Raw genomic sequence first — 72,089 nt, 5'->3', positions numbered from 1 at the left:
TAGTGCCAGCTTGATTGCAAGGAGTTCTCGGTTTCCCACGTCATAATTTTTCTCCGCTGGTGAGAGCTTCTTGGAGAAGAAAGCACATGGGTGTAACCGGTTGTCAGCGGTAGAGACTTGCGACAGCATGGCTCCCACCCCAGTGTCAGATGCATCAGTCTCCACAATAAACTGGCGAGTGGGATCGGGGTGCACCAGGATAGGGGCAGCAGAGAACAGTCTCTTAATCTTGACAAATGCCCCCTCTGCTTCGGGACCCCAACGGAATGGCAAGGCATTGGATGTGAGCTTGGTGATGGGGGAGACAATTTAGCTGTATGATCTGATGAATCTGCGGTAAGTTGGAGTTGTTTCCGAGTAGAAGGCGTAGGCCAGTCAGTGACCGCCTGAATCTTCTTGGGATCCGCCCTGATCTGTCCCTTCTCCAGAATGAAGCCAAGGAACTCGACAGTGTCTGTGTGGAAGACACACTTCTCCGCCTTGACAAACAGTTTGTTCTCCAACAGTCTCTGGAGAACTTGCCTGACGTGACTCTAATGTTCCTTGGCATTGGTGGAGTAAATAAGAATGTCATCCAGGTAAACGAATACGTGTCGGCCCAGTAAGTCCCGAAGAACATTGTTCACTAATGCCTGGAACACGGCAGGTGCATTAGTGAGGCCAAATGGCATGACCAGGTACTCAAAGTGTCCGAGGCAGGTGTTAAAGGCGGTCTTGCACTCGTCACCCTCTAGGATACGAGCCAGGTGGTAGGCATTGCGTAGGTCTAACTTGGTGAAGATCGTGGCATCGTGTAGAGGGTGAAAGGCGGAGTCCATCAATGGCAGAGGGTATTTGTTCTTTACTGTAATGTTGTTTACCTCTCTGTAGTCGATGCAGGGACACAATGAGCCATCCTTCTTCTGCACAAAGAAGAATCTGGCAATTTTGGCAATTTTGGCAATTTATTTGAGGGCCATTGCTGTCCTATGCACATAAGTAAAAAATAACTTAAGAAAGTACGGCCCTCTGAATGAGTGTAATGTGTTGCAGCATCCATTCACTATGTTTCTCATTGAAGCAATTCTGTATGTCACTGTGCCATGGTCACAAAATCTTTTACCATGTTTTCATCACCGAAAGGGCTTGCCATTTCAGCAGTGCAGCGCTTTATGTTCTCACTGTCAGACTTTGACTGAACTGCCTTTTACTGTATACTGCTAAATAAAAATAAAACACTAAATTCACTCGTACTGTATATCTGAAGAATATGCTTCTCCATAGCATACATTAGCTTGCATTTGCAAATTGCAATGGAAATATTGTGCAGCTACAATAATAAAGATTTTGTTGGTAGAACAGCTTCAACTTCAGCACACACAGTAACTGGAGAAAATACTATATAGTGAAATGATGACATCTTGTGGAAAAATGACTCCACTACAGTTTGATGAACATTTTATTATTTTCTTTTTAGTTTATTTTATCATTAAGAAATTCAGGTTGTTAATGATGTGAAGCCTTCAGAGCTAGTTTGGGCAGACAACTCGAGATCGCCGCCCTTTACACGATGGTTACGTCTAATAGGAGGAGCTATATAAAGCACCAACCTTACCTGTTCGGGCCCTTTCTCATTTAGCTTGCTGCACTGCCACACTGCTTGCTGTTGCTGCATTGTTCAAATTGCACTGCTCTGGAAATCGTGCAAAAGCTGGCTGGCTCATTCTGCATGCTAAAGCCATAGCGCTGCCTGGCTCTTTCTGCTGCGCTGTTCATTTTGATAGGCTGTTGCCTCCTTGCTGCCGTTGCCCATATTGCATGCTATTACTGCATTTGCTAGCTGCATTTTTACATTACATTACATTATTGGCAGACGCTCTTATCTGGAGCAACATACAGTTGATTAGACTAAACAATCCTTCCCTGGAGCAATGCAGGTTTAAGGGCCTTGCTCAAGGGCCCAACGGCGGTGCGGATCTTATTGTGGCTTGACGGGGGATCGAACCACCGAACTTGCGGAATATACATTTGCTTACTGGTGTATTGCTCTGGTAGGCGGCACGGATGGTGCAGTGGGTAGCACTGCCGCCTCACAGCAAGGAGGTCCTGGGTTCGAATCCCCGTCGGCCGGGGCCTCTCTGTGTGGAGTTTGCATGTTCTCCCCGTGTCTGCGTGGGTTTCCTCCGGGTACTCCGGTTTCCTCCCACAGTCCAAAGACATGCATGTTAGGCTGATTGGAGAGTCTAAATTGCCCATAGGTATGAGTGTGTGAGTGAATGGTGTGTGTGCCCTGCGATGGACTGGCGACCTGTCCAGGGTGTATTCCTGCCTTTCGCCCAATGTATGCTGGGATAGGCTCCAGCCCCCCTGCGACCCTGATCAGGATAAGCGGGTTCAGATAATGGATGGATGGATGGATGTATTGCTCTGTTTATACCTTTTGCTTTTCTGTCTTGTCTCAGGAGTTGTCAGGTTTTTGTACAGAGTTTATGGGTTTCCTGTCACTGTGGACTCCAGGGCACAGTAGTACAGTGCAGAGTCTGTCACTTTAGCAGAGGAGATCTCCAGTTGCACACTGTTTTGACTTTCATCAAGTATCACAGAGAACTGCTCGACTGTCTTTTTTCCGCTTATAATCATGAGGATGAGGAATTCAGGCTTTGATCCAGGGTTATGCCGATACCAGTGTAGACTCTGAGCACGACCAGTGTAGTTACATGAAAGTGTAACATTGCCACCTTCCATGAGATGGAATTCCTTAGCTGCAGATGTAATCATGTCTTCAAAACTGTCACCTGAAAACAGTACCCAGACTGATATTTGCACTCAAGATTTATTGTCAATTCCTTCAATACAATATAATTAAAGCAAAATCAGGCTTTTAAACTTACCCACCATTGTTGAGAACAGAAGTAATAAACAGTGCAGCATCATGATAGCTGATAGAAAGAAACACTGACTTTAAGCACAGCTAGAACAGAGTAAGTCCTCCACTCTGACTCCCTCTGCAGTTTTAACAGGAAACTCCCCCACTCATCAATTTAGCTTCTCAGGGCAAAGTACACTACTGAACATGAGACTCTACTTAAGCACACTTTATATAGTACTTATATAGTACTTTTCCAACAGATAAATGGTGTTGGCATATGTTTCACATTACACCGAACTATTCTTCATTGTGATTTTTATTCATTTTTAAGAAAAAAGGTTTCTTCAATAAATGAAATACATTTTGTCTTCTAAAATAATAGATTTTTTACTTTTTTCCCCCTCTATGGGCCTACGTCATAAATGGCGCACGGGAAAACATTCGGTTTTATGACATAGAAGTATCGCACCAATTACATTTTAGTTTCAATTGGTGCAATGAAGCCTCTTTTATCCATTTCTGATATTTTCTTTTGCCATGCGAATACCAAGGCAAGTAGCATAAGGACTAGATGCTCACACTGCACATGTCTGATGACAACATGGATAGCTTATTTAAGAGTATTGAAATGCGATAGACTTTGTTGGAAAAAAAATGTTCTGCTAAATAAGATGATTGAATTCTTTTTTTAACACATTTATCATGCTAAAAAAATTACATTTGGGCTATCAAATTGTTATGAAATGACAGTTATTTTAATGCATTTTTAGGTTGATTCATCATCAATTCATTATATGGAAGGAGGAATGTTGTAGCTGCTCATGTACCTGAAAATAGAGATAATAGTGTAGCGGACAGCAGTGAAGATGAGGAAAATCGTTAAAGTGCACCCTGGTACATCTGTGAATGGATTGAGATATTGTGTCCTGTTATTATGGTATTTATTAAGCATCAGAAAAATGATAGAAATAAAATGCATTGCGGCGGCACGGATGGTGCAGTGGGTAGCACTGCCACCTCACAGCAAGGAGGTCCTGGGTTCGAATCCCCGTCGGCCAGGGCCTCTCTGTGTGGAGTTTGCATGTTCTCCCCGTGTCTGCGTGGGTTTCCTCCGAGTACTCCGGTTTCCTCCCACAGTCCAAAGACATGCACGTTAGGCTGATTGGAGAGTCTAAATTGCCTGTAGGTATGAGTGTGTGAGTGAATGGTGTGTGTGCCCTGAGATAGACTGGCGACCTGTCCAGGGTGTATTCCTGCCTTTCGCCCAATGTATGCTGGGAAAGGCTCCAGCCCCCCTGCGACCCTGATCAGGATAAGCGGGTTCAGATAATGGATGGATGGATGGATAAAATGCATTGCAATATCACCTTCAATGTATTACCACACAAAAAACTATTGAACCCAGATCGTTTATGACATCAAGACCTGACCTGTCCCAATGACCAATAAATGTTTTAGTCTCATTGAATATCTTCACCCAAAGTTTTATGTGATTTGTATATAGGCCATTTTTGAACAGGGAATTGTAGAAGCTGGGTTGACTTGAGCTGGGTGATGCCACAGTGGTATATGGATAACACCATCACTTCAGAACAAAAACGTCCTTGGTTCAAATCCTCACTGGGGCCTTTCTGTGTGAAGTTTGCATTTTGCATTATTAAGAACTAACAGGACATCATCAGCATACAGGGACATTTTATTTTGGGTGTTAACATTTATCGGTAGAGCCAGTGTGTTATGATCCTGGACTCTCTCTGTTAGCATATTCTGTATTTTTGTATTTATTTCTTATTCTTGTCTGGTTTTATGTTTACATTCATTAGTAATTGCGCTCATCTTCCCCTGTGATGTCTGTGTCTTTATGTAGTTCTGAGCCCGAGTCACTTCCCTGTCTGTGTGATTCACAATTCAGGTTTTTTTTTTGGAATTTTCTGGTTTCCCACGATTCCTTCTTAGTCTCGTTTTTATTACTTCCTGCTTTCTTTCCATTCATATTTGTTGATAGCACTAATCTTCTAATACCAACTAACATAGATTTTCTTCAATACTAATTATATTATCACACTAATTTGTCTACCTGACTAACTAACTAACAGTCACTAGTTTTGGGTAATTATAGTTTAATCACGTATACTAACAGATTAATGTTGAGGAAATATTTCTGTCGCTGTTCCTCCTTGTCCCTTTTAGGTGGGTGAAGTTGTTTGCAGCAGTGATGACGAAAAAGCACTAGTTGTTCAAACTACAAATCTTTAGTTTAAAATTAATCTGGGGAACCTGTGTGCTCCGTGCAAGAAGCTTCAAGAGACCAGAGAATTCCAAAGTAACAGTAGGAAGTGTCCTTACCTTTATGAAATATAGCTCACCAATCATCTGTCATACAAACATCACATTGTCTCTCTTAACCTGCCTTAATATTTTGTGTCACTCTATGACAGCTGAGCTGTCTTAAGCCCTCATCACTGCAATATCAGGCTGCCTGGCCTGCAATCACCAAACAAAAACATTTCCCTTGTGAAGACACACGCTACTAGGCCCGTAATCAGAAAACAGCGTCATGGCCTTTTAAACACCTGATTAAATGAGCTTCTGGTACTTTGTGTACTCTTTATCTCCATTGTCTACACTACTCTGTAGCTCCGCCTCCCTGTTCTATCTCTAAATTGCCTGCCTTAATTCAGCGAAATGTTTGCACCTGCTCTCCACTATCACTACGTTCCTCAATTCTGTACAATTGTCAACTCCCTAATCTGGAGCCGTTTGCATTACATGCGTGTCTAGGTGAATCCAGTCCACATCTTTGTGCATCCCTTGTTAGTGGATTATTGCCCTTCCATGTATTTCCACCCTCACTCCCATGCCCCACCTAGGTTGTCTGTAGCGGCGGCCTGGTGCGGCCTGTAGCGTAGTGGTTAAGGTAAATGACTGGGACACGCAAGGTCGGGGGTTCTAATCCCAGTGTAGCCACAATAAGATCCGCACAGCCGTTGGGCCCCTGAGCAAGGCCCCTAACCCTGCATTGCTCCAGGGGAGGATTGTCTCCTGCTTAGTCTAATCAACTGTACATCGCTCTGGATAAGAGCGTCTGCCAAATGCCAATAATGTAATGTAATGTTGTCTCATTCCCCTGTATATTTATTCTTGTCCTTTTCAGTTTCTCTTTGCTAGTTTGTCTCTCTCTGTTCCCGAGTTCTGCCCTTGTGTTCTCTACCCCGGTTCTAGCCTCCTCTTCCCTTTGCCATCGTCCCTGGATATTCTGTTTTGTTCTGTTAAGTTCTGTTTTTAATTTCTGGATTTCTGTTTCATGACCCCGCCTGGCTCTTTGGACTCTCTGGTTTACTTTTCTGTACCTCTGCCCCGTTTGGTCGGACTACCCGGTTTTTTAACTTTGCACGATCATTGGATTACACTCTGTCTGCACCAACTGCCTATTTCATTAAACCTGCCATTTTTTCTCATCACCCCTGAGTCTGCGCTTGGTTCCTCTGTCCCCCAAACCTGACACAGTGTCTCCACTGACAAAAGTTTGGTATACAAAACTTTGATCATATGCATTAAATCAGTTCCAAAGTGCATGTGTTCCAAAACCTTCAAAATACCCCCACTCCAGCTGATAAAAAGCCTTCTCTGCATCAAGTGAAAGTGGTGTGGGCATCAGCATCATCTTTCCATCTAGCTTCGATTCATAGATGGTGCAAAACTGTTTGTTTTGTAACAAAATGATGTTAAAGCACCATCTTTTGGGTCTACGTGGTATGGTGGAAATAGTAAAATGAAATGATAAAAAATAATATTGGTCATGGTACTTTTTATCAGTTTATCCTGCATGAACCTTCCCCACAAAATACACAATACATAAAGCAGATTCCTGTATGCGGTCCTTTGTACTTGTGTTTTTGTAAGGGAGGTGAATGCTTCATCATCACTGTGGGCCTCAATGCACAGAAATACACAGCAGAGTCAGACAGCTGCACCTTCTGTATTGTTAAAGGTACGCTGCTTGAGGTTTTGTTGAGATGAGCATCAAATCTCTCAAACCCTGGTTCAGTTTCCCCGTCTGAAATTGTATCACGTCTCAGCATGTACTTGGGAAATCCATTTGGATACTGTATGTACCAGAACAGGTACTTTTGTGTACTGATAGTGCTATAATTACAGCCAAGAGTCACTGATTCTCCTTCAAAAGCAACCACATCTCCTGTGGACTGAGTCACTGTGTCTTCAGCTCTGCATTCTGAAAAAATAAAGTTATATCTTTAGCACACTTTAAGCAGGAGTCAAACAGAAACAATGCATAAATGAGGAAAGGAACCAAAACATACCAAAGCAACTGGCACAAATAATCAGTAAAATCTTCACTCCAATGTCCATAACTGCACTGTAAAATGAGTTTAAAATGCAGCAGACCAGTGTGTACAGTATGGGAGCTGCAGCAGTGAACTCTCTCTAACAGCTGTTTCCACTCTCTGTGTCTGTGCTGCAGTGTCAGACTTTAAGGGGAGGTGCTCATACTGTCAAACTAAGAACTGGTGCCTTTGTTGTCATGTCTAATGTAACGATACCAAACATAGACATTTGTCTGAATCACAAATTAAGGGAAGTGTTTGGTCACAGTTATTGCTGCAAAAGGTGCAACCTGTGATATTGTTTTTTTATAGCTTTTTTCATGGAATTAATTAAATAGTCTGTTTTGTGTTAACTCAGTCCCCTTTGTCGATTATTGCATGTTGTCTAATGATCTGAAACCATTCAGTCTCACAGATATGCAATAAGAGAGGAAATAAGTAAGGAAGCAAATACTTTGCATGGCACTGTGTATTGCTAAGGAAACCAGAACACTTTAATAATTGAATTCTAAATCTGAAGAGAATGCTTGTGCATGATTCGCCATTGCATACATTGCTTTTAAAGTATACAAGGGAATTGCAATGTACACTTTGCGCAGATAAAATAATGAAAATGCTCTTGTTTTCCCTAATAGCAGCAGTACTCAAAATTGCCTCCTGTGCTCAAGCAATGAAAATCATTTAAATGCCTATCCCATATTGATGGGTCTGCTCCATCACACCGAGTATTTGAAGAAAACACTATATAGTGAAATGCTGACATCTTGTGGAGAAATTAATACACTACATTCTACAGAGGAAAAGCAATGACTGTGGATATTAGAAACAAGCAGTGAGCAGTGGGTGGCTGGAAAGATATATATACTTGTTGTCTTCAATACCAGTCTGGCCCATCTTCTCTGACCTCTCTCATTAAAAAGGAGTTTTTTTCCCACAGAACTCCTGCTCAGTGGACGTTTTTGGTTTTTTGCACCATTCTCTGCAAGCACTAGAGACTAGCTGCCTCGAATGGCAGCCGATTAGTGTAGGTGTGTCAATGAGTGAATGCGAATCATCAATTGTACAGCTTGGGATAAAGGCGCTATATAATTGTCAGCCATTTACCATTTACATGATTGGCTGATTAAATATTTGCATTAACGAGCTGGTATACAGGTCTACCTAATAAAGTGCTCAGTGAGTTTATAATACCATGATTGCGTAAGGAAATATACTCTATAGCTGAAAAAAACATAATCTGCAAAACTTTTCAAGTGATCTTGATAATAGCCTAGATGACAGCTCCACAATAACCTCAGACCAATGCATTCTAATCTAATTTAGACAAGGCTACCCGTGATTGCATTTTCATCATATACTGAATGTTCAAGGTAGAACATAAGATCCTATTTACAGTTTTGTGCAGCCCTTGTCTTGTTTCATGTATCGAATTTCCTGAGAAATCCAGAAGATATTGCATGCCATGATTGTGGTGGGAACGGACTTTGATTTTATTTGGTGATCTGTTGTTCTGTTTGATGAACTTCAGTTAGCCGGTCGAGAATATGATATGCCGGAATATCACAAAATGCTGTATGAATTCGAGAAAAACGTAACTCTTTACTATCCATGAGAAACTAGATAGGAGTGTGTGGCTTGCAAAAAGCAAATCAAAGTAATACCAGTTTGCTTCTACTGACACAAGAATGTAGAAAAAAAAGAAAAAACATCTAAGATCAAATTAATCTTGAAAAAATGTAGGGTGCCTAAAACTTCAACTGTTTGTTTTGTAACAAAATGATGTTAAAGCACCATCTTTTGGGTCTACGTGGTATGGTGGAAATAGTCAAATGAAATGATAAAAAATAATATTGGTCATGGTACTTTTTATCAGTTTATCCTACATGAACCTTCCCCACAAAATACACAATACATAAAGCAGATTCCTGTATGCGGTCCTTTGTACTTGTGTTTTTGTAAGGGAGGTGAATGCTTCATCATCACTGTGGGCCTCAATGCACAGAAATACACAGCAGAGTCAGACAGCTGCACCTTCTGTATTGTTAAAGGTACGCTGCTTGAGGTTTTGTTGAGATGAGCATCAAATCTCTCAAACCCTGGTTCAGTTTCCCCGTCTGAAACTGTATCACGTCTCAGCATGTACTTGGGAAATCCATTTGGATACTGTATGTACCAGAACAGGTACTTTTGTGTACTGATAGTGCTATAATTACAGCCAAGAGTCACTGATTCTCCTTCAAAAGCAACCACATCTCCTGTGGACTGAGTCACTGTGTCTTCAGCTCTGCATTCTGAAAAAATAAAGTTATATCTTTAGCACACTTTAAGCAGGAGTCAAACAGAAACAATGCATAAATGAGGAAAGGAACCAAAACATACCGAAGCAACTGGCACAAATAATCAGTAAAATCTTCACTCCAATGTCCATAACTGCACTGTAAAATGAGTTTAAAATGCAGCAGACCAGTGTGTACAGTATGGGAGCTGCAGCAGTGAACTCTCTCTAACAGCTGTTTCCACTCTCTGTGTCTGTGCTGCAGTGTCAGACTTTAAGGGGAGGTGCTCATACTGTCAAACTAAGAACTGGTGCCTTTGTTGTCATGTCTAATGTAACGATACCAAACATAGACATTTGTCTGAATCAAAAATTAAGGGAAGTGTTTGGTCACAGTTATTGCTGCAAAAGGTGCAACCTGTGATATTGTTTTTTTATAGCTTTTTTCATGGAATTAATTAAATAGTCTGTTTTGTGTTAACTCAGTCCCCTTTGTCGATTATTGCATGTTGTCTAATGATCTGAAACCATTCAGTCTCACAGATATGCAATAAGAGAGGAGATAAGTAAGGAAGCAAATACTTTGCATGGCACTGTGTATTGCTAAGGAAACCAGAACACTTTAATAATTGAATTCTAAATCTGAAGAGAATGCTTGTGCATGATTCGCCATTGCATACATTGCTTTTAAAGTATATGAGGGAATTGCAATGTACACTTTGCGCAGATAAAATAATGAAAATGTTCTTGTTTTCCCTAATAGCAGCAGTACTCAAAATTGCCTCCTGTGCTCAAGCAATGAAAATCATTTAAATGCCTATCCCATATTGATGGGTCTGCTCCATCACACCGAGTATTTGAAGAAAACACTATATAGTGAAATGCTGACATCTTGTGGAGAAATTAATACACTACATTCTACAGAGGAAAAGCAATGACTGTGGATATTAGAAACAAGCAGTGAGCAGTGGGTGGCTGGAAAGATATATATACTTGTTGTCTTCAATACCAGTCTGGCCCATCTTCTCTGACCTCTCTCATTAAAAAGGAGTTTTTTTCCCACAGAACTCCTGCTCAGTGGACGTTTTTGGTTTTTTGCACCATTCTCTGCAAGCACTAGAGACTAGCTGCCTCGAATGGCAGCCGATTAGTGTAGGTGTGTCAATGAGTGAATGCGAATCATCAATTGTACAGCTTGGGATAAAGGCGCTATATAATTGTCAGCCATTTACCATTTACATGATTGGCTGATTAAATATTTGCATTAACGAGCTGGTATACAGGTCTACCTAATAAAGTGCTCAGTGAGTTTATAATACCATGATTGCGTAAGGAAATATACTCTATAGCTGAAAAAAACATAATCTGCAAAACTTTTCAAGTGATCTTGATAATAGCCTAGATGACAGCTCCACAATAACCTCAGACCAATGCATTCTAATCTAATTTAGACAAGGCTACCCGTGATTGCATTTTCATCATATACTGAATGTTCAAGGTAGAACATAAGATCCTATTTACAGTTTTGTGCAGCCCTTGTCTTGTTTCATGTATCGAATTTCCTGAGAAATCCAGAAGATATTGCATGCCATGATTGTGGTGGGAACGGACTTTGATTTTATTTGGTGATCTGTTGTTCTGTTTGATGAACTTCAGTTAGCCGGTCGAGAATATGATATGCCGGAATATCACAAAATGCTGTATGAATTCGAGAAAAACGTAACTCTTTACTATCCCTGAGAAACTACATAGGAGTGTGTGGCTTGCGAAAAGCAAATCAAAGTAATACCAGTTTGCTTCTACTGACACAAGAATGTAGAAAAAAAAGAAAGACCAAATTTATATTTAAAAAATGTAGGGTGCCTAAGACTTCGGCACTCGACTGTACATTTTGCATTTCTATTTGTCTCAGGTGCTGCAGGGTTTTTGCACAGAGTTTATGCGTTTCCTGTCACTGTGGGCTGCAGGGCACAGTAGTACAGTGCAGAGTCTGTCACTTCAGCAGAGGAGATCTCCAGTTGCACACTGTTTTTACTTTCATCAAGTATCACAGTGAACTGCTTGATTGTCTTTTTTCCGCTTATAACCATGAGGATGAGGAATTCAGGCTTTGATCCAGGATATTGCCGATACCAGTGTAGACTCTGAGCACTACCAGTGTAGTTGCATGAAAGTGTAACGTTGCCACCTTCCATGAGATGGAATTCCTTAGCTGCAGATGTAATCAGGTCTTCAAAACTGTCACCTGAAAACAGTACCCAGATTGGTATTTGCACTCAAGATTTATTGTAAATTGCTTCAATACAATATAATTAAAGCAAAATCAGGCTTTTAAACTTACCCACCATTGTTGAGAACAGAAGGGATAAACAGAGCAGCATCATGATAGCTGATAGAAATAAACACTGACTTCTAGCACAGCTAGAACAGAGTAAGTCCTCCACTCTGACTCCCTCTGCAATTTTAACAGGAAACTCCTCCCACTCATCAATTTAGCTTCTCTGGGCAAAGTACAGTACTGAGCATGAGATAAAGGGAATTTTGTATTGACGTCTGCATTTGTGTAAAAATGTGAGGGAATTATTATTATTGGCTTCAGTGAATCCCAATACATTGAAAGCAGGTAGAATGTGAACCCGTTATTGATTGAATAAAATATTTCCCTTAATGATACAATGACTATTCAATTAAAGGGGATTCATGCCATTTCTGACAGTTGAGCATGTAAGTGCTGACATTTCAAAGAGAGGAAAAAAATATCATGATTCATTTCAGATCGCAAAATACATTATATTATTTTCAGCCCAAACATGCTGCATTTGCATTGGAATGGAGCCAGAGTCGGGTATTTCCTGTTGAGGTTTTTGCAGAACTCTGTAGAAGCTTATTAGGTCTTTTTTGCAGCAAAGTCGGTTTTTGTATGAGTGTTCTCATTAAAATATCACTATGGGGCTCAGTGCACAGTAATAAACCCCAGTGTCTTCTGGAGTTAATTTTGAAATATGTTTCACCATTGGAAACTTTTGAGTCAAAGTTCCCCTTAATAGGTGAACATTCAGGTTATCAACAGAGATGGAACCTGTGGTTGGGTGTCGTATGTCTGTTGTTTATTTCTGTGAGGGTGTGTGGGAGGGGCAAAATGTGCCTTAAGGGGAATTTAAAAGAAGCAAAAATATTGAAACTATACACTTTGGATTGTGCTTTTCCAAAAGATAAGTATTACTGCCATGTATTATTACATACTGTAACTAATCTTGATTGTGATGTGTAATCATTTTCACAAGATTTATCCAATTTATGCAGTGCATTTTTGAAATGTATTTTGTCACTCTCTTGGAACTTATCTTGACCATTGACTTCTAAAATGATTGTTTTTTTTACTTTATCACTGTCCTGAAATTTTGTCTTTTTATTTACAAAGTCCATATTAGTTCAGACGAAAAAAAGCCATTTTGTGATTCATGTCGACAGGAAATTCCGTTTTATGGATGTTTTTGTACCAGAAACTATAATGCCTAACATCACAGATGATTTAAAATCTGGCTGCTGGATGACTCATTCGGTTAAGGCACCACACTGTGGTACATGGATGAGCCTCTGAAATGCCTACATTTTATGAAGTCTGCAAGGCAATCAAAGGTCTTCATCCCTGCTGAAAGACAGTTTACCTCCTCACTTGCCGGCTGCACAAACTTATCTGTGCTATCTGGACAACAGAGACTGTCCCACAAGACTGGAAAGATGGCACTATAATTATAGTCTACAAAAGGAAAGGTGACAAGACATGCCGATGTCTGCATGCTGATCGCCCACTCCCTCCAGCATGCCCTCAATGTGGGAATTGCCAAAAAATAATCAATTAACAAAGCTCTTCCCAGATCATCACACCTGTCTTCCACATTGACAATACCCACCTGGAAATCGTGCCACATTTTAAGTACGTTGACAGTATCCTCTCAGACGGTTGCAACATCGATGAAGACATCAAAACCCGCATCAGCCTTGCCTCTGCTGCGTGTGGTTGCCTACAATCAAGGGTTTTTTATGAATAAAAAGCTAAAAGTGACAACCAAGGCAGCAGTTTACCAAGCAGTATGTGTATCCATCATATATGACACCATACAGATGGCACATCAGATCCCTAGAGACTTTTTACATCCACTGTCTGCGAAGGATGCTGGGCATTACATGGGAGCAACGCATCCCCTTTGCTGGGATGTATGAACGTACAAACTTACCCAGCATAGAGGTGATTTTGGGATGCGGAAAGCTCCGCTGGCTAGGTCATGTGATCCACATGCCTGCATCTCGCCGGCCACGGCTGACCCTCTACAGCCAATTAAAATCTAGCCGGAGGTCTGCCGGTGGCCAGCAAAAAGGACCACATGAAGAGGTGCAATACGCCACCATCAGCCCTGGAAAGGATGGCAGCAGACCGAAACACCTGTCGCTCATCCTGCCTCTCAGGCATCTCTCATCTGGAGCAAAATATATCCCTGAGACGTACAGAGAAGCGCAGACAACGACATGCCATCGCAACTACTGAACAGCCAGATACGGCACACGCCTGACCCACATGTGAGAAAGTGTCTGGATCGTGAATAGGTCTACACAGCCACACAAGGTTGTACCCAGTGCTGAAAACCCCTATAACCCTGGGAGATATGAACTCATCATTGATAACGATGGACTGCTATAAGCAAAGTAAGCTAATCAACTGTAAGTTGCTTTGGATAAAAGCATCAGCCAAATGACATGTAATGTAATGTGATGTATTCTAATTTCATATTCTTTGATCCCAAATTCTTCAGAAGAAGGAGAATAATTGAAGGAAACTCTATAAAGATAAATGGCAACATCTTGTGGGTAACTGTAGACACTACAGTGCACTTCATCTATGTAAAGAAGTGTTATTTCAGTTTGTGCGCTCCAGTAACAGTGATTGACTGAAAGCATACCTGTGGCTTGTGCTTTGGATGCTGACAAAAAACTCTAATTCACTTAATTTATATGCATGAATTCATTTTTTTCCACAGTGAAATTTTCAATACCGTCACAGGATATACCATTTGAAAGCGTTAAAACTCACAAATCTGTCTTTGTATATAAACTATCTTTAGCTATACCATTGCTTTTGTGGTTCCTTATATTGTAACATGCGAGTGCAAACTCACACAGGCTTTTATTAAAGAGTATTTTTTACGTTTTGGTTTCACCATGTATAAATACTTCTTATATTTAGTCCACCATTTGAATGTTTGAGACAAATTAACATCATGTTAAATAAAATAATCATGTTCTATATTTGGTTGCATATCTTTTGCATGCCATGACTACCTGATGAACCTCATCAGAGACTCAGAATATGTTATTTTCAGGTTGTCCTACAAGCAATAGCAGAATTTCTTATACATTGTGTGTTGCCTTCTTATTGTCTCCCAAATGACTAGCCTTTTACCCATATTAAAAAACATCTCATTTTAGAGCCTGAGGTACAGTGAAAAGTGAAAGTTAGGCACCTGTCTCTAGAATTATTCATAAGGAAATCTGAGATAAAAATAAAAATAGATGGGTCAAAATAAGCCCACACGCAAAGTTGGTACAGGCCTGCATATAAATTGTTTAATCCCATCAAATTATAACGTTTAAAAATTCATACAGAATTTATTAGGTTAACTGGTTTTTAAGAGATTTCCATCATGGAATGGGGTCTCCAAACATGATAGGAGTGTTAATATATTTTATTTAATGAAATAAAATAAAATAAAAATGTTGTACTTATTTTATTTATTTATTTATTTATTTATTTATTTATTTAAGACTTCAGCATGACTGCACATTTTGCATGACTATTTGTCTCAGGCGCTGCTGGGTTTTTGCACAGAGTTTATGGGTTTCCTGTCACTGTGGGCTGCAGGGCACAGTAGTACAGTGCAGAGTCTGTCACTTTAGCAGAGGAGATCTCCAGATGCACTTCTTTGGTTGTTTTGTTGAGTTTAGTTGACAGCCGGGGATAAGGAGGATCAGCTCTTACAATATGCTGATTGGATTCCAGTATAAGGATGAGAAATTCAGGTTTAGATCTGGGGTGTTGCTGATACCAGTGCAGACTGTATGCAGAACCAGTGTAGGTGCATGCCAATGTTATATTGCTGCCCTCCAAATCATGCACTGCACTTGCCAATGGCACAATTGCATCTTCAGAACTGACGTCTGTTGAACAAAAGATAAACTTTCATTCATATTTACACATACTACACATTATTTTTGCAGCAGTTATATTGCATATTCAAAAATTTTATATTGAACTTTTCAAAGAGTACTTGATGGAATTCAATGAGAATAAAATTCAGCCTTTCACTTACCCACCACTGTTGAAAACAGAAGTAATAAACAGTGCAGCAACATGACTGCTATTGTAAAGAAACACCAACTAAGCACAGCAATGGGAGAATAACCAATCTACCACTATGACAGCCCCTGTATATTTTTCAAAGGAAACTCCTCCCACTCATTTAGCATTGGATTACACTCTGTCTGCCCCATCTGTCTATTTAATTAAACCTGCCATTTTTTTCTCATCACAACTGAGTCTGCACTTGGTTTCTCTGTCCCCCAAACCTGACACAGTGTCTCCACAGACAGAACAAACAGAAGGGAGGAACCCCGACGAGTGCCTCTGGAAACAAAGGACTGCAGAGAACCATTGCAGAAAGTTTGGTATACAAAATGCTGGCTGAATGCTGCACAGCGCACCTCCAGGCCTACGGACACACCCAGTTACCTTGCGGTAACTTTATGGCCTATAGCGAGTGGAAACTGGTGTACGCGGAACGCTACATCAGTTTACCCCTGCAAAGCTCACCAACGAACAACAGCAACAAACTTTTCCACCCGGAAAAAGGACCAGCAAACATCCTTCCAGCAACCGAGCGGACCAGATGACAAGCGGCTAAGACGGGAACACCCCAGCTTTGCGCACCTCTCCAGGACATCATTCACAGCACCATCGCGGCTCCTATAAGGACAGAACGTCTTTTGGATCCTATACGTATGGACTCAATAAGACAACAAACATTCAGGCATAGCCAGTGTTTAGTTTAGTCTTAACTGTTTTCGTGAATCTGTATTTCCATATTTGCCGTCTTATCATTGGAATGTATTTTGTTAGCTATAAATTTATATGTACGTGAATTGATTCGCTGTCTTTTGTGCATATATAGAGTAAACTATATAGGGGCGGCCTGTAGCGTAGTGGTTAAGGTAAATGACTGGGACACACAAGGTCGGTGGTTCTAATCCCAGTGTAGCCACAATAAGATCTGCACAGCCGTTGGGCCTTTGAGCAAGGCCCTTAACCCTGCATTGCTCCAGGGGAGGATTGTCTCCGGCTTAGTCTAATCAACTGTACGTCGCTCTGGATAAGAGCGTCTGCCAAATGCCAATAATGTAATGTAATGTAAAAACTACGCAAGTAGTCTTCTCACAGCTAACAATAACTAACACACCCACTTTTACTTTCCTTTGTTCAAGGGACACGCACACACACACCCTACTAACTTACCCTACTAACTTCCCGTTAGTTTATCTGTTCTGTGTTTGTACGTTGAATAAATAAATATATTTTATTAATCCCAGTGTCTGTTTTGGCGTCACATAGACATGAGAGCCGAGTTAAAGCAATCTTTCGAAGAACTTCCAACCTTCAGGTTTTCGATATGTTTAATCATTAATATTGCTTATTTTAATTATTAATTAAAATACTAAATTTGTGTTTAGATATTTCTGATAACCGTAATTTTATGAGACTGATTACTTTTTGCAGTTATACTGCTACATAACATTAATTGGCGTCCCGGTTTCGTAGAGAGTAAAATCCCTACATTATTTGGCGGCCCGTGCGACGACCCTACATTGCATTTTCATGATATACTGTATGTTCAAGGTAGAGTTTTGTGCAGCCCTTGTCTTGTTTCATGTATCCAATTTACTGTATGAATTCTGTAAAAACTTTACTATCCATGAGAAACTACATAGGAGTGTGTGGCTTGCAAAAAGCAAATCAAAGTAATACCAGTTTGCTTCTATTGACACAAGAATGTAGAAAAAGATCTAAGACCAAATTTATATTTAAAAAATGTAGGGTGCCTAAAACTTCTGCACTCTACTGTACATTTAGCATTTCTATTTGTCTCAGGTGCTGCAGGGTTTTTGCACAGAGTTTATGTGTTTCCTGTCACTGTGGGCTGCAGGGCACAGTAGTACAGTGCAGAGTCTGTCACTTCAGCAGAGGAGATCTCCAGTTGCACACTGTTTTTACTTTCATCAAGTATCACAGTGAACTGCTTGATTGTCTTTTTTCCGCTTATAGACATGAGGATGAGGAATTCAGGCTTTGATCCAGGGTATTGCCGATACCAGTGTAGACTTCGAGCACTACCAGTGTAGTTGCATGAAAGTGTAACATTGCCACCTTCCATGAGATGGAATTCCTTATCTGCAGATGTAATCACATCTTCAAAACTGTCACCTGAAAACAGTACCCAGATTGGTATTTGCACTCAAGATTTATTGTCAATTGTTTCAATACAATATAATTAAAGCAAAATCAGGCTTTTAAACTTACCCACCATTGAGAACAGAAGGGATAAACAGAGCAGCATCATGATTGCTGATAGAAATAAACACTGACTTTAAGCACAGCTAGAACAGAGTAAGTCCTCCACTCTGACTCCCTCTGCAGTTTTAACAAGAAACTCCTCCCACTCATCAATTTAGCTTCTCTGGGCAAGGTACATTACTGAGCATGAGACTCTCTATTCACACATAAAGGGAATTTTGTATTGACGTCCGCATTTGTGTAAAAATGTGAGGGAATTATTATTATTGGCTTCAGTGAATCCCAATGCATTGAAAGCAGGTAATGGTAAATGGTTGGCATTTTTATAGCGCCTTTATCCAAAGTGCTGTACAATTGATGCGCCACACGCCTGACCCACATGTGAGAAAGTCTCTGGATCGTGAATAGGTCTACACAGCCACACAAGGTTGTACCCAGTGCTGAAAACCCCTATACCCCTGGGAGATATGAACTCATCATTGATAACGATGGACTGCTATAAGCAAAGTAAGCTAATCAACTGTAAGTTGCTTTGGATAAAAGCGTCAGCCAAATGACAGGTAATGTAATGTGATGTATTCTAATTTCATATTCTTTGATCCCGAATTCTTCAGAAGAAGGAGAATAATTGAAGGAAACTCTATAAAGATAAATGGCAACATCTTGTGGGTAACTGTAGACACTACAGTGCACTTCATCTATGTAAAGAAGTGTTATTTCAGCTGGTGCGCTCCAGTAACAGTGATTGACTGAAAGCATACCTGTGGCTTGTGCTTTGGATGCTGACAAAAAACTCTAATTCACTTCATTTATATGCATAAATTCATTTTTTTCCACAGTGAAATTTTCTATACCGTCACAGGATATACCATTTGAAAGCGTTAAAGCTCACAAATCTGTCTTTGTATATAAACTATCTTTAGCTATACCATTGCTTTTGTGGCAAGGTTCCTTTTATTGTAACATGTGAGTGCAAACTCACACAGGCTTTTATTAAAGAGTATTTTTTTATACGTTTTGGTTTCACCATGTATAAATACTTCTTATATTTAGTCCACCATTTGAATGTTTGAGACAAATTAACATCATGTTAAATAAAATAATCATGTTTTATATTTGGTTGCATATCTTTTGCATGCCATGACTACCTGATGAACCTCATCAGAGACTCAGAATATGTTATTTTCAGGTTGTCCTACAAACAATAGCAGAATTTCTTATACATTGTATGTCACCTTCTTATTGTCTCTCAAATGACTAGCCTTTTACCCATATTAAAAAACATCTCATTTTAGAGCCTGGGGTACAGTGAAAAGTGAAAGTTAGGCACCTGTCTCCAGAATCATTCATAAGGAAATCTGAGATAAAAATAAAAATAGATGGGTCAAAATAAGCCCACATTAAAAATCTTACAGAATTGTAAAACCCCACAGCTAACCCAATGACGGAATTTAGCGGGGGCCGAAGGGGGTTTTGCGTGCTTGTCCTTCTGGCGTTGCTGGGAGAACATTAGTTGGGTTAATTATTATCCTCCGTACAAGAACAGAGCACAATTATGTTTAAGAATATACTGGGTCCGTTGCCATGGGTCGGATATGGATTGACCTGCCCCATATCCCGCTTATAGCTGGCCAGAAACGGATCAGTACAATTCTTAATATTCTCCGTTCTCAAACGGGGCCGTATTGTACGCTTAGCGGTTACTATAGTTTTACTCGTTTATCTGACTGCATTTAAAATATAATTTAGCAATTTGGGTTTGCAACTTACGCGGACCTCGGGAGTGATTACATTCGACTTGTACCTGCGCCACCATTACTCAATAGATGCTCCCGGGATTAGCATTACTGCTGAAATCTCAGTTCAGTGGAGAACTCAGAGGCTGAGGGTCCAGTCAACACAATACATGCAAACCTGCCATGATAGTTGCGAGCCCAGGTCGGCGTCGCATTAACTGGGCTCCTTAGAGCTAATTTGGCAGGAACCAGCCGTAACGCCCATGGGTTCCCTTCGCACCAGATTACAAGAGCCGTGCGTCCCCCGACCCTTAAGGGACAGAAATTGCTGGCCGCACAGCTTAGAACTACCACAGGTGTACCGCCCCGCCGATCGGTCGGTCTTTGGCCACCATTTCCCCCTGAGTATTTCAGTTGTAACTTAGGCTGAAAAGGTACAAGATGAATTAGAGTCATGGAGATCACGCAAGTTCCAAACAAAATAGTTTATTCGCAGACAGGTAGGTTATTAGCTTTAGAATATCACAATCAAGTATAAAATATACAAATTAAGAATAGAGATAGAGTAAATAATCATACCTAGCCTGCTTGGACTACACACAAACACAGAGTATAGAATATGCCGTATGGAAAGTCGAATACGATCTTCCTGATACTTACATACACGTACAATATACTGCGTGGGAAGTCGAATACGATCTTCCACTGCTACACATACATACATACATACATACATACATACATACATACCCAAGACATGTTGTGTGGGAAGTCGAATACGATCTTCCCAGATTGGTCTGTCTCCCTTGCTTTTATGCCAAATCATACGTTTGGAACCAGGCGGCAGTGCCATAAATCAACCTGGAGGGGTGGTCAAATCTGGAATTTAGACCCCCACCGTTGGGGGTTGTTGAGTAGGGAAAATGAGATGATTACCAGGAGAGGATGTGTAGGTTTTCCCTTGGGATACTGAAACTATAGTTTACTAAATTCCATTTGGTATGAAATGTATCTCATCCGATTCCTTGATATTATCAGATCACATCCATACCAAACAGATTACCCTTATGTTTTATTATGTTGCAGTTATCATGAAACTTCCCTCCTGATTATCCATTTTACATGCAATTCCTGTTACCATTACATAAGACTTAATGCAATAATACAAGGATCACATGGGCAATGTTTTCAAGGTGTTACCGGGTCTATTTACTATCTTAATAGCAGTTTTGAATATTTAATCTAAGAGAGCAGTCACCGGTGTAATGACAGCAGTGCCCAAATGAGGGCACTGTGGCATTGTCCGGAGTCTTCCCCCTTGGAAGTGACCAGGTATGGGGTCACAGGGAGTTCACCAATGTTCAGGAGGATTCTTTTCCCATGACCCAACTAGCCTTGGACCACTCATACATCTTAACTCCCCAACAGGTAGTCTAAACAACATTGGAACCCCAGCTCTCAGGCCCCTCACACATGGCAGCCCTTCCTGACCTTAACCACCATGCTACAGGCCGCCCCATCATATCTATGAATGCTGTAGTTGGGAGTCTTCATGATAACTGCATTATGCTGTAAATATGTCTTTGTGCCTCTCATGGTAATATACCTTTTGGATAAACCTGATTTGGGTGAATGAAAGGAAAGGAGACATTCCAGACTGTTTGGTTTCTTCTCCTTATCTCCGAAATCCAGGCCTTAGTTCTTGACCGTAAAAGTGAGTCACCCATCTATAATTTACAGCCAGGCCCACCAGGCAGGGGGCTAAAACACATGGCTTCTACAGAGACAACTTTTGCCCAGTTTCCCCTCGGCTCCTGAATGGTTATGCTATCAAAGGTAGACTGTTACAAAAACTAGACCATTACACCAGTCACACTGAACCAATCAGAATAACACCAAACATCACTATATTCTGACCTGGGATTATCATGAAACATCTTTATACCATCTCCAATATTCCTGTTCTGGAATGTGAGAAAGGAAGGTGCCTCTAAGAATCCTTCTCTAGCTCTCCCCCACAGACATGTGTGCCAACAGTGGGGGCTAACAATGTATGCTCCAGGAGGGGGACGTCAGCAAGCTGACCAGCGCATGAGACCAAATGTTACTTATGACTGGCTTACAGAATTTATTAGGTTAATTAGTTTTTAAGAGATTTCCATCATGGATTGGGGTCCCCAAACATGATAGGAGAGTTCATATATTTTATTTAATGAAATAAAATAAAATAAAAATGTTGTATTTATTTAATTTATTTATTTATATATATATATATATTTCTTTTTTTTTTTGGGGGGGGGGGTGTGCCTAAGACTTCAGCACTCTACTGTACATTTTACATTACGATTTGTCTCAGGTGCTGCCAGGTTTTTGCACAGAGTTTATGAGTTTCCTGTCACTGTGGGCTCCAGGGCACAGTAGTACAGTGCAGAGTCTGTCACTTCAGCAGACGAGATCTCCAGATGCACTTCTTTGGTTGTTTTATTGAGTTTAGTTGACAGCCGGGGATAAGGAGGATCAGCTTTTTTAATATACCCACTGGATTCCAATATAAGGATGAGAAATTCAGGTTTAGATCTGGGGTGTTGTTGATACCAGTGCAGACTGTCTGCAGAACCAGTGTAGGTGCATGACAGTGTTACATTGCTGCCCTCCAAAGCACGTACTGCGCTTGCCAATGGCACAATTGCATCTTCAGAACTGACGTCTGGAGAACAAAACAGAAACTTTCATTTATATTTACACATACTATACATTATTTTTGCAGCAGTTATATTGCATATTCAAAACTTTTTTATTTAACCTTTCAAAGCGTACTTTATGGAATTCAATGAGAATAAAATTCAGCCTTTCACTTACCCAGCACTGTTGAAAACAGAAATAATAAACAGTGCAGCAACATGACTGCTATTGTAAAGAAACACCAACTAAACACAATAATGGTAGAATAAGTCTGCTACTATGCCAGCCCCTGTATATTTTTCAAAGGAAACTCCTCCCACTCATTCAGCATTTAGCATGTTACACCTTCACCAGTAGACACAAAAGGAAATTGTTTCATTGGTGTCCTGATTACAGTCCAGACAATTCACAAATAACCTGTTATGTCCCCAGTTCTCTCCCTGCTGCCCCTAGTAGCATTAGTCTGGTGTGCTGTGTATTTTTAACTTTGATTGCAGGATTCGTGGCACCTGTGGGGAACCCTATATGAAGACCTCTGAGGGGGGAACTCAGGAGAACAGCTACCATCGATGTTCCACACTGTCCAGATTGCTTGTTTTGTTTGTTGTTACTAAATTAATCTATTTTTAATAAATATCTTGTTTTCCTGTTCCTGTTCTGTGTTTTGCGACCGGCCAGGGGGGCTGGTCTTAATGAAACCCTGCTCCTTCTTTGCCCCTGCATCCACTTCAGACACACAAGGGCCTGTGCAAGCCTGATCTATTTGAGTTTTTCTTGAAATTAGATAGGCCTATGTATTAGGAATAACTTCATTATTTTGATGAAAAGAAAGTTTTTCTCAACTAGGTTAATTATTGGTGAATTAATATTACACAGCGGGGTTCATATACTCTAGAGAATTTGGACAATCCTCCTCAATCTGTGAGTGAATTCTTATGTGAATATTTCCGAAAGTCACCTGCAACAGACCCTCCATTTGCAACCCTAATCACACCTAAGGGGGAGTATGTGTGGTATAATCTGTATGGCTTCACCCATGTCTGTCAGCACAGAAGTGTTACTGGACCCTCTCAAATTTTATTTATAAATAATAAAGAATATATATTGTATCAGTGATAAAAAAACAGATTGGTAGAAAATGGGTCGCACGGATGGTGCAGTGGTTAGCACTGCCGCCTCACAGCAAGGAGGTCCTGGGTTTGAATCCCCGTCGGCCAGGGCCTCTCTGTGCGGAGTTTACATGTTCTGCCCGTGTTGGCGTGGGTTTCCTCCGGGTACTCTGGTTTCCTCCCACAGTCCAAAGACATGCAGGTTAGGCTGATTGGAGAGTCTAAATTGCCCGTAGGTATGAGTGTGTGAGTGTGTGAGTGAATGGTGTGTGTGCCCTGCGATGGACTGGCAACCTGTCCAGGGTGTATTCCTGCCTTTCGCCCAATGTGTGCTGGGAAAGGCTCCAGTGACCCTTTTCAGGATAAGCAGGTTACGATAATGAATGAATGAATGGTAGAAAATGTGTTCTGTGGATTTAAGAGCATTGCATTTCCGTATGTCTGCACCTTTGTATCTTTGTATGTTTGCATTTTCACAAGGTAAGTCAGTCACTGGATAATTGAAAAAACAAAAACACGATTCTTTCCCGGTCCCAATGGGACCAGCAAACAGTTATTGGGTTCTTACAACAATTTAGATTCCTGTATCTTCCCCTTTATACTTAAAATAAGTACAATAAAATATTGATCACAAATCTATGATACTTCATGCAAGGAAACAAAGATTCCAATATGTTCCCCTTTGTACTTGTTTTTGGAAAGGAGGTGAATACATCCTCACCACTGTGGGTCTCAATGCACAGTAATACACAGCAGAGTCAGACAGCTGCACCTTCTGTATTGTTAAAGGTATGCTGCTTGATGTTTTGTTGAGATCAGCATCAAATCTCTCAAACCCTGGTGCAGTTTCTCCAGGTGTATATACATCCCGGCTCAGCATGTGCTTAGGAAATCTATTTGGATATTGTATGTACCAAAAGAAATATGGAGATGTATAGCTTGTGCTGTATTTACATTACATTACATTACATTATTGGCATTTGGCAGACGCTCTTATCCAGAGCGACGTACAACAAAGTGCATACCCATAACCAGGGCTAAGTGCGCTGAAAGACCCTAGAGGGAAGTACAATTTCAACTGCTACCCGTACAACAAAGATAAGGACCAGGGCCTATTTTTAATTTTTTTAATTTTTTTTTTTTATCAACAAATAAACAAACAACAAAGCAAAAGTGACCAAACTTAACTATCCAAATACTGCTTACCTAGCCAACTAAAAATACCGAAACACTACATAAATCACAAAGACAACAATTAAGGTTCACAGGGAGGTAGGGAAGGATGGGGAGAGGTGCTGCTTGAAGTGCGTCTTCAGTTTGCGCTTGAAGGTGGGGAGAGATTCTACAGTTCTAACCTCAATGGGGAGTTCGTTCCACCACCGTGGAGCCAGAACAGACAGTAGTCGTGAGCGTGAGGTGGAGGTTCGGTGAGGGGGAGGTGCCAAGTGGCCTGTGGAGGCTGAACGAAGAGGTCTGGCAGGGGTGTAGGGTCCCCAAGTGTCACAGCACAGATTCTCCTTCAAAAGCAATCACATCTCCTGTGGACTGAGTCACTGTGTCATCAGCTCTACATTCTGAAACAAAAATAATGAAAATATACATGCAGAAGAAAGCAGGGTACTAAATTAATTAACACACAAAGAAAGGAATCAATTCTCACCAAAGTGGCAGGCACATAAAATCAAAAATATCTTCAGGCCAGTTTCCATAGCTGCACTACAAACTGTAGAGTTTGGAAGCTTTAGCAGTGCACTCTCATTACCAGGTCTTTCCACTTTGGGTCTGCAACTGCTGCAGTATCAGGCTTTAAGGGGAGGTGCAAAACAGAGTGAATTGTTGAACTTGTGACAATTGTCTTGTATCACCATCAGTGAGACATCTATAGTTTGCATATTATTTAGTGATGCAGTCATCTACATCAATATCAGTGAATGTCAAACTTTGTAGCACCTATCATATGTACGATGCAAGGGCTTCTCTGACAGAATGATGCTAGCATAATTATTTGATTTTAGAGCAGTCCGCTCTTGAGTGTGTATTTTTCTGAATTTTAAAGAAATACGATATGTCCATATTATACATCTTGTCACTGTCTTGTGATTATTTTTGACTCCTGAATTCTACATTTTTCACTGTCCTAAAATTGGTATATTTGTGCTTCCAAATGGCAGCCCTATGGCCATAATAATGAATAGCTCCAAGAATAATCGGGACTGAAAGGTGCAAACATGTATGAACCTCCCTGTTGGCATCAGAAATGTTGTATTTATTCACCTCGTGACTCAATCTCCACTGATAAAATATGAATTTAAATAAGCTATACCAATATTATTTATAATGTCTTTTCTAGTTTGTATTATGGAATTGCAAAATGGCTAAATGGCGACATCTAGTGGCCAGCAGGTGTCTGTGATTGCAGCTGATTAGAAACACACCTGTGCACTGTGCAGCTGAACGAACGTGTATAAAATACAAAGTTAACTCAAAATTGTATAATCATTTAAAGAACAGATGATTTTGAAAGCAGTTTTAAATGGTCACTGGTAATCAGTTAACTAAATCAAATCAATATTTGTTGTGAACATCCTGAGCCTTTAAAACTTAATGGAGAAATTGCCACAGCTCTTCTGCACACTTTAGCTTTCTCACTTGCTTCTGGCACTCCAGGTAATCCCAGAAAGCCTTGATGATATTTTTTCTTTTGTCTTTAAGTGTTCTGTTACTTTATACAGTGGGAGCAATAATTATTTGAGCCCTTGCTGATTTTGTAGGTTTGCCCACTTACAAAGACTGGAACTGTGTAGAATTTTAATCATAGGTACATTTTAACATTGAGAGACAGAATATTTATAAATTTAATATCATATTTTCACATTAAATACGTATTTGATCCATAGAACAATAGGACTTAATACTTGGTGGAGAAACCTGTGTTGGCAAGCACAGAGGTCAGACGTTTGTTATAGTTTTTCACCAGGTTTGCACAGATCTTGGGAGGGATTTTGGTCCACTCCTCTTTGCAGATCCTCTCCAAATCCTTAAGGTTCCAAGGCTGTCGCTTGGCAACTTAAAGCTTCAGCTCCCTCCACAGATTTTCGATGGGATTTAGGTCCGGAGACTGGCTAGGCCACTCCAGGACCTTAATATGCTTCTTTTTGAGCCACTCCTTTGTTGCCTTGGCCATGTTTTGAGTCATTGTCATGTTGGAAGACCCATCCACGACCCATTTTCAGTGCTCTCACTGAGGGAAGGAGGTTGTAACCCAAAATTTCCAGGTACATGGCCCCATTCATCCTCCCCTCGATACGATGAAGTCATCCTGTCCCCTTAGCTGAGAAACACCCCCAAAGCATAAGGTTTCCATCTCCATGCTTCACAGTGGGGATGGTGTTCTTGGGGTTGTACTCAGCATTTCTCTTCCTCCAAACACAGGGAGTCGAGTTGATGCCAAATAGTTTTATTTTGGTCTCATCTGACCACATCACCTACTCCCAAGCCTCCTCTGGATCATCCAGGTGTTCTTTGGCAAACTTCAGACGGGCCTGTACATGTGCCTTCTTCAGCAGAGGAACCTTGCACGCGCAGCAGGATTTTAATCCTTCACGGTGCAGTGTGTTACTGATAGTTCTCTTCGTGACTGTGGTCCCAACTGCCTTCAGGTCATTAACAAGCTCCTCCTGTGTAGTACTGGGCTGATCCCTGACCTTTCTCATGATCATTGATATCCCACGAGGCGAGATCTTGCATGGAGCCCCAGACCGAGGGAGATTGGCGGTGACTTTGTGTTTCTTCCATTTTCTAATAATTGCTCCAACAGTTGTTAACTTCTCACCAAGCTGCTTGCTTATTTTCTTATAGCCCATCCCAGCCTTGTGCAGGTCTACAATTTTGTCCCTGATGTCCTTAGACAGCTCCTTTGTCTTGGCCATGGTGGAAATGTTGGAATCTGATTGATTGTGTGGACAGGTGTCTTTTATACAGTTACATAACGATGTAATGAGTTGACACAGGTGTTTTGGGTAATGAGTTGAGATTAGTGCTTCTTAATGGAAAACTAACTGGTCTGTGGGAGCCAGAATTATTGCTGATTGGTCGGGGATCAAATACTTCTCAATGTTACAATGTACCTATGATTAAAATTCTACACAGTTCCATTCTTTGTAAGTGGGCAAACCTACAAAATCAGCAAGGGATCAAATAATTATTGCTCCCACTGTTTGTATGCTTATTTTTTGGGGTGTGTTAGTATAAAAAAAACACATTTGAGATTTCCAAATATTTATTTTCCAAAAGATTTAATTTTACAGAGACATTTTTGTATTTCATTTTAAAAAGTAACATATAACTGTAAGCAATTGATTACTTTATACATAAAAACTTGATCAAGGCTGTCTGAGATCAGAAGCAAGTAGCCTACCAAAGTCTGCAGAAGAACTGTGGCAACTCCTCCAACATGCTTGGAAACACCTCCCTGCTGATTGTCTTTTAGAACTGCAGGACAGCGTTGGCCATCTCAGAGAAGTGATGCAGTTTTAACGCCAAAGGGTGGTCACAGAAAATATTGATTTGATTCAGTTTTTAACTATTCTGCCAAATCACTAAAATGTAATGTGATATGTTTCGTACGTATAGGACCTTTCACTGAATAATTTTTGAAAGAATCTTATCTGTACAGAATGTTATACAGGTGCCAAAGACTTTTAAGCAGCACTGTATATATAACTGAACAGTACTGTTTATATATGTCAGTTTTTTTTCAAGTCACATCATCTTCATGCAGTCACCCAGTGCAGGTGGATTTTAAAGCAGCCAGTGTGTCATCTGTGTGCTTGTATAGACCTTTTTGATACAAAGCCATTAGAATTTCTATTACGAATAAACTATTTCTCCAGAAATTACCTTTCTTTAAAAAAAACTAAAAACTAGTTTATCAACAGGAAAATCACAGTGGCCAACTAGAGTAGACAAAATGGGCAGTGGGCGATGATGTAAAACTATCCTCAACTTACTCCAGGTCTGAAAAACACCTCTTATTAAGGGGTTATATTTCGCAATAAGGGACAGCATTGCGAGATGTTTATTTAGACAATAAACAGGATTAAATGGCTTGCATAACTCTGACTCTATATCAACTCATGCTGCATTTGGATTGCTTATACAGTATATCCAATCCATCACTAATTTAGCTTGAATTAACCGTACATAATGTCTGAAGACCCCAGAAGACCGCAACATATCTTTCTTTGGGGAGTTACAATATTTTATTCTCACCTTGGGTTTCCTATAATTCCTTAGACTGACTTAGCCATAGCGTTTTCAAAATCTTTAAAAACATATCAAATAAGATATAAATGAGGTATCAAAAGCATTGACAATAGATACAACATACATGTCTTGAAACAATAAAAGAAAGGTTGTCAAAATAGTATTTCTGAATTGTATCTCGTCTTAGGTAGTGTCATGTTTTTTGGGATGAGAATGAGAGACTTTGGACAACAACTGTACAGTATATTTACAAAAGAATCAGTAAGAAATGTGTGATCATTTGAAACTAAGTAAGATTTTTCCTATCTTGTCTCAGGTGTTGTCAGGTTTTTGTACAGAGCTTATGGGTTTTCTGTCACTGTGGGCTCCAGGGCACAGTAGTACAGTGCAGAGTCTGTCACTTTAGCAGAGGAGATCTCCAGATGCACAAAGCTCTTCGCTTTTTCATGCTTAACGATAAAGCCATCTTTCTCTTCACTCCCGCTGCTCACAAAAATACGGATGAGGAATTTGGGCTTGGATCCCGAGTACTGCCGATACCACTGGAGATCGCGTATGCTGCCAGAGTAGTTGCATGAAAGTTTAACACTGCTGCCCTCAAATGCATGCTCCTCACTTGATGCTGGTGTAATTGCTTCTTGTCCAAAACTGTCACCTGCAAAACAAAATAATTCCTGTTCATTTCTTGTTCAGTTATTTTATGTTCATGTGCAAACTATTCATATTGTGGCCATTCATTCAAACCAACTGTAACCACACAAGTGAGAAATGAATGCAGTCTGTCACTTACCCACCATTGTTGAAAACAGAAGAAATAAGCAGTGCAGCATCATGAGAGCTGTTAGAAAGAACAGAGTAAGTCCTCCACTCTCACTCCCTCTCTATAGTTTTAGCAAGAAACTTCCCCACTCATTTACTACTTAGCTCCTCCCCTGTACAGAAAACCAATGGAACATCACATTCTCTGCATTCTTTTGAACAAATTTGTACTTGTTTCCAAAACATAGTATGGATTCATTCTGAAAACAAGTACATTAAAATAAATAAATTCCAGAAATAGCTCTATAGAATTTACCTGTGACTCACTATAGGACAGTGCTACAGGGTGGAGACGGACCACCAATGTGTTCAACCGTGACAGTCCCGTAAAAGTCCCATATGACTAAACCAGTGATAAGAAAAATAAAAATGAGGCAGTCAGATGCCAATGTTCAATCTTTATACACTCAGTGAGCACTTTGTTAGGTATTTATTAGACTTATTTTTTCCTTTCTGAGATACTCAAACAACCCTGTCTGGCACCAACAATCATTCCACGGTCAGAGTCACTTAGGTCTGATTTCTTCCCTATTCAGACATTTGGTCTGAAAAACAGCTGAACCTCTTGGCCATGTCTGCATGCTTTTATGAATTTAGTTGCGGCCACATGATTGACTGATTAAATATTAGGATTAACAAGCTGGCATATACAGTGGTGTGAAAGTGTCCTGATTTCTTATTTTTTTTTGCATGTTTGTCACACTTAAATGTTTCAGATCAAACAAATTTAAATATTAGTCAAAAACAACACAAGTAAACACAAATCAGTTTTTAAATTAAGGTTTTTATTATTAAGGGAGAAAAAAAATCCAAACCTACATGGCCCTGTGTGAAAAAGTGATTGCCCCCTAAACCTAATAACTGGTTGGGCCACCCTTAGCAGCAACAACTGCAATCAAGCGTTTGCGATTACTTGCAATGAGTCTCTTACAGCACTGTGGAGGAATTTTGGCCCACTCATCTTTGCAGAATTGTTGTAATTCAGCCACATTGGAATTACAACAACCGCCTACAACAACCGCCTTTTTAAGGTCATGCCACAGCATCTCAATAGGATTCAGGACAGGACTTTGACTAGGCCACTCCAAAGTCTTCATTTTGTTTTTCTTCAGCCATTCAGAGGTGGACTTGCTGGTGTGTTTTGGATCATTGTCCTGCTGCAGAACCCAAGTTCGTTTCAGCTTGAGGTCACGAACAGATGGCCGGACATTCTCCTTCAGGATGTTTTTCCATTTATCACAGCAAGTCTTCCAGGTCCTGAAGCAGCAAAACAGCCCCAGACCATCACACTACCACCACCATATTTTACTGTTGGTATAATGTTCTTTTTCTGAAATGCGGTGTTACTTTTACGCCAGATGTAATGGGACACACACCTTCCAAAAAGTTCAACTTTTGTCTCGTCAGACCACAGAGTATTTTCCCAAAAGTCTTGGGGAACATCAAGATGTTTTCTGGCAAAATTGACACGGGCCTTAATGTTCTTTTTGCTCAGCAGTGGTTTTCGTCTTGGAACTCCATTTTTGCCCAGTCTCTTTCTTATGGTGGAGTCATGAACACTGACCTTAATTGAGGCAAGTGAGGCCTGCAGTTCTTTGGATGTTGTTGTGGGGTCCTTTGTGACCTCTTGGATGAGTCGTCGCTGCGCTCTTGGGGTAATTTTGGTCGGCCGGCCACTCCTGGGAAGGTTCACCACTGTTCCATGTTTTCGCCATTTGTGGGTAATGGCTCTCACTGTGGTTCGCTGGAGTCCCAAAGCTTTAGAAATGGCCAGATTGATAGATCTCAATTACTTTCTTTCTCATTTGTTCCTGAAGTTCTTTAGATCTCGGCATGATGTCTAGCTTTTGAGGATCATTTGGTCTACTTCACTTTGTCAGGCAGGTCCTATTTAAGTGATTTCTTGATTGAGAACAGGTGTGGCAGTAATCAGGCCTGGGTGTGGCTAGAGAAATTGAACTCAGGTTTGATAAACCACATTTATGTTTTAACAGGGAGGGCAATCACTTTTTCACACAGGGCAATGTAGGTTTGGATTTTTTTCTCCCTTTATAATAAAAACCTTAATTTAAAAACTGAATTTTGTGTTTACTTGTGTTGTCTTTGACTAATATTTAAATTTGTTTGATCTGAAACATTTAAGTGTGACAAACATGCAAAAAAATAAGAAATCAGGAAGGGGGCAAACACTTTTTCACACCACTGTAGGTCTACCTAATAAAGTGATCGGTGAGTGTATATTTAGTCAAAAGACAAACACCAGAAACCATTGCTGTTAATGTTTGTGCTAAAGGTAAATGCAGTAAGAGCTTCCATGTAGACTGCCAACCTGGGCAAAGGTTCCACAATGCATCAGAGGGCACGGAGGAGACTCCTGTATTACCCCAGTTTGAAAATTTGCTCTGCACAAAAAGTTGTGTCTGCACATTACAAGTGTGAGTGATATGTTTCCTTTTTTATCTCCAGTGTCCATTTTTTTTTATGTCATGCTGTTTGCTGCTGCATATTGTACTGAGCAACACAATTTGGACAAAATAAGTACTGTAAAATATTGATCACAAATTTATAGTACTTCATGGGAGTAAACAAAGATTCCAATATGTTCCCCTTTGTCCCCTTGTGTTTTTGTAAGGGAGAAGAACACTTCATCACCACTGTGGGCCTCAGTGCACAGTAATACACAGCAGAGTCAGACAGCTGCACCTTCTGTATTGTTAAAGGTACACTGCTGGAGGTTTTGTTGAGATCAGCATCAAATCTCTCATCAAACTCTTGTGCAGTGTCTTTTGATCCATATACATCCCTTCTCAGCATGTACTTAGGAAATCCATTTGGATACTGTATGTACCAGAAGAGATATGTCTGTACACTGCTTGTGCTAAAATTACAGCCAAGTGTCACAGATTCTCCTTCAAAAGCAATCACACCCCCTGTGGACTGAGTCACTGTGTCTTCAGCTCTGCATTCTGAAAAAAATAAAAAATAAAAAACATATACAATATGTAGCAAATGCAGGCATCAAACAAAATGAATACATGAAAAAATAATAATAAAGGTAAAATCCTACCAAAGCTGTAGACAAAAACAATAAGAAAAAATATTAGTCCTGTGTCCATAACTACAATCCAAAATAAATGTAATTGATAGTGTATATATAAATATATGTTCTTTATAATGGAATATAAAACAAAAGAATGCTTTAGAGAATGTGGCATGCAGCAGCAGTCCACTGTGGATTCTTCTTGTTTTAGTCACAAGTACACAAGCATCTGCCTTTAAGGGGAGGCGCTCATATGACAACCAACATTTGCGTACTTGTGTTGTAATACTGCCACACAGTGGGGAATATACTGTGTATATTTTAACTCAAATGCATTACCTTCATATTATAAATAAACAAATATACCAAATATATTGACCAAAGTGATCAAAATTTTCTGAAAATAATCCATCAAATGCCATCCATATGAAGTACATCTCAGTAATTAATGCAATTAATTGAATACAGTAACCAGTCAAAAGTTTGGACACACCTTGCCTCTTTCTGCTTTTTCCTAAGGAGGATGACAGGGCAGTGGGGGTAGCAGTGTTATCTGGTGTAATCCAGGTCTCAGTGAGGGCAAGGAACTGGAGGGAGGCATAGCCAGTAATGAAGTCAGCCTACCATGTGGCAGACTGGCAGTTCTATAGCCCCTCTGCAACTGTGAAGTTGTCACAGGGGGTCAGTGTGGGGTAGCAGAGGTTGGTGGGATTCCGTCGCCATAGAGGGCCACATTGCTGGAAGCGCCTTCTGTATCTTTGTGTGAATGAATGCATCAGAAACCATACAACAGAGATGAAAAAAGGAATATTAACATTATTTTTGCGGTAAAGATGTATTACGTACTGTACAAACAGATTACAGGTGCATTGGACTGGGACCAAATATGTCGAGAGGAATTTCCTGTTGAGGCTTCAACATCTTGTTCTTCTGATTAAAAAAAAAACTTTTGTGAAATCTTAGCATGTTTTTGTATGAGTGCTGGCATTAATATATCACTGTGAGCTGCAGCAGTGCACAGTAATACATTGCAGTGTCTTCTGGAATTAATCCGCTGTATTTATCAGCGGTTGTGTCAAATCGTTCTTTGGCGAAATTTGATGTGTGAGACCCGTCCCCCCTGTACAGCATAAACTGAAGGGCTGACCCAGGCTTCTGACGGTACCAGTAGAAGTAATAATAGTTGAAGCTGCTTGTGGTGAAGGTACATTCCATGGAGACTTGTTGTCCTTCTGTGTTTGATGATTTGACTTCTCTAAAGGAAATACCTAAAAGTTATACATACAGAAATAAAAACAATTAAGTAGTCACAATAAAATTTAGTAATAGGAACAAACCAATGTCTTCCAATGAGGTTAGACAAGATAACTTACAGAAGGTAACAGTTAACACCAGCCCTTTAAAAAGCTGCATCTTGTTGTGAGTTGAAGCTTCAGGTTATTAGAGGAGAGAGAACCTGGAGTGGAACATGTGCCTTAGTTTTTTTGTGAGGATGAGTGGGAGGGGAAACAGTGATCTGATGAGAATGTACTGAATGTGTCATTTGTAAACTCTCACTCTCACTCCTTTTGTGATGCTATGTTACAGCACTCACAACTATAATATGTTCGCAGATTGTGAAGCACAGCACTGCACCAAAAGCTAATGTTTGAGCTGGATGGACCATCACTTGGCCAAAAAAGAAGAAAAAAGAAGAAGATTCTATTGGCTTATCAATCGCTCAAACAAGCTTGACCCCAAGCTCAAGCAGTATACAACAGTATACAGTCCAACAATAATCATACAGCAGTGGATTAGGGAACCATTAAGCCCAATGTAGGCTATTGTGTTTTAAGCTTTGCTATACTCAACAACATATTCAAAAAATGAGTGTGCATATTATGGAATAAAAGTTATGAAATGCAAGTCCAAGTCAAGTCTCAAGTCTCCAGAATGGTGCAGCCTAAACAACAGTATGGCTATAGAAATTAATCATGATTCCTATGCTAATTTAAGATATAGAAACCAGAAGTGTCAAAGACATATTTTGTATATGACATCCAGTGTATGACAATTGAAGAAGCAGTATTATCATTTACTTTAATAATTTTTAAACAATCAAATGAGGCTAGATATTGTTTATGCAAGAAATCGGGAGCTATGATTTTTGGACTACATCTACATTATCTTATAGGAGAAATTTGTATCCTAAGGAATGCTATTGCACTATTGCATAGTAAAATTATACATCATTTCAAAACCGCCTGCAACTACAGTACATGCCAAACTCGGGTTCTACGGTAGCTTTTAATGTTAACTAAGGAATATCTTCATTTTAAATAATTGAAAAAAATACTTAACTTCGTCATTTTCACGATGCTATTTGGCATCTTATTGTTCACGAGTCCTTATTGAAGAGTCGAGTCCGAATCGAGTCTAGAGTCCGTGTATGTCCGACTCAAGTGTGACTCGAGTCCGCATCTCTGCTGGTTAGCCCCTCATCTAGACACAAAACACTCCTGAGGATCGAACTGTTTCAATACACAAATAAATTGTTCTTCCTGGCTTATTGGAATGCAAAACCAGCTGATCTGAATTGCAATGTCCATCCATCCATCCATTATCTGAACCCGCTTATCCTGAACAGGGTTGCAGGGGGGCTGGAGCCTATCCCAGCATACATTGGGCGAAAGGCAGGAATACACCCTGGAGAGGTCGCCAGTCCATCACAGGGCACACACACCATTCACTCACACACTCATACCTATGGGCAATTTAGACTCTCCAATCAGCCTAACCTGCATGTCTTTGGACTGTGGGAGGAAACCGGAGTACCCGGAGGAAACCCACGCAGACACGGGGAGAACATGCAAACTCCGCACAGAGAGGCCCCGGCCGACGGGGATTTGAACCCAGGACCTCCTTGCTGTGAGGCGGCAGCGCTTCCCACTGCACCATCCGTGCCGCCTGAATTGCAATGTACTTACTTTAATTTAAAACTGCAATATCATACTTAGGTATCCTTTTGACCACACTGCTAAACATTACCTCTTGCAAAGCAATTGAAACTTTTGAAACTTTTGAAAACAGTAAAAGTCCCTTTCATTTATATCTGGACCCCTTTTTCTCCCAATTTGGTAGCCAATTGTACCCTATCTAATCCAATTAGTGTTAGCCGGGGGACACGTCCCACGGCGGCCTGAAGGGATCTGGCGATCCGAGAACAACACGCTTTCTTCAAGCTCTTTTCTCTCATGCTCATGACCGTAATTTCGAGGCGCCCGGGGTGCTGTTGTGTGTGGCGATCCGCTAACCCTGCCAAGTCCCTCCCTCTCGAGCGAGCCAATTATGCCACTCCACGAGAGCCGGCCAAACTTGGCTTTTGGCAGGACCGGGAACTGAGCCCCAGTCCTCCAGAGAGATGTACCATAAAGTGCAAACCAGGGACAATTGCGCTGAAAAAGAAGTAGTAGTTTTAGTCTGAGTAGCAACTGCTGTTCTATAACTACATTTTTTTTTTACACTTGTGAATACATTCCACCCCCCCCATTATTGTTTTTATTATTCTCAGAAACTCAAACAATCCTTATATTAATAGTAATATTCCTGTTTTATTAATTGATTATTACAGGGATTATTATTAGCATTGGATTTGGGGAACTCTTTCTGGGACACAAGTCGGGTATAGTTGGGCTGCAAGTTAAACATTGCTGTACTAAAGGTGATTTGATTGACTTTGATTTGCAGTTTCATTCTGTATTTAATCTTTGAAAGGGCTGAGAAGGCTGCCTCACATCTGTATATTGAGGAGAACATCAAGCTAACCCTCCAGGTTCATTTTGAGATACTTTGGAAGATGAGTTGCAAGATGGAGACAAAAGAGGCAGGAAACCCAGTTATTAAAAGTAGGTTTACTGGTTTTTAAGAGTTTTCCATCACGGAATGGGGTTAAACATGATAGGTTATTTTTTATTTTATTTTTTAGGGTGCCTAAGACTTCAGCACTCTACTGTACATTTTGCATTACTATTTGTCTCCGGTGCTGCCGGGTTTTTGCGCAGAGTTTATGGGTTTCCTGTCACTGTGGGCTGCAGGGCACAGTAGTACAGTGCAGAGTCTGTCACTTTAGCAGAGGAGATCTCCAGATGCACTTCTTTGGTTGTTTTGTTGAGTTTAGTTGACAGTCGGGGATAAGGAGGAACAGCTCTTCTAATAAACTCAGTGGATTCCACAATCAGGAGGATAAATTCAGGTTTAGATCTGGAGTGTTGCTGATACCAGTACAGATTGTATGGAGAACCAGTGTAGGTGCATGACAATGTTATATTGCTGCCCTCCAAAGCACGTACTGCACTTGCCAATGGCACAATTTCATCTTCAGAACTGACGTCTAGAACAAAAGAGAAACTTTCATTTATATTTACACATACTATACATTATTTTTTTCAGCAGTTGCATATTCAAAACTTTTTTATTAAACCTTTCAAAGAGTACTTTATGGAATTTAATGAGAATAAAATTCAGCCTTTCACTTACCCACCACTGTTGAAAACAGAAATAATAAACAGTGCAGCAACATGACTGCTATTGTAAAGAAACACTGACTAAACACAACAATGGTAGAACAAGTCTACTACTATGACAGCCCCTGTATATTTGTAAAAGGAAACTCCTCCCACTCATTTAGCATTTAGCATGTTACACCTTCTCCAGTTGACACAAAAGGAAATTGTTCCATTGGTGCCCTGATTACAGTACAGAAAATTCACAAACAACCTGTTATGTCCCCAGCTCTCTCCCTGCTGCCCCTAGTAGCATTAGTCTGGTGTGCTGTGTATTTTTAACTTTGATTGCAGGAAATTAATCTATTTTTAATAAATATCTTGTTTTCCTGTTTTGTGTTGCGACTGGCCTGCTCCTTCTTTGCCCCTGCATCCACTTCAGACACACAAGGGCCTGTGCACCACTCGATTCTGGGGAGAACCCTGATTTATTTGAGTTTTCCTCCAAATTAGATAGGCATATGTATTATAATAAATAACAGTTTTTTTCCATTTTAACTTGACTTGTTTGAACTAGGTTCATTATTGCTTCATTGATATTACACAGCAAGCTTCATCTACTCTGGAGGATCTGGACAATCCTCCTCAATCTGTGAGTGAATTTTTATGCAAATATTTCCGAAAGTTACCTGCAACAGACCCTCCATTTGCAACCCTAATCACACCTAAGGGGGAGTATATGTGGCAGAATCTATATGGGTTGACCCATGTCTGTCAGCACAGAAGTGGAACTGGACCCTCTCCAATTTTTTTTATTTTATAATGAAGAATATATAACATTATATCAGTGATAAAAAAGCAGCTCTCCCATGAAACCAGAAGCCATGTTAAATTTAACTTAATTTTTAGAAAATGTGTTTTGTGGATTTAAGAGCATTATCTTTCCGTATGTCTGCACCTTTGTATCTTTGTATGTTTGCATTTTCACAAGGTCAGTCAGTCACTGGATAATTGAAACACAAAAACACAATTCTTTCCCGGTCCCAATGGGACCAGCAAACAATTATTGGTTTCTTACAACAATTTAGATTCCTGTATCTTCCCCTTTATACTCGAAATAACGACAGTAAAATATTGATCACAAATCTATGATACTTCATGCAAGGAAACAAAGATTCCAATATGTTCCCCTTTGTAAACTCCCCTTTGTAGTGTTTTTGGAAAGGAGGTGAATACGTCATCACCACTGTGGGCCTCAATGCACAGTAATACACAGCAGAGTCAGACAGCTGCACCTTCTGTATTGTTAAAGGTATGCTGCTTGATGTTTTGTTGAGATGAGCATCAAATTTCTCCATGAACTCTGTCACAGTCTTCTTGTTTCCATAGGTGCTCCATGTCAATATGTGTTTCGGAAATCCATTTGGATACTGTATGTACCAGAATAGATCTGATGCAGTACTTGTTCTATAATTACAGCCAAGTGTCACAGATTCTCCTTCAAAAGCAATGACATCTCCTGTGGACTGAGTCACTGTGTCTTCAGCTCTACATTCTGAAAAAAGAACAAAGTTATTTGAGAAAGGATTATGAGGTTATGTAGCACAAAGCAGGAGTCACAAACAAAAACAATTAATAAATTAGGAAAGGACACAAAAACATACCAAAGCAACTGGCATAAATAATCAATAAAATCATCAGCCCAGTGCACATAACTGCAGTGTAAAATGAGTTTGAAATTCAGCAGACCAGTCTATACAGTATGGGAGCTGCAGCAGTGAACTCTCTCTCACAGCTGTTTCCACTCTGTGTGTCTGTAACTGCTGCAGTGTCAGTCTTTAAGGGGAGGAGTTTAGAACACTAGAACAGGGCGGTCAGTTTCAGCCCTGGGGAGCTACAAGGGTCTTTTCATTGACCCTCAGCACTTAATTGTTCAATTAAAGATGAAGGTTTATTATGCAGTTAACACTTCTAACCGGGTTCTTTGAGTCTAGTTAGGTTGCTTATTTTATGGTTAAAAACATTTAGCATAAAGTACCTTGCCTGTTCTCCAGGGATAACAGTACCCTGTACTACAATTAACTGCACTATCAGCAATGCCACTTCGCTACTGATTAGTTGTACTTTCTGACCTTGATATAAATAAATGCATATGAATACATTTTCCATACATAAATAATCAATTTAACAATGAATAAAAAGTCCAAATATACAGTCCTGTATACAGCACAAGTTATGGAAACACCTCATTCAGTACATTAATAATAAAGGGTATTATCTGGGGGTGTGTATCTGTGTGTTTTCTCTGAGAGCTGAGAGGGAGAGGACGCTGGCGTTGACTGTTCGCCGCTTCTCCGCCTGAGCTACATCTAACTTTCTATAGTTGATTTTACGGACTTTTTTTTTTACAGATTATTAGTTGTTTTTTATTATTAGTTGTTTTATTGAGCATTTTGTGCACTGAGCTTTTTGTGCGGATTTTCCTACCTGCTGCCGCCCGTCTAAACCCGCCGTTTCAGTCATCCATATTCGGATCACCTGCACTCCTGGTTTACTTCAACGTCCACCACGCTCCAGCTCATGTCTCGACCAGCGCTGTTGTGAGGTATTTCCCTGGGCAGTTTTTCAGCTGTCCCCGGTGCGGGTTGGCCTCGTTGCCTGGGACCGCTACCTCCACAGTAGCCAGCCCTCCGCCAGCCGCCCTCCGCTAGCCGCCCTTCAGCCAACTAGCGGCACTGGATTGCCTGGCTGGCTAACGGGTAACCCAACCATGCTGAAATATTTCCCCTCTCAGCTGCTGGAATTTAACAACTGCACGACCCCCTCGTGCATTTCAGTTATCAAACAACTTGGACTTCTACGCCGACTTCGTTACATGCATAGAAGCTCCCGGCAAAAGTTTGTCTACTTCCAGCCTGGTCATTCAATTCCTTCCATCTGCTCTGCTGCACGCTCTGTCGCACCTCGTACACGTCATCAGAACTTCGTCGCACCTGGATTTAGTAGCAGCACTGGAAACATAGTGAGGCTGCCTCACTCCAGGCTGCATAGAAAACGTGGAGAGGATTTCACACTGCACAGGCTGCACAGAAAAAGAGGAGTGGATTTCAGAGTTCTTCGCCCCATACAGAGATTCATTACTCCTCCTACCGTCAAAATGGAATTATTGAACATTCAATCCCTCAACCTCAAATCCACTTTCATTCATGACCACATACTGGACAAAGGGTTGGACCTCATGTGCCTCACGGAGACGTGGCAACAGCCAGGGGTCTATATCACTTTAAACAAAGCTTGTCCCCCCCGGTTACAAGTACATAGAAAAATCCCGTAGCACTGGCCGCGGTGGTGGCCTGGCCATATTCCACCGTTTCGATCTGGATTTGTCCCCCCTCTCTCTGCCTAACCACTCGTCATTCGAATGCCTTGCATTTAAATGTAAACCCCCCTCCCCCACAACAATTCTACTCATCTACCGCCCACCCAAACGAAACTCTGCCTTTATCCCAGAAATGCATGACCTTCTCACAACCCTCTGTACAACATTTGCCAATATCATCATTCTCGGAGATATAAACATTCATGTCGACACCCCCTCCTGCCACTCTGCATCTGCCTTTCCACAATTACTGGACTGCCTAAACCTCATTCAACATGTCAACGTCCCAACACACAACAGGGGGCACACATTGGATCTGGTCATCACTGACTCTGCCCCCATCAGCAATCTCCTTGTGTACGACCTGGGTGTGTCTGATCACAGGGTCATTGCACTGGAGCTGCCATTTCCACCCCCTCACACCAAGCCCAAGCGCCAAATCTCTTTCAGGAACATCAAAAACATTAACACAGACGCCTTAATTTTGGACCTCCAGCACCTCTCCTCTACAAATTTTTCATCAGCCAGCGATTCAGTGGCTTTTTACAATAATACCCTGACCAGTCTCTTGGACCTCCACGCCCCAGTTAGAACAAGAATGGTTTCTTTCTCACGCTCAGCTCCTTGGTTCATCCGCGAGCTGCGAAAAATGAAGGCAACTGGGCGTGTCCTTGAGCGACGCCTCAAGGCCACAGGCCTCACCGTCCACAAAATGGCCTACAAAGACCATCAAAAGGCCTATTCGAAATCCCTCAGAGACGCACAGTCACAGTTTTATTCCAACTTAATTAACAATAGCCCTGGCAACTCCAAGCAGCTTTTTTCCACAATAAACCAACTACTCAAACCGCAACTTTCCACACACACAGACATCACAGAGGAACAGTGCAATAACTTCATTACCTTTTTCAGAAACAAACTCGACACCATCAGGTCCCATCTCATCAGCCCCTCCACTCTACCTGCCCCCGCTGCCATCTCACAGCCAGGGATCTCCCAGCCTCTCTGCTGTTTCTCCAACATCACACAGCGAGAGGTTGAGGACATCATCAATACGATGAAATCCTCCACCTGTGCCCTGGACCCCGTTCCCACCGCTCTGGTTAAATCAAGCATTTGTGCCATAAGTCCCCTGATCACCAAAACCATAAACCTTTCCCTCCAGTCTGGCCACGTTCCCTCTGTTCTAAAAACTGCCATCATTACACCCCTCCTCAAAAAACCCACCTTGGACTCGGCAGTCCTTGCCAATTACAGACCAATTTCCAACCTCCCTTTCCTTTCCAAGGTCCTGGAAAAAGTGGTAGCTGCACAGCTCCAGGACCATCTCCAACTCAATAACATTGCAGAGAAGTTCCAGTCTGGCTTCCGCACCGCCCATAGCACTGAAACAGCACTAGTCAGGGTCACTAATGACCTGTTGATGGCGGCTGATGCTGGCTCCCCTTCACTCCTCATCCTGCTTGACCTAACCGCAGCATTTGACACCATTGACCATCACATCCTCCTTAACCGTCTACACTCTATCGGCCTCTCTGACTTTGCTCTGAATTGGTTCCAATCATACCTCTCCGACAGAACCGAGTACGTCTCTTTGGGAGGGAAAAAATCCCGGTCCCATCCTGTCACCTGTGGTGTCCCCCAAGGATCCGTCCTCGGCCCCGTCCTCTTCACCCTCTGCTTGCTCCCCCTCGGCCGTGTCATCAGCCAGTATGGAATTTCCTTCCATTGCTATGCTGATGACACACAACTGTACCTTAAGACTGACTCACCCCCTGCTGCAGCTCCGACATCACCATCTCCATCATCCACACTCACTACCTGCCTGGAGGAGATAAAGGCGTGGATGAAATCAAACTTCCTACAACTCAACAGCTCCAAAACCGAGGCCATCCTAATTGGCACCCCCCATCAGATTCATTCATCCTCCATTACCAGCATCTCTTTCTCCGGTCAAGTCCTTCCCCTCTCATCCATAGTCACCAACCTGGGTGTGAAAATTGACCCCCACCTAAACTTTGAGGCCCACATTAAACACCTGTGCAAAACCTCCTTTTTCCACCTCAGGAACATTACTAAACTCCGTCCCACACTCACCCTCCCAGATGCAGAAAAACTTGTCCACGCCTTTGTCTCCTCCAGGCTGGATTACTGTAACGCACTTCTCATCGGGAACCCTAGCAAGAGCCTCCTGAGGCTCCAATACATCCAGAACAGCGCTGCTAGGATCCTGATGAGAGTGCGTAAGTACGACCACATCACACCGATCCTCCACTCACTTCACTGGCTCCCCATCACCTCCCGGACTGAATACAAAATATCCCTTCTGACCCATCAGTGCATCTATGGAAATGCCCCCCCCCCCATCTCAAAGAACTACTCACCCCAGAACCCTCCACTCGAAACCTTCGCTCTGCCAACACCAACCGCCTCCGTCCTCACAAGACCAAGCTCTGCACCATGGGCGACCGAGCCTTCTGCTCGGCTGCTCCCCGCCTGTGGAATGCCCTCCCTGACTACCTGAGAGCACTGCAGACCACTGATGCTTTTAAAAGAGGGCTAAAAACCTACCTCTTTACTAAAGCCTTTTCTTAGTTTTTATATTTTATACATGCCATTGGGTGTTTTATTCCCTGTTTTTACCCTGTAGCACTTTGAGATTTGGTCTCCAAATGTAAAGTGCACTATAAATAAAATGCATCATTATTATTATTATTATTATTATTATTATTATTATTATTATTATTATTTTTAATACATTTTGGTTTCGCCATGTAGTAATTACATATCTTCTTTATAATGGAATATAAAACAAAAGAATGCTTTAGAGAATGTGGCATGCAGCAGCAGTCCACTGTGGATTCTTCTTGTTTTAGTCACAAGTACACAAGCATCTGCCTTTAAGGGGAGGCGCTCATATGAGTTTTCAACCAAAATTTGTGTACTTGTGTTGTAATACTGCCACACAGTGAGGAATATACTGTATATATTTTAGCTCAAATGCATTACCTTCATATTATAAAACAAATATACCAAATATATTGACCAAAATGATCAAAATTTCCTAAAAATACAGTCCATCAAATGCCATCCATATGAAGTACATCTCAGTAATTAATGCAATGAATTGAAGACAGTAAAGGTTTGGACACACCTTGCCTCTTTCTGCTTTTTCCTATTAATGTTTTATTTCCACTGTTTGTAATCAAGCAAATCATATGTGGCCGAAGTGCAGATTCTCATATTTTATTAAACCATGTTTTTATACATTTTTGTTGCACCATGTAGTAATTACAGCACTTTTTATACATAGCCCCCCCCCCCCAATTCAATGTTTAAGACAATTTAACATAATGTCATAGTCATGTTTTGTATTTGGTTGGATATTATGTTGCATATTAATGCAAATCAGGTTTAATGAGTTGTTTTTCCTCTGTGCTAATCTCATTTTTATTTCAAATCAAACAATTACAGAGGCAAAACTCACAATGTATTTCATGTGTTTTTTCATATATACTGTATCTGTATACACTGCCCCTCCGAGGAATCGCCACCTTAACATGGTGGAGGGGTTTGTGTGTCCTGGTGATCCTGGGAGCTAGGTTGTCGGGGGCACTGTTAGCCCCCAGTAGGGTCTCCCAAGGCAAATTGGCCCCGGGGGAGGGGCCGGACTAAGAGTGATTCAAAGACTCCATGATACAGCCACACAACGACCCAGTTACCTCGCCCAGAAAAGGGAAACCTGGGCCCCCTGCTGGAGCCAGACCCGGGAGGGGAGCTCGTCGGCGAGCGTCTGGTGGCCAGGCCTTATCCCATGGGGCCCGGCCGGGCACAGCCCGAACTGGTCACGTGGGGTCGCCGCCCTGTGGGCTCACCACCTGCAGGGGTCGGCATCGGAGTTGGGTGCTTTGCCCAACGGGCAGTAGGCAAAGGCGGGGATCCGGTAAACCCAAACGTGTAGTGAGGGTGAACTGGGAATGTCTGGCGGAGGCCCCTGTTCGCAAGGTCTTCAACTCCCACCTCCGGAAGAACTTCTCACGCATCCCGGGGGAAGCTGGGGACATGGAGTCCGAGTGGGCCATGTTCAAAGCCTCCATTGCAGAGGCGGCAAGCAGGAGCTGTGGCCAGAAGGTCATCGGTGCCTGTCGGGGCAGCAACCCAAGAACCCGCTGGTGGACACCAGCGGTGAGGGAGGCCGTCAAGCTGAAGAAGGAGGCCTTCCGGGCTTGGCTGGCCCAGGGGTCCCCTGAAGCAGCAGACAGGTACCGGGTGGCCAGAAGGGCTGCGGCTTCGGCAGTCGCCGAAGCAAAAACCCGGGTATGGGGGGAGTTCGGGGAGGCTATGGAGAAGGACTTTCGGTTGGCCTTGAGGAAGTTCTGGCAAACCATCCGATGACTCAGAAAGGGAAAGCAGGGCTTGTCTCAGGCTGTTTTCAGCAGGGGAGGAGAACTGCTGACCCGGACTGGGGATATTGTCGGGCGGTGGAAAGAGCACTTCGAGGAGCTCCTGAACCCGAACAACACGTCCTCTGTGGAAGAGGCAGAGCCCGAAGACTCGGGGGAATCTGCACCTATATCCCTGGCGGAAGTTGCTGAGGTAGTCAATGTGGCTTCCGTCCTGGTCGTGGAACAGTGGACCAGCTCTTTACCTTGGCAGGGTTGCTGGCGGGGTCATGGGAGTTTGCCCATCCAGTCCACATGTGCTTTGTGGACTTGGAGAAGGCTTTCGACCATGTCCCCCGGGGAACCCTGTGGGGTGTACTGCGGGAGTATGGGGTACCGGGGCCGTTGTTACGAGCCATCCGGTCCCTGTATAACCAAAGTGAGAGCTGTGTCCGCATTCTCGGCACAAAGTCAAGCACGTTTCCTGTGCGTGTTGGACTCCGCCAAGGTTGCCCCTTGTCACCGGTCCTGTTTGTGGTATTCATGGACAGGATCTCAAGGCGCAGCCGAGGTGAGGAGAGTGTCCGGTTTGGTGACCTCAGAATCGCATCTCTGCTTTTTGCGGATGATGTGGTTCTGCTGGCTTCATCGGACCGTGACCTTCAGCACACACTGGAGCGGTTTGCAGCCGAGTGTGAAGCGGCCGGGATGAGAGTCAGCACCTCCAAGTCCGAGGCCATGGTTCTCTGCCTGAAAACGGTGGATTGCTCCCTCCGGGTTGGGAACGAGTCTTTGCCCCAAGTGAAGGAGTTCAAGTATCTCGGGGTCTTGTTCACAAGTGAGGGTAGAAGGGAGCGTGAGATCGACAGGCGGATCGGTGCAGCGTCAGCAGTAATGCGGGCGTTACACCGGACCGTTGTGGTGAAGAGGGAGCTGAGCCGGAAGGCAAAGCTCTCGATTTACTGGTCGATCTACTTCCCAACCCTCACCTATGGTCACAAGGTTTGGGTAGTGACCGAAAGAACGAGATCGCGTATACAAGTGGCCGAAATGAGCTTCCTCCGTAGGGTGGCCGGGCTCAGCCTTAGAGATAGGGTGAGGAGCTCAGACATCCGGAGGGAGCTTGGAGTAGAGCCGCTGCTCCTTCGCGTCAAAAGGAGCCAATTGAGGTGGTTCGGGCATCTGATCAGGATGCCTCCCGGGCGCCTCCCTTTGGAGGTTTTCCGGGCCCGTCCAACTGGACGGAGACCCCGAGGGAGACCCAGAGCCCGCTGGAGAGATTATATATCTCTCCTGGCCAGGGAATGCCTCGGGATCCCCCAGGAGGAGCTAGAATGCGTTGCTGGGGAGGGGGACGCCTGGAATACCCGGCTTTGCCTACTGCCACCGCGACCCGACTCCGGATAAGCGGGTGATGATGGATGGATGGATGGATGGATGTATACACTACTGCAAACAATTTGTTGACCTAATGTTTTTATGTTGCCTTTTGTCTGAGTTACTGTCAGGTTTTTGTGATGAGTTTATAGGTTTCCTGTTACTGTGGGCTCCAAGGCACAGTAGTACAGTGCAGAGTCTGTCACTGCAGCAGAGGAGATCTCCAGATGCACATGTTTGCTTTCTTTTTCATGTTTAACAGTAAACCCCTCTTTGTCTGCACTCTCTTTGTATGTGTTGATGAGGATGATGGATTCAGGTTTTGAACTGGGGTATTGGCGATACCAGTGTAGATAATTCACAGTACTAGAAGAAGTGTAGTTGCAAGACAGTGTGACACTGCTGCCTTCCAAAGCTTGCACTGCATTAGTTGCTGATGTGATTCCATCCTGAATACTGTCACCTGCAGAATACAATATTTTGGCTGTTATATATTTTATGTATCCTATTCACAGGTTAAGATAATTATTTAAATACTAGAATTTCTATTCATATCACATACAGTTTTATAATTGTGACACTATATTTAGCAGGCATTATTAATGCTTAATAAAGCTACAAGTTAATTATATGACCTTACGTGCAGCAATATTGCTGTGCTCCAGTCTTAATAGTGCATACAGTATTATACCTCTGGAGTGTCTCTGGCCACTACATCTAAAAATAACATCACTCCAGCTGTACTGGAGCTTGAGTGAAACAGCTCCACTGATGAAAGAATTGCAGGATGCCACTTACCCACCACTGCTGATAACAGAAGTAAACAGTGCAGCATCGTGATATCTGATAGAATGAAACACTGTCTTTAAACACAGCTAGAACAGCTAGTAAATCATCCAATCTGTGTCAATGAATACTCCCTCTGTATAGTTTTGAGAGGAAACTCCTCCCACTCACTGACTACCTAGCTCCTCTCCAGAATAAAAAACAACCCCATAGATCAAACTGTTAAATAAATGAATTGATTTCATTGATTCATTGCCATACATCACAAGCTACTCTGAATTAACTACTTTTGGTACTGTTATATAAAACTGCAATGTGATACGTAAGTATGAATTACCTCATCCAAATTTGACCACCCATTCAATTCAATAAATTTGTGTAGTTTTTGCTAGGCCTTTGAAATTACAGCCCATCATTTATTTCATTTATGCTCTTGGGAAATGGAAGTTAAGTCATCACAAACGTTGTCATCAAATTTCAGGCTGAAAAAAGATAATTTAGGGGGTTTTCTCTGCTGTAAAACAGTGGCGAGTCATTTTTGACAACACAATGGTTAAAAAAAGATGTAGTTGTAGAACAACAGTAGCTACTACTAGTACTACTACTTTTTCAGTGCAATTGTCACTGGTTTGCACTTTATAGTATATCTCTCTGGATAAGAGTGTCTGCCAAATGACTGTAATGTAATCATCATAATCATAATCATAATAATAGTTATTATTCTTCTTCTTCTTCTTCTTCTTCTTCTTCAACTGAAACATTCCATATATTAATAGTAATATTTATTAATTGATCATTACATTATTAAAGGGATTTGTTGGCATGCCAAGCATTGGATTTGGGGAACACTTTCTGGGACACAAGCGGGGTATAGTTGGGCTGCAAGTTAGACATTGCTGTACTAAAGGTGATTTGATTTGCAGCTTCATTCTGTATTTAATCTTTGAAAGAAATCTGCCTCACATCTGTATATTGAGGAGAACATCAAGCTAACCCTCCAGGTTCATTTTGAGATACTTTGGAAGATGAGTTACAGTAGATATATTATATATATCCCTTGTCGAAACTTACTATTAACAATACCTACAACCTACATTTGATTGTTCGCTGTTTATAAATTAAATATATTCTGACTTTATACAGAATTTAATTATTCATAGACATGAACTCTCCCAGATGTAGGCAAAAGAGGCAGGAAACCCAGTTATTATGTTATGTAAAAAAAAAAAAAAAATCTATAGGTGTCATGACAGGTCCCTCAGGACTCCACTTCCCACAGCACCCCTTTATGAGATCTCTTACTTTACCCCTTCTGATGCTCATTTTAATTTTGAGATATCCCTTCAGTAGAAACATCAACTTTATTGACAATATGATGAACAGATTCCATTAAAAAATTTAGGTCAGAAACAGACTCACACAGTGTGGACCTAGAGCACAGTAGTATGTGGCAGAGTCAGACAGCACAGCTGCAGCGATCTTCAGATTAAAGGTGTTGTTAGACTTCTCAAGATGAGCTGTGAGTCCTTTGCTATAGCCATTTCCACAGATACTATAATTATTTAGTATGAGCTCTGGTGATTTAGTATCTCTCTGGATGTGCCAGAAGAGATCAGGAGCAGTGGAAGTAGTTTCATACTGGCAGTACAGTGATGCCATCTCATTTTCTGACAGGAACACTGAGTGATTTTGAAGAACAGAGTCACCTTGGGTGCTACCTGGAAAACATAAAATAAGAACATAGAAACATTCTGAAATTCAATATATTAGTTGAAGCGTTAATATCTTATAAGTACTACATTACAACTTAAAAATAACTGTTTACTTTCAGTCAGAAAGTAAATTATGAACAAGGGATAGAATGCTTACTAATGAAACAAAGTATAATTCCACAGAATAAGGGAAACATTTGTTTCTAGTCTGGATGTGTCGAAGTCCCTGTATGTGTCCTCTCTCTCAGTGAGGTATAGCAGCACAGTGCTGAAGTCCCTGTATGTGTCCTCTCTCTCAGTGAAGTATAACAGCACAGTGCCGAAGAGGTTTTGTTTTTGTTGTTCCTGTATTACCCACCCCCTGGAGTCTCACACCTGCTGCCTCTGGTGGTAATATCTGCTCATTGTTCATCATAAGGCCATTAGAATTTTTAGTTTAGCAATTAGCATTTTGAATGATACCCAGTAGACTCATATTTTCTTTTAAACCACTCTCTTTGTGATTTGTAACACACTTATACTTTGCTTCTTATGAACTTTGGTTTGTTGGTTTGTCTGACTATGTGATACCATATCAGACAAAAAACAGTTTGAGAGAAAATTCAACACAGTAAATTCAAAGATATTTCTGTCTTCAGTGATAAGTTTTTGTGACAATATTTAATTTTTGGTATGGGGAGTTTTGAGAACACAATTAACTTTGTAGTATGCATTTGCTGTTTTCCAAACTGAAATGCAATTTATGTTGTTTGTGTCACATATTCTGAAAACATGCACACTTGCCTAATAAATGCGAACAATGGAGAAACACTGTAATGATAACATCTTGAGGACAACTGAAAACATTACACTGCACTTCAAGTAAAGGCCCAGTAAAGTAGTGGTTGATTAGGCCCTGAGTGATTTTGCCAGAGAAATGAAAATGTAATGAACTGCACATTAAATTCTACGACCAGGTTGCCAGTTCGATCCCCCGCCCGGGTTATGTCGAAGTGTCCCTGAGCAAGACACCTAACCCCCAAATGCTCCTGATGATGTGGTTGGTGCCTTGCATGACAGCCAATTGCCGTCGGTGTGTGAGTGTGTGTATGAATGGGTGAATGAGAAGCATCAATTGTACAGCGCTTTGGATAAAGGCGCTATCTAAATGCCAACCATTTACCATTTAGCTCAAGATGATTATGTGACGAAGGCAACTACATAATTAAGAACAGAATTTGGCACGAAATCTTGAAATGGATCAATCCTTGTGCACCACAGATTTAATGGTTGTGTATTGGGGGGAAATTGAAATGGTTTGCATCTGGTCTGCAACCCAAGGACTGGAAACCTATACATGTAGGCCGTGCTGGCCTCTGCACTTAACCCTTGTGTTGTCTTAAGGGCCAAAAATGACCCACCACTATGTTTAACAGCAGAGAAAAACCCATAAATCATTTTCTTTCATCTTGAAATTTGATGACAAAGTTTCTGATGAGTGACAGGTTGTTTCTTAATGCAAAGCAGATATGGGATTTCAAATTAAATTATTAAATTATTACTGCTTTATTTCAGGGGTTTAGTGAAGGCGGCTCATGCTTTACCCTTAGGATAAGGGTTATACAGAATGTTAAGAATACACAAGGGTTAATACATTAGAGCAATTTCTTGCAGTTAACTCACTTCACCTGGTTACATGGTTCTGAATTGGGCGATGAATGCTGATTTTAAGGTAAAAAAACTAAAACCAGCTGAGCTTGCACCTCACCACGACTGGGGTTGCAGACTCCTGGTTTGGGAAGATGTGTTATTGTAATCATATTGGCTAATACATTTATTAGGCTAAACTGTGTTCCTCTTTGATCTTAACTAGTGCATTTACACATTATGGTTTCACAGTGACTGGCATCCACTTCTCCCAGGCAGACAGCAACACCTCATATAGAGCCACACGTAGTATGGTCTTACTACAGCCATACACACAAAATTCATTTTTAAAATTCAGCTATTTACAATAAATACATTTTAGTATGAACTAGCCCACATTATTTTGCAAGGTACCCCACCACAGGTTGTTGAATAACTGTTCATTGCTCATAGCAGAAACTATCCCCATCTGGATCTCTCCATTTCCCTCGGGGATACCACACTCACGCCGTCACCCAGTGCAAGGAACCTCGGCGTGGTGATGGACAGCAGACTGTCCCTTTCCGAGAACATTGCGGCGGTGACCCGGTCCTGCAGGTTCTTCCTCTACAACATACGGAGAATCCGCCCCTTTCTCACCCCCTACTCGACCCAGCTCCTGGTCCAAGCGATGGTTCTGTCCCGCCTGGACTACTGCAATTCCCTCTTGGCTGGCCTCCCAGCGTCCGCCATCAGACCCCTCCAACTCATCCAGAATGCAGCAGCTCGTCTGGTCTTCAACCTTCCAAAATACTCACACGTCACCCCCCTGCTTACTTCCCTCCACTGGCTGCCTGTCATGGCTCGCATCAAATTCAAAACATTGGTGCTAGCCTTCCAAGCAGTTAAAGGGTCTTCCCCAGCTTATCTACAAAAAATCATCAGACCCTACACCCCTGCCAGACCTCTTCGTTCAGCCTCCACAGGCCGCTTGGCACCTCCCCCTCTCAGAACCTCCACCTCACGCTCACGACTACTGTCTGTTCTGGCTCCACGGTGGTGGAACGAACTCCCCGTTGAGGTCAGAACTATAGAATCTCTCCCCACCTTCAAGCGCAAACTGAAGACGCACCTCTTCAAGCAGCACCTCTCCCCATCCCTCCCTACCTCCCTGTGAACCTTAATTGTTGTCTCTGTGACTTGCTTTGTGTATCGGTATTTTTAGTTGGCTAGGTAAGCAGTGTTTGGATAGTTAACTTTGGTGACTTTTGCTCTGTTTGTTTGTTTGTTCAAAAAACAAAAAAAAAAAAAAAAAAAAAATGGCCCTTGTCCTTATCTTTGTTGTACAGGTAGCAGTTGAAATTGTACTTACCTCTAGGGTCTTTCAGCGAACTTATCCCTGGTTATGGGTATGCACTTTGTTGTACGTCGCTCTGGATAAGAGCGTCTGCCAAATGCCAATAATGTAATGTAATGTAAATTCTCAAATGAAATACATTCAGCTGAAAGTTTCTGTCACAGAGACCAGATGGGGAAAATGTTTTCAGTTAAATTAATTCTGAAGCTGAAATATGATGTATTATTGCTGATGGAAATGTTTCACTTCAACCATGGAAAATAGTTCAAAACAGTACTTTGTACTGCACTGACTTTTTGAGAGATGCTGTCAGGTTCTTGTTCAGAGATTATGGGTTTCCTGTCACTGTGGGCGTCAGGGCACAGTAGTACAGTGCGGAGTCTGTCACTTCAGCAGAGGAGATCTCCAGATGCACACGCTTGTTGTCTTTATCATTTTTAACAATAAACCGTCCTTTTTCATCTGTTTTATTGAGAGTCCCTGCGACCAGGATGAGGAATTCAGCTTTGGATCGGGGATACTGGCGATACCAGAACAGAGTGATTGCAGCAGCTGTGTAAGTGCATGAGAGTTTAACAGTGTTTCTCTCCAGAACATTCACTTCTTTAGCTGTTGGTGTTATTTCCTCCTGAAAACTGTCATCTGTGGAAGAAGAAAAAAATTCAGACGTTTTTTATGACCATAAGAACTGGACATTATTCAGATAATGTACACAATCATTTGGATTTACAATATAATAAATATTAACAATCAGCATTTTGTTCCTTTATTGAGTTGATGATTATATCGACATGATTGTTTTTCTTCACAAAGTTCAGCAATAACCAACACTAGCAAGCCAAGTTCTGGTTTGACAAAAAAAAGGGTTCATGTCTTCTTCGTTAGAACTGAAAACAAAAATATATTTTAATAAAAACAATACATCAAACTAAAATCATGATGCTCAAACAAGTCTGACCAGTACAACAGAGGAGAAAAATGCATTCGGTCACTTACCCACCCTTGCTGAAAACAGAAGAAATATACAGAGCAACATTATGAAACACTGACTTGAAGCACAGCTAGAACAGAATAGGTCCTCCACTCTGACTCCCTCTGCATAGTTTTAACAGGAAATTCCCCACACATTGAATATGTAGCTCCTCCTTCTGACATAAAAGTTACAAAACATAACTGCATTCACATCCATTATCACAGTAGTTCCTGTAAGGGTAATTTTCTTAATTGATTCTTAATTGACAATGTGTGTTAGACAATCACATGATTACAAATAACCTTTTAGTGATAATCCTAATTACTATTAGACCACTTTCTGAATTAAGTGCTTACTATGAGTCTTTCTCTGTCTCTCTCCAGCAGACAGACAGCCTTTGACCTTAATGTCTCTGCTTCTCAGCTTGCACATTCTGGTCTTACAGCAAGGTCAACAAGACCAGAATGTCCCGGGGGTGGCCCTGCTGGAGGGTGTGGTCCGTCTGACCCGGGGGGCGCATGCTCCGAGGTGGTGCAGTGGCTACCCGTGGAGGGGTGGGAAAAGGTGGATGGTGAGGTGTGTTTGTTGGAGGGGGTGGTGGACGGAGGTGAGTGGCAGGTGGACTGGGCTGTGGTCTGTGTGCGGGGGGGGAAGGTCCCCCTCCGCGTGGTTAACATGCACCCCTACCCTCTTTCCCTACCCCGGCGGCGCCCCCTAGCCATGGTGTCCCTCATCGCCCCCTCGCAGGTACAGGGTGAGAGTGACCTGGTTCTGCGGACCCCCCGTCCGGGGGAGGTGGAGGTGGGTGTGCGGACCGCGCAGGTGCCCCTAGGGGTGGGGAGCGCTCTGCCTTCTCCTGAGTTGCAGGGCCTCACCCCAGAGCAACAACAGCAGGCAGGGGTGTTCGCAGCACATGAGGAGGACTTTGGCCGGACCGAGGTAGTGTGCCATCCGATACCGACCGGGAATGCTCCCCCTCGTCATGAGCGATATTGCCCTCTGCCCCCAGGTCTGTACCCGGAGCTGCGGTCCTTGGTGCAGGGGATGCTAGAGAGCAGGGTGATCGTGGAGAGCTCCAGTCCCTGGGCCGTGCCGGTGGTCCTGGTCCAGAAGAAGGATGGGGCCTGGCGGTTCTGCGTGGACTACCGCCGCCTGAACGCGGTTACACACAAAGACGCTTACCCGCTCCCCAGGATCGAGGAGTCACTCACGGGTATGAAGCGGGCAGAGTGGTTCTCGACCCTGGATTTGGCGAGCGGGTATTGGCAGGTGGCGGTGGACCCGCGGGGCCGCGAGAAGACCGCCTTTGCCACACCCCTCGGCCTCCTCCAGTTTGAGCGGATGCCGTTCGGCCTGTGCAATGCTCCTGCCACGTTCCAGAGGTTGATGCAGAGGTGTCTGGGGGACCTGGTAAATGATTCCATCTTGATATATCTGGATGATATCGTGGTCTTTTCCCCATCTGCATCACCTGGAGGCAGTGTTTGAGCGGCTGGGCCGGTATGGGCTGAAGCTCCAGCCCCAGAAATGCCACTTCTTCCGGAAGGAGGTGCGGTACCTGGGGCATGTGGTGAGCTTGAGGGGGGTGGCTACAGACCCGGACAAGACGGCTGCGGTCCAGGACTGGCCGGCTCCCGAGACAAACAATTACATACAAATATAACAAAACTGATCAGATTGGGTGCATCAATAGGCTGCTATGTACAATACAGTTTCAGTGAACTGTTTCAGTTCATTCATGATTTTATCCTAAAACTTATGAATACAATAGATGTTTGGCTTGTTATGAATTACTTTGTCATCAATTACTGTATTCATCATCTACAAAAGTGTTGTTCATTTTAGTGGCCATGTGTCTACATGTAAACCAATTAGTAGCGTACCTCTTTTTTATATCATTATTTTCAATATAGCATGAAAAGCAGAACATGAACATAAATTGCAACATAGCAAACCTTTCAGGAATTTACCGACAAACCACAAAAATTATATTTCAGATCATAGCATACCACTTAATAACCAAATAGCCATCTTCACAATGTAACCTAATGCCACACTGTGTTATTTTCCTGGGTTGAAATTGATCAGCTGACAAAATATGAAAACTTAAATTGATCTACATTGTTGCTTTTCATAAATTTTAACAGTTGTTATGGTGGTAGTGGCTGCTAATTTTCTGAATATAATTCTAGTATTTGTTATACATCAGTGGACGGCACGGATGGTGCAGTGGGTAGCACTGCCACCTCACAGCAAGGAGGTCCTGGGTTCGAATCCCTGTCAGCCGGGTGCCTCTCTGTGTGGAGTTTGCATGTTCTCCCCGTGTTTGCGTGCGTTTCCTCCAGGTACTCTGGTTTCCTCCCACAGTCCAAAGACAGGCATGTTAGGCTGATTGGAGAGTCTAAATTGCCCGTAGGTATGAGTGTGTGAGTGAATGGTGTGTGTGCCCTGCGATGGACTGGCGACCTGTCCAGGGTGTATTCCTGCCTTTCGCCCAATGTATGCTGGGATAGGCTCCAGCCCCCCTGCAACCCTGTTCAGGATAAGTGGGTTAGGATAATGAATGAATGAATGTCATACATCAGTATTAACTGGTAGGTTTTTACATTTTGCCATATGCTTTTTTATTTAAATTAAGACCACTCTTCCCATGCAATATTATTTGTAAAGTTGGCAATCCTATGTATGCTCCTTTCAGTACTTTATACATACAGTAGTGTGCAGTGAGGTTATACACCACCACGTTTGTCTAAAAGGGGTCCTAACAAATAACTTCTTTAAAAATGTAATCTTAAAATGTTTTGGGGAAAATGTATTGAACAATACTATTGTAGGCAATAAGAACAAAAAAAAAAACATTCCCACAATTACATTGGGGTAAAAGTATGGCTCATAAACAGAAACACTGAAAACATATTTTTTTTGCATTGTTTTGCATAGCATTAATGGCTCATTCCATGATTGTGGATGCTAAACACATTTTTTTACTGGTTCAAAGCAACATTATTCTGCAAAATTACTTCTAGTCAGTTGTTCCAGTATTTAAGGTAACACGAACTTTGAGCAGTGTAACAGTGTTAAACACGATGGCACGACGAAAGGAGCTCTCTGTTTACTTATTTTCATCTACATGAACCAATATTACATGAAATAAATACTCGAATAGTACAGATTTATCTTCATTGTGTTAAGTGTGTAATCATCACAGCACACTACTGTATCTTGGTCTGTATGAGTTTAGTTTGGTCGCAAAATGATAGGGAAAAGACTGCAGTGAAATGGTGACATCTTGTGTGAAACTGGAGACATTACACGACACTGGTCCCAATGCAGTGATGTTCTTCCTGCTGATGCATTCCAGAGACTGCGCCAAATTAGACACAGCCCCTACTGCTGACAGGCATCTTTATTGGTTTGAGCCAGTAGAAACGTACAGTACAGCAAACAATTTGGGAAATGGTGGGGGGTGTTTTTTTTAACTTGTTTTTATGTCAAACATTTATATTTAAAATATTTGGTGAGCGGGATTAAAGTCTTTAAGTCAATAAATTATTATCTATGAAAGTATATAACAATATGGAGGAAAATAAATGTACGGGTTTCTATATTGTCTCAGGTAGCATCAGAGGTTTTTATACAGAGTTTACTGGTTTCCTGTCACTGTGGGCTGCAGGGCACAGCAGTACAGTGCAGAGTCCGTCACTTTTGCAAAGGAGAGCTCCAGATGCACATGGCTGTTTTCTTTTTCATGTTTAACAATAAACCCCTCTTTCTCTGCTCTCTCATTGTATCTGTTGATGAGGATGATGAATTCTGGTTTTGATCTGGGGTATTGGCGATACCAGTGTAGATAAGCCCCAGCATTAGAGGTAGTGTAGTTGCATGACAGTGTGACACTGCTGCCCTCCAAAATCTGCACTGCATTAGTTACTGATGTGATTCCATCCTGAAAACTGTTACCTGCAGAAGAAAATGTTGTTTGATATTGTAGATTTTATGTACATATTTTGGGTGGCAGATGAAATACATGTCAAGTGAATTATTCAAATTGAGAAAACAACCATTTATTTCTTTGAAGAAGAGGTTTTCTGGAATGTTTTTTAGTTTTTTCCAAACTCCAGGTCTGTTCAGTTGCTGCAGATACAGTTTTATAATTGGTGACACTAAATCTTGCAGGAATCATTAATGCTTAATAAAGCTTAATTCAATTACCTTACATACAACAATATTTAATACTGCTGTATTATACTGTATGTACTCCTATCGTAATCATACATTTGGTAAATGTCTCTGGAGTGTCTATGTTCGGCCACCAGATTCTGAAAATAACATAATTCCAGCTGTATTGGAGCTTCTAAAATAGCTCTACAGATGAAAGAATTGGAGGATGCCACTTACCCACCACTGCTGATAGCAGAAGTAAACAGTGCAGCCTCATGACAGCTGTTAGAAAGAAACTCTGTCTTTAAGCACAGCTAGAAGAGAAGTCCTCCACTCTGACTCCCTCTGTGTAGTTTTAACTGGAAGCTCCTCCCACTCACTGGCTGCTCAGCTTCTCCTCCAGACACACAACTCAACTGCATGTTTGAAATCTGTAGTACGAAAAGAAAGATCATTTTGTGTTAAAGTTGAAATTGTACTTCCCTCTAGGGTCTTTCAGTGCACTTATCCCTGGTTATGGGTTTGCACTTTGTTGTACGTCGCTCTGGATAAGAGCGTCTGCCAAATGCCATTAATGTAATGTAATGTAATGTAAAGGGATCATCTACAGCACAGGTGACATCAAATGCATTATTTGATTGGAAATGGTTCACATAAAGATTTAAATAAATATGTTGTCTGTTTATTATACAGCGGTGTTATGCATGAAGAAAACAGAAATTCCTTTTCTGTGCAGGTGGACAGTGACACACAACAAAAGCTGTGTTTATTTTCACTCATGATGTTACTTATGGTGCATTTAAATGCTGCATTCAGATTTAAGGAAAGGATTTAGTGATGGATAGGATACAGTTTCTCTTCGTTAATTGTCTAAGGATGGATCCTTAAAAAAACCTAGCCTTTGTGACAAATTAATGCCCCAGAAATCATTGCAATCCTGTTATTTTTATACCACAAAATGTAAAAGAATATTCAGTGCAGACCATTTACAGGTGCATTGGACTTGGGCCAATGTAGATAAGACATTGAGACACATTTCCTTTTGTGGCTTTAACAACTTTTTGGTTATGATTAAAAAAACAAGTTCAAAGTGATGGAATCCTGGCAGGTTTTTGTATGAGAGCTGGCATTAATATATCACTGTGAGCTCCAGTGCACAGTAATACAATGCAGAGTCTTCTGGAATTAATTTTGAAATTGTCAAAGTTGTTTTGCCACTGTATTTATCAGCAGTTGCGTCAAATCGTTCTTCGGCAAAATTAGCTGTGTGAGACCAGTCCCCCCTGTACAGTATAAACTGAAGGGCTGACCCAGGCTTCTGACGGTACCAGTAGAAGAGATAATAGTTTGAGCTGCTTGTGCTGAAAGTACATTCCATGGTGACTGGTTGTCCTTCTGTCATGTTTAATAACTTGACTTCTCCAGAGGAAATGCCTAAAATAAATACATACAGAAATAAAAAAGAATTAAGTAGTCACAAGAAAGATTATTAACTGAAGCAAACCATGTATTCTGATGAGGTTGGTAAAGATAACTTACAGAAGGTAACAGTTAACACCAGGCCTGTAAGAAGCTGCATCTTGTTGTGAGGCGAAGCTTCAAGTTATTAGAGGAGAGAGAACCTGGGGCAGAATATGTGCCTTAGTTTTTTTCTGAGGATGTGTGGGAGGGGCAACAGTGATCTGATGAGAATGTAAAACTACTGAATGTGTCATTTGTAAACTCTCACTCTCACTCCTTTTGTGATGCTATGTTGCCCAGTGGGGCTGTGGGCCAAAATCAGCACTCACAACCATAATGTGTTTGCAGATTGTGAAGCACAGCACTGCACCAAAAGCTAATGTTTGAGCTGGATGGACCATCACTTGGCCAAAAAAGAAGAAAAAAGAAGAAGAATCTATTGGCTTATCAATCGCTCAAACAAGCTTGACCCCAAGCGCAAGCATTATACAACAGTATACAGTTCAACAATAATCATACAGCAGTGGATTAGGGAACCATTAAGCCCAACGTAGGCTATTGGGTTTTAAGCTTTGCTATACACAACAATATATTCAAAAAATGAGAGTGCATATTATGGAATGTAAATTATGAAATGCAAGTCAAGTCTCAAGTCTCCAGAATGGTGCAGCCTAAACAACAGTATGGCTATAGAAATTAATCATGATTCCTATGCTAATTTAAGATATAGCAACCAGAAGTGTCAAAGACTTATTTTGTATATGACATCCTGTGTATGACAATTGAAGAAGCAGTATTATCAAGGGCACACAAAAAAAATGGTTATTTCATTTATTAATTCATATATCAATGAACTAGAATGCCTGAGCCAACGTTTTGGAAAAGCGTTTCTTGAAAATGCTGGAGAAAGGCTTGCCAAAACCTCAGGTCTGGTGTGGTAGGTAAATAATATATGAATAAATAAGATGAAATAAATGACCATTCTATTTTTTTAAGAACTCTGTGTGATACATGTGATAATGAAAGCATTACCATGGCCTTAGGTATAAGATGATGGTCAATAGCAAAATAGGGGCCGGTTACATTAACACAGATTAATCTTAATCCTGGACTAAATGCAGTTTTGTATGGATAGATAATCTCCAATTAAATTTTGTCTCAGTCTAGGCTAAATCTGAATCTGCGACTCAAGAATAATAATTATAAACAAAGTTACAAAGTGTTGAAATTTGAATCATGTTGCCATATTGGTTTATTAATATACTCTTACTTTTACATTTTTAAATGAAAGGTAACTGTTAAGCATTTACTTTAATCATTTTTTAACAATCAAATGAGGATATTGAAGATATTGTTTATGCAAGAAATCGGGAGCTATGATTTTTGGACTACATCTACATTATCTTATAGGAGAACCTCGTATCCTAAGGAATGCCATTGTACTATTGCATAGTAAAATTATACATCATTTCAAAACCGCATGCAACTACAGTACATGTCAAACTCGGTTTCTACGGTAGCTTTTAATGTTAACGTCCATTACAAACAAGCTCTCTCGAAAATACAGTTAATATTTATATGATGCTGGAACACCAAACAATGTCCACGCAACTAGTATATAACGTCACCTAATAAGACATTCAGAATCACTCGCTGTCCTGCTTGCATGTCGATCTTAAAGGCCATGCTGAAAGGTTTTTTTTTTAATAGTGCATCAGGCTCCAGATCAAAATCCCATTACATGGCCGTTTTACTGAAAACGCGGCTGCAACTACGTTGACAGTGAAAATGTATGGGGGTTTTCTTCAGCCAACCTGAAGAAGTTTGTTTTAACGTTAATGTACCTGAGGCTCGTGGTTCTCCAGCTTGCATAGCTTTTCAAGATCAACCATTTGAAATGTAAGCCAAAATCGCTACAACTTGTCAGTCAACAAAATAAGAAAATATGCGCTTCTGTTATGCAGATTAAATGGTAACGCGAACATTAGCGAAACAGAGTCTGAAACGCGAGTTAAGGCAACAGTGAACAGCGGTGGGATCAGCTGCGGTGCTGGTAAACTGACAGTTGAGTTTTCAAATGTCTGTTGAAATTTGACGTGGATTCTCCCGTATCTATATTTTAATTCTCTACATTTTGCTAGTTGCAATCATTTTGTTTGGCTCGATGAGCTTGAATTATTTAAACTCAAAGGCCACAACATGCGGAACTGTAATCTTAGCGAGCTATGCTGTAAGAAATACATCGTAGGGTGTTGCTATGGTTGCTACTAAAAGGCGCACGGTGTGAGTGTGTTCTAACTAAGAAATATCTTTAATATAAGTAATTGGGAAAAAAAAACGTAACTTCGTCATTTTCACGATGCCATTTGGGAGACTCTTATTGTTCATGAGTCCTCGAGTCGAGTCCGAATCGAGTGCGACTCGAGTCCGCATCTCTGCTGTTTAACCCCTCATCTAGACACAAAACGAGGATCAAACTGTTTAAATACACAAATAAATTGTTCTTCCTGGCTTATTGGAATACAAAACAAGCTGATCTGAATTGCAATGTACTTACTTTAATTTAAAACTGCAATATCATACTTAGGTATCCTTTATAAAATTTGGACCACATCGCTAAACATTACCTCTTGCAAAGCAATTGAAACCTTTGAAAAATGTAACAGTACCATGTCACTTTCATTTATATCTGGACCCCTTTTTCTCCCAATTTGGTAGCCAATTGTACCCTATTTAATCCAATTAGTGTTAGCTGGGGGATACGTCCCACGACGGCCCGAAGGGATCTGGCGATCCGAGAACAACACGCTTTCTTCAAGCCATCTCGTTTCATGCTCATGACCGTAATTTCGAGGTGCCCGGGTGCTGTTGTGCGTGGTGATCCGCTAACCCTGCCACGTCCCTCCCTCTCGAGCGAGCCAATTATGCCACTCCACGAGAGCCGGCCAAACTTGGCTTTTGGCAGGACCGGGAATTGAGCCCCAGTCCTCCAGAGAGATGTACCATCAAGTGCAAACCAGGGACAATTGCGCTGAAAAAGAATTAGTAGTTTTAGTCTGAGTAGCAACTGCTGTTCTATAACTACATTTTTTTTTTTACCCTTATGAATACATTCCATTCCCCCCCCCCCTCCCATCCATCCATCCATCCATTATCTGAACCCGCTTATCCCGATCAGGGTCGCAGGGGGGCTGGAGCCTATCCCAGCATACATTGGGCGAAAGGCAGGAATACACCCTGGACAGGTCGCCAGTCCATCGCAGGGCACACGCACCATTCACTCACACACTCATGCCTACGGGCAATTTAGACTCTCCAATCGGCCTAACCTGCATGTCTTTGGACTGTGGGAGGAAACCGGAGTACCCGGAGGAAACCCACGCAGACACGGGGAGAACATGCAAACTCCGCACAGAGAGGCCCCGGCCGACGGGGATTCGAACCCAGGACCTCCTTGCTGTGAGGCCCCCCCCTCCCCATTATTGTTATTATTATCCTCAGAAACTCAAACAATCCTTATATTAATAGTAATATTCCTGTTTTATTAATTGACCTTTACATTATTGCGGGGATTATTATTAGCATTGGATTTGGGGAACTCTTTCTGGGACACAAGTCGGGTATAGTTGGGCTGCAAGTTAAACATTGCTATACTAAAGGTGATTTGATTGACTTTGATTTGCAGTTTCATTCTGTATTTAATCTTTGAAAGGGCTGAGAAGGCTGCCTCACATCTGTATATTGAGGAGAACATTGAGCCAACCTTCCAGGTTCATTTAGAGATACTTTGGAAGCTGAGTTATAGAAGATTAACTTATATCCCTTGTCGAAACTTCCTATTTGCAGTACCTACAACCTACATTTGTTTGTTCACTGTTCATTAGTTTATAAACTACTGATATATTCTGACTTTATACAGAATAAAATTATTCATAGACATGACCTTTCCCAGATGTAGGCAAAAGAGGCAGGAAACCCAGTTATTAAAAGTAGGTTTACTGGTTTTTAAGAGATTTCCATCACGGAATGGGGTCCCCAAACATGATAGGTTAATATTTTTTTGCCTAAGACTTCAGCACTCTACTGTACATTTTATATTACTATTTGTCTCAGGTGCTGCCGGGTTTTTGCACAGAGTTTATGGGTTTCCTGTCACTGTGGGCTGCAGGGCACAGTAGTACAGTGCAGAGTCTGTCACTTCAGCAGAGGAGATCTCCAGATGGACTTGTTTGGTTGTTTTATTGAGTTTAGTTGAGTAGTATGGAGGATCAGCTCTTCTAATAGACTCAGTGGATACCACAATCAGGAGGAGAAATTCAGGTTTAGATCTGGGGCATTGCTGATACCAGTGCAGACTGAATGCAGAACCAGTGTAGGTGAATGCCAGTGTTATATTGCTGCCCTCCAAAGCATGTACTGCACTTGCCAATGGCACAATTTCATCTTCAGAACTGACGTCTGTAGAACAAAAGAGAAACTTTCATTTATATTTACACATACTATACATTATTTTTTCAGCAGTTATATAGCATATTCAAAAAAAAATTATTAAACCTTTCAAAGAGTACTTTATGGAATTTAATGAGAATAAAATTTAGCCTTTCACTTACCCACCACTGTTGAAAACAGAAATAATAAACAGTGCAGCAACATGACTGCTATTGTAAAGAAAAACCAACTAAGCACAGCAATGGTAGAATAAGTCTACCACTATGACAGCCCCTGTATATTTGTAAAAGGAAACTCCTCCCACTCATTTAGCATTTAGCATGTTACACCTTCACCAGTAGACATAAAAGGAAATTGTTTCATTGGTGCCCTGATTACAGTACAGAAAATTCACAAATAACCTGTTATATCCCCAGCCCTCTCCCTGCTGTCCCTAGTAGCATTAGTCTGGTGTGCTGTGTATTTTTAACTTTGATTGCAGGCAATTAATCTATTTTTAATTTTGATTCATTCACCTGGTGACTCAATCTCCACTGATGAAATGCAGTCTTTTTAATATAAATTTAAATGAGCAGTTCCAATATTATTTATCATTTGTTTTGTAGTTCGCACTATCAATGGCTAAATTGGCTAAATTGGCTAAATTGGGACATCTAGTGGCCACCGCAGCATGCTGAGGCGCAGTGACGTGTTTATTCCGGCATGGGTCTGTGACTGCAGCTGAACGAAAATTGTATGATCATTTAAAGAACAGATGATTTTGAAAACATTTTTAAATGGTCACCGGTAATCAGTTAATTAAATCAAATCAATATTTGTTGTGACCATCCTGAGCCTTAAAAACTTATTGGAGAACTTGCCACAGCTCTTCTGCACACTTTAGCTGTCTCACTTGCTTCTGGCACTCCAGGTAATCCCAGATATATATATATATATATTTTTTGTGTGTGTGTGTTAGTATAAAAACACACATGTGAGATTTCCATATATTTATTTTCCAAAAGATTAAATTTTACAGAGACATTTTTGTATTTAATTTTAAAAAGTAACACATAACTATAAGCAATTGACTACTTTTTACATAAAAACTTGATCAAGGCTTTCTGAGATCAGAAGCAAGTAGCCGACCAAAGTCTGCAGAAGAACTGTGGCAACTCCTCCAACATGCTTGGAAACACCTCCCTGCTGATTGTCTTATAGAACTGCAGGACAGTGTTGGCCATCTCAGAGAAGTGATGCAGTTTTAATGCCAAAGGGTGGTCACAGAAAATATTGATTTGATTCAGTTTTGAACTATTCTGCCAAATTACTAAAATGTAATGTAATATGTATAGTACGTATAGGACCTTTCACTGAATCATTTTTGAAAGAATCTTATCTGTACAGAATGTTACACAGGTGCCTAAGACTTTTGCACAGTACTGTATATATATATATATATATATATATATATATATATATATATATATATATATATATATATATAATTGAACAGTACTGTTTATATATGACAGATTTTTCTCAAGTCACATCATCTTTCATGCAGTCACCCAGTGCAGGTGGATTTTAAAGCAGCCAGTGTGTCATTTGTTTGCTTGTGTAGATTTTTTTGATATAAAGCCATTATAATTTCTATTACGAATGAACTATTTCTCCAGAAATTACCTTTCTTTTTTAAAAAACATACTAGTTTATCAACAGGTAAATCAGGGTGGCCAACCAGAGTAGACAAAATGAGCAGTGGGCGATGATGTAAAATAATCCTCAACTCACTCCAGGTCTGAAAAACACCTCTTATTAAGGGGTTATATTTCGCAATAAGGGACAGCATTGCTATATCTATATCAACCCATGCTGCATTGGATTGCTTATACAGTATATCCAATCCATCACTCATTTAGCTTGAATTGACCGTACATAATGTTTGAATTGTAGAAGACCCCAACATATCTTTCTTTGGGGAGTTACAATATTTTATTCTCACCTTGGGTTTCCTATAATTCCCCAGACTGACTGAGCCATAGCATTTTCAAAATCTTTAAAAACATATCAAATAAGATATAAATGAGGTATCAAAAGCATTGACAATAGATAAAAGATACATGTCTTGAAACAATAAAAGAAAGGTTGTCAAAATAGTATTTCTGAATTGTATCTCGTCTTAGGTAGTGTCATGTTTTTTGGGACGAGAATGAAAGACTTTGGACAGCAACTGTACTGTATATTTACAAAAGAATCAGTAAGAAATGTGTGATCATTTGAAACAAAATAAGATTTTTCCTATGGCTGATTAAATATCTGCATTAGCAAGCTGTCATATAGGTCTACCTAATAAATGGTTTGTGAGTGTATATTTAGTCAAAAGGCAAACACCAGAAAGCGTTGCTGTTAATGTTTGTGCTAAAGGTAAATGCTGTCAGAATTTCCATGTAGACTGGTAACATGGGCAAAGGTTTCATATTGCATCAGAGGGCATGGAGGAGACTCCTGTATTCCCCCAGTTTGAAAATCTGCTCTGCACAAGAAGTGATATGTTTCATTTTTTTTAAATGTCAAGCTGTTTTCAGAATATTGTACTGAGCAACACAATTTGGACAAAATAAGTACAGTAAAATATTGATCACAAATTTATAGCACTTCATGGGAGTAAACAAAGATTCCAATATGTTCCCCTTTGTCCCCTTGTGTTTTTGTAAGGGAGAAGAACACTTCATCACCACATTGGGCCTCAGTGCACAGTAATACACAGCAGAGTCAGACAGCTGCACCTTCTGTATTGTTAAAGGTACGCTGCTTCAGGTTTTGTTGACATAAGCATCAAATCTCTCCATGAACTCTGTCACAGTCTTCTTGTTTCCATATGTGCTCCGTGTTAACATGTGTTTTGGAAATCCATTTGGATGTTGTATGTACCAGAAGAGATCTGCTGATGCAGTACTTGTTCTATAATTACAGCCAAGTGTCACAGATTCTCCTTCAAAAGCAATGACATCTCCTGTGGACTGAGTCACTGTGTCTTCAGCTCTACATTCTGAAAAAAGAACAAAGTTATTTGAGAAAGGATTATGAGGTTATGTAGCACAAAGCAGGAGTCACAAACAAAAACAATTAATAAATTAGGAAAGGACACAAAAACATACCAAAGCAACTGGCATAAATAATCAATAAAATCATCAGCCCAGTGCACATAACTGCAGTGTAAAATGAGTTTGAAATTCAGCAGACCAGTCTATACAGTATGGGAGCTGCAGCAGTGAACTCTCTCTAACAGCTGTTTCCACTCTGTGTGTCTGTAACTGCTGCAGTGTCAGTCTTTAAGGGGAGGAGTTTAGAACACTAGAACAGGGCGGTCAGTTTCAGCCCTGGGGAGCTACAAGGGTCTTTTCATTGACCCTCAGCACTTAATTGTTCAATTAAAGATGAAGGTTTATTATGCAGTTAACACTTCTAACCTGGTTCTTTGAGTCTAATTAGGTCGCAAATTTTATGGTTAAAAACATTTAGCATAAAGTACCTTGCCTGTTCTCCAGGGCTAACAGTACCCTGTACTACAATTAACTGCACTGCCAGCAATACCACTTCGCTACTGATTAGTTGTACTTTCTGACCTTGATATAAATAAATACATATGAATACATTTTCCATACATAAAACATCAATTTAACAATGAATAAAAAGTCCAAATATACAGTCCTGTAATTCCGATATGTATCAGTTATAATCAGCGTGAATAGTGGTAAAGAAGATAACTCCTTTGAAAATGTTTTTCATGAAAATGGCTCAGCGAACACTATTCACACTGTATTTTGATTACAATTGAAAGCTGCGTAAGATTGATTGTGTTGTCTATTATGTGTATTGACAAAGTCAATGCGTTTACTAATTTCATATTCTTTGATCCTGAATGCTGTAGCTTCAGAAGAAGGAGAGTAATTCAGGGAACCTCTATAAAGTAAAATGGTGACATCTAGACACTACAGTGCACTTCATCTATGTAAAGAAGTGTTATTTCAGCAGGTGTGCTCCAGTAACAGTGGTTGACTGAAAGCATACCTGTGCTTTTGCTTTGGGTGCTGACAAAAAACTCCATAATTCATACAACCCAGTCGGTTGATTTGCATTAATTCCTTTTTTTCCACAGTGAATATCATCACAGGATAGACTGTTTGAAAGCATTAAAACTGACACATCTATCTTTGTATATAAACTTTTTTTTAGCAATACCATTATATTGTAACATGTGAGCGCAGACTCAGCTTTTAATAAAGGGTATTTTTAATACATTTTGTTTTCGCCATGTAGTAATTACATATCTTCTTTATAATGGAATATAAAACAAAATAATGCTTTAGAGAATGTGGCATGCAGCAGCAGTCCACTGTGGATTCTTCTTGTTTTAGTCACAAGTACATAAGCATCTGCCTTTAAGGGGAGGTGCTCATATGAGTTTTCAACCAACATTTGTGTACTTGTGTTGTAATACTGCCACACAGTGGACAATATACTTTTTTTTTTTACTCAAATGCATTACCTTCATATTATAAAACAAATATAAGAAATATATTAACCAAAATTATCAAAATTTCTTTAAAATACAGTCCATAAAATGCCATCCATATGAAGTTCATCTCAGTAATTCATGCAATTAATTGAATACAGTACCAGTCAAAGTTTTCCTATTAATGTTTTATTTCCACTGTTTGTAATCAAACAATTCATATGTGGCCAAAGTGCAGATTCTCATATTTTATTAAACCATGTTTTTATACATTTTTGTTGCACCATGTAGTAATTACAGCACTTTTTATCCAATTCAATGACAATTTAACATAATGTCAAATAAAATAGTCATATTTTGTATTTGGTTGCATATTATTTGCATGCCATGACTTCCTGAAGTCTGTGACCAATCAACATTACCAGAGTCTGGATATCATATTTTCCGGTTGTCACAAAAATGATGCAAAAATCTCTTTGTATTTGAATTGATCTCTATGGGACTAGATTCAAATTTTTTTTAGTGGGGCGGCCTGTAGTGTAGTGGTTAAGGTAAATGACTGGGACACACAAGGTTGGTAGTTCTAATCCCAGTGTAGCCACAGATCTGCACAGCCGTTGAGCCCTTGAGCAAGGCCCTTAACCCTGCATTGCTCCAGGGGAGGATTGTCTCCTGCTTAGTCTAATCAACTGTATGTCGCTCTGGATAAGAGCGTCTGCCCAATGCCAATAATGTAATGTAATGTAATGGACTAGATTCAAATTTTGTCTGAATTTTCCAACCAGTGATTTCATTTCAAAATTTTGCATATGGGACCATTCAATGATTTATTTCACATGCACAGACACATACTCACATAGATATTTATAGTTAAATGCAAATCAGGTTGAATTAGTTGTTTTCCTCTGTGCTAATCTCATTTTTATTTCATATCAAACAATTACAGAGGCAAAACTCACAATGTATTTCATGTGTTTTTTCATATATACTGTATCTGTATACACTGCTGCAAACTCTTTTATCAATTTGTGTACCTTGTAATGTTGTTATGTTGCATTTTGTCTGAGTTACTGTCAGGTTTTTGTGATGAGTTCATAGGTTTCCTGTTACTGTGGGCTCCAGGGCACAGTAGTACAGTGCAGAGTCTATCACTGCAGCAGAGGAGATCTCCAGATGCACACGTTTGCTTTCTTTTTCATGTTTAACAATAAACCCCTCTTTGTCTGCACTCTCTTTGTATGTGTTGATGAGGATGATGAATTCAGGTTTTGATCTGGGGTATTGGCGATACCAGTGTAGATAATTCCCAGCAGTAGAAGTAGTGTAGTTGCATGACAGTGTGACACTGCTGCCTTCCAAAGCTTGCACTGCATTAGTTGCTGATGTAATTCCATCCTGAATACTGTCACCTGCTTTTGGCTTTTATATATTTTATGTATCATATTCACAGGTTAAGGGAATTATTTAAATACTAGAATTTCTATTCATATCGCATACAGTTGTATAAGTTGCACTTGTAAGACGCTTTGGATTAAAAGTGTCTGCCAAATGACAAAAATGTAAATGTAAATGTATAATCAGTGACACTAGATTTAGCAGGCATTATTAATGCTCAATAAAGCAATTACAAGTTAATTATATGACCTTACACGCAGCAACATTGCTGTGCTCCAGTCTTAATAGTGCATACAGTATTATACCTCTGGAGTGTCTCTGGCCACTACATCTAAAAATAACATCACTCCAGCTGTACTGGAGCTTGAGTGAAACAGCTCCACTGATGAAAGAATTTCAGGATGCCACTTACCCACCACTGCTGATAACAGAAATAAACAGTGCAGCATCATGATATCTGATAGAATGAAACACTGTCTTTAAACACAGCTAGAACAGAGTAAATCATCCATTCTGTGTCAATGAATACTCCCTCTGTGTAGTTTTGACAGGAAACTCCTCCCACTCTGAACACTTAGCCACTCTCCAGAATAAAAAAACAACCCCATGGATCAAACTGTTAAATAAATAAATTGCTTTCATTGATTCATTGCCATACATCACAAGCTACTCTGAATTAACTACTTTTGTAACTGCAATGTGATGCGTAAGTATGAATTACCTCATTCTAATTTGACCACCAGTTCAATTCAATAAATACATGTAGTTTTTGCTAGGCCTTTGAAATTACAGCCCATCATTTATTTCATTTATGCTCTTGGGAAATGGAAGTTAAGTAATTTAGGATGTCCTAGAAATTCAGATTCTTCATGTAGAGAATTGTTGTTGCATCATGTAGTACCAATTATAAAAAGGAACAATACACTATATAGGTAGATTTCTTGTGCTGTGTTTTGTGGTCCCAGGATGCAAATGTTACAGTTGTGTAAAGACTCCTGAACACACAGGCATTGAGGCATTTGTAAACAAAACAGAATGAGACATTTACCACCCCAGATATTGGCAAAAAAAAGAAGAAATCCTGATGTAGATGCAATACAAAGTGTGACCATTTCTGAACGTAGTAGGAACAAAAATATTATATACACCCCTCACAATTGCACCAGGACATTCTTACAATTCATTTTCAGATGTATTGGTGTTATAATATATGGTGGCTGAAAGAAAGATATTCTAAAACATGCAATTATGCCTCAATAGTACATGAGATGCTCCGTTGTCTCAGGTAGTTGCAGTTTATGGGTTTCCTGTCACTGGGCTGCAGGGCACAGTGCACAGTCTGTCACTTCAGCAGAGGAGATCTCCAGATGCACAATGTTGTTCTCTTTGTCATGTTTAGCAGAAAATCTCCCATTCTCATTTTCTTTGTTTTGCTTTCTTTGCTTATCCCATGGGGCCTGGCCGGGCACAGCCCGAACTGGTCACGTGGGGTCGCCGCCCTGTGGGCTCACCACCTGCAGGGGTCGGCATCGGAGTCGGGTGCTTTGTACAACGGGCAGTAGGCAAAGGCGGGGATCCGGGCGTGCTGATCCTCGGCATTGCAGACTGGCTCTGGGGACGTGGAAAGTCACCTCTCTGGTGGGGAAGGAACCGGAGCTAGTGCGGGAGGCGGAGCGGTACCAACTAGATATAGTTGGGCTCACCTCCATGCACAGTACTGGTTCCGGAACCAAACTCCTGGAGAGGGGCTGGACTCTGTTCTTTTCTGGAGTTGCTCAAGGTGAGAGGCGCCGGGCGGGTGTGGGGATACTCACAAGCCACCGGCTGAGCGCCACTGTGTTGGAGTTCCACCCGGGGAACGAGAGGGTCGCCTCTCTGCGACTACGTGTCGCTGGGGGGAAAGCTCTGACTGTCATTTGTGCTTATGCACCAAATGGCGGTTCAGAGTATCCGGCCTTCTTGGAGTCACTGGGCGGCATCCTGGAAAGGGTGCCACCCGGAGACTCCATAGTTCTGCTGGGCGACTTCAACGGGCAATGACGGAGAAACCTGGAGGGGGGTGATTGGGAGGAACGGCCTGCCTGATCTGAACCCAAGCGGTGTTTTGTTATTGGACTTCTGTGCTGGTCATGGATTGTCGATAACAAACACCATGTTCGAGCATAGGGTAGCTCATAAGTGTACTTGGTACCAGAGCACCTTAGGCCAAAGATCGATGATCGACTTTGTGGTCGTATCATCAGACCTGCGGCCGTATGTCTTGGACACTCGGGTGAAGAGAGGAGCAGAGCTGTCAACTGATCACCACCTGGTGGTGAGTTGGATCAAGTGGCCGGGGAGGCTGCCAGACAGACCCGGTAAACCCAAACGTGTAGTGAGGTTGAACTGGGAACGTCTGGCGGAGGCCCCTGTTCGTGAGGTCTTCAACTCCCACCTCCGGAAGAACTTCTCACGCATCCCGGGGGAAGCTGGGGACATGGAGTCCGAGTGGGCCATGTTCAAAGCCTCCATTGCAGAGGCGGCAAGCAGGAGCTGTGGCCAGAAGGTCATCGGTGCCTGTCGGGGCGGCAACCCAAGAACCCGCTGGTGGACACCAGCGGTGAGGGAGGCCGTCAAGCTGAAGAAGGAGGCCTTTCGGGCTTGGCTGGCCCGGGGGTCCCCTGAAGCAGCAGACAGATACCGGGTGGCCAGAAGGGCTGCGGCTTCGGCAGTCGCTGAAGCAAAAACCCGGGTATGGGAGGAGTTCGGGGAGGCTATGGAGAAGGACTTTCGGTTGGCCTCGAGGAAGTTCTGGCAAACCATCCGACGACTCAGAAAGGGAAAGCAGGGCTTGTCTCAGGCTGTTTTCAGCAAGGGAGGAGAACTGCTGACCCGGACTGGGGATATTGTCGGCCGGTGGAAAGAGCACTTCGAGGAGCTCCTGAACCCGAACAACACATCCTCTGTGGAAGAGGCAGAGCCTGAAGACTCGGGGGAATCTGCACCTATATCCCTGGCGGAAGTTGCTGAGGTAGTCACCGGGGTATCACACTCCTCAGCCTCCCTGGGAAAGCTTACTCTAGGGTACTGGAAAGGAGGCTCCGACCGACGGTCGAACCTCGGATTCAGGAGGAGCAATGTGGCTTCCGTCCTGGCCGTGGAACAGTGGACCAGCTCTTTACCTTGGCAGGGTTGATGGCGGGATCATGGGAGTTTGCCCATCCAGTCCACATGTGCTTTGCGGACTTGGAGAAGGCTTTCGACCGTGTCCCCTGGGGAACCCTGTGGGGTGTACTGCGGGAGTATGGGGTACCGGGGTCGTTGTTACGAGCCATCAGGTCCCTGTATAACCAA

The 72,089-nt window shown here is 41.4% G+C and overlaps 1 protein-coding gene across 1 annotated transcript; it reads left to right on the top strand.

The window, feature by feature from the left end:
- Positions 1-14,154: 14,154 nt before the first annotated feature.
- Positions 14,155-53,735, top strand: LOC133128891 (uncharacterized). Its single transcript, XM_061242695.1, has 8 exons — positions 14,155-14,173; positions 39,843-39,980; positions 40,732-41,365; positions 41,513-42,919; positions 51,345-51,609; positions 53,238-53,363; positions 53,447-53,614; positions 53,673-53,735. Exons 1-8 carry the CDS (start codon positions 14,155-14,157, stop codon positions 53,733-53,735), a joined length of 2,820 nt encoding a protein of 939 aa, XP_061098679.1.
- The last annotated feature ends 18,354 nt before the right edge of the window (positions 53,736-72,089 follow it).

The sequence above is a fragment of the Conger conger genome, chromosome 5 (assembly GCF_963514075.1).
Source record: "Conger conger chromosome 5, fConCon1.1, whole genome shotgun sequence".
NCBI lineage: Eukaryota > Metazoa > Chordata > Actinopteri > Anguilliformes > Congridae > Conger > Conger conger.
The sequence above is the reverse complement of the archived record's forward strand: the minus strand, read 5'-3'. Positions and strand labels throughout refer to the sequence as shown.

Excerpts from the sequence above, each read along its gene's own strand:
- LOC133128891 (XM_061242695.1), top strand. Across the intron at positions 39,981-40,731 it reads ATTGCCTGGCTGGCTAACGG|AAATGCATGACCTTCTCACA; the intron begins GTAACCCAACCA and ends CCTTTATCCCAG. Across the intron at positions 42,920-51,344 it reads TCCCGGACTGAATACAAAAT|ATTGGTGCTAGCCTTCCAAG; the intron begins ATCCCTTCTGAC and ends CAAATTCAAAAC.